At 33.5% G+C, this 60,948-nt stretch overlaps 2 protein-coding genes and 2 pseudogenes across 3 annotated transcripts; 1 reads left to right on the forward strand and 3 right to left on the reverse strand.

Annotated features, from left to right (window-relative positions):
- The first annotated feature begins 27,075 nt into the window (after positions 1-27,075).
- LOC120144471 (probable LRR receptor-like serine/threonine-protein kinase At5g63710) lies at positions 27,076-33,709 on the forward strand. Of its 2 annotated transcripts, XM_039158508.1 has the most exons (11): positions 27,076-27,282; positions 30,131-30,220; positions 30,648-30,780; positions 30,942-31,013; positions 31,336-31,479; positions 31,863-31,928; positions 32,004-32,074; positions 32,147-32,290; positions 32,419-32,760; positions 32,856-33,250; positions 33,327-33,709. In XM_039158508.1, the coding sequence occupies exons 1-11, from the start codon at positions 27,267-27,269 to the stop codon at positions 33,636-33,638; spliced, it is 1,785 nt and encodes a 594-aa protein (XP_039014439.1). In that variant the 5' UTR covers positions 27,076-27,266; the 3' UTR covers positions 33,639-33,709. The 2 variants fall into 2 exon arrangements, with proteins under 2 accessions (XP_039014439.1, XP_039014440.1); XM_039158509.1 differs by lacking the exon at positions 30,131-30,220 and having other exon boundaries at positions 27,078-27,282.
- Positions 33,710-39,158: 5,449 nt separating this feature from the next.
- Positions 39,159-41,273, reverse strand: LOC120144903 (annotated as a pseudogene).
- LOC120144600 lies at positions 41,128-43,720 on the reverse strand (annotated as a pseudogene).
- Positions 43,721-59,873: 16,153 nt separating this feature from the next.
- On the reverse strand, positions 59,874-60,511 carry LOC120144666 (zinc finger protein 6-like). The gene has a single exon (XM_039158691.1). The coding sequence runs from the start codon at positions 60,428-60,430 to the stop codon at positions 59,939-59,941; it is 492 nt and encodes a 163-aa protein (XP_039014622.1). The 5' UTR covers positions 60,431-60,511; the 3' UTR covers positions 59,874-59,938.
- Positions 60,512-60,948: the final 437 nt, after the last annotated feature.

Below are 60,948 nucleotides of genomic sequence, written 5' to 3' on the forward strand. Positions count from 1 at the left end.
ATTAGTCTCTAAATTATGTTTTTTTTCATGAGTCTAATATGTTTTTTAAGTAATTAATGTCATGGACTATAACTTGTACTTGTATAATATTTAATATTTTCGGTTGTCAACCGAAAATATTACGAAAGTGCGTAACCGAAAAATGTTAAGAAAAAATTAATATTTTATGTTGAGTCCAACAAAAAATATTACTATATTTTTTATAAAATTTTCAATTGTACCCTTTATCTTTCGTATCTTAGCTTTAAATTAATGTCTCTTCCCTTATATATTCTCATGTCCCACTGCTTTTCGTTTTCTTTCTTAATGGAAGGCTCCAACTTGCTTGGAACTTGTCCAAGGCTGGGTTATTCGCTCAAACCAGTTTCATTCGAATTAAATTATATTGAATCTAAGTTGTTCTATATTAAATAAAATATTAAAAAAATATTTTAAATGTTTTATATTAATAAAAAATCAAATTTGCTAACTAATACCCAAAAAAACTATAATTCGACTCGTAACAAATCCAAACACCAAGTAGACCTGACGATGTTATTTTACATTTGGTTGATTTTATATATTATGTATTATAAATAAACTTAAAATAATTAAAATTGATATGTGTAATGTTTATTTGGTTGATTGTATTTTTAACTTGGATAATTGAAAAATAGACCGATTAGGACATCGTTTGGTGTGACTTTCTAAAAGTATTTTTAGGTAAAAAAAACTCGCGTCGACCACAAAATCAATGATAAACAAATAAAAAATGAAAAAAAAATCACAGTGAAAATTGTGGTTTCAAACCAACTACAAAACTACGATTTCTAGTTTTTTCAGTTTTAACTTTACGTTTGAAAGTAAATTATAATTTTATCCTTATAAATGTATGAGCTTCACTCAATAATGTATGTATACTTTATTTTAATAATTTAATACTAATATTCTTAAAAATGATTTATTATTTAATAATTTATTTTAATTGCTATTTTTTTGTAATATTCTTTTTGTCAAAACAATTATTTAAATTATTAATTCATAATAATTTTATATCTACATGTTAAAAAGTATTGATAATATATTTTTTCTTAATAAAAAATTTCATATATAAAAATATTATTAATGAGTCATCTTAAAATATTTTTTTTATAATTTTATTATAGTTTAAATTGATATATTTTATATATCATATTATTAAAAGTGTAAATATAATTTAAATGTTATATTTTATAATTTACAATATAATATTTATAATGGACTTTTTACATTCTCAAATTTACTTTTTAACAACAATCTCAAACAGTTAAATTTTACACTGTACTTTTGTACAGCACTTTTAAAAATTCATTTCTACAACACCTTTAAAAATCATTTTTCAAAAGTTGCACCAAACTCGCCCTAGAAAGAAGTAGTCGAGAGCAGGGATGGAGCTAAAATCAAATATTGGCAAAGCCGAAATATTAGACTATTTAAGAAAAATATAAAGACTTATTAGGTATTTAAACTCGAAATCCAACATGAATCAAGCAACATTAGTGATTAAGAGATTGGTGTTATCCTTGAGGTCTCGAGTTCAAGCACGTATGTAAGGGTATGAGAGTTTAGGCACGTATGTAAGGGTATGAGCGTTCATTATCAAATAGTTGAAAGTTTTTGTACAGATATTACCTTGTATTAACCCTAAATTAAAAACAAAAAAAACTCAAAACTCAAAAGACAACTTCTAATTTGTCTAATATTTAAACTTACAATGACTTAAATTGTAATTAGACCAAAAATTTGAGAACACAAACGTATCATTCTTTAGTTCGACCCCTACTTGATTAAATATTTAATAAATTTTTATATTTTAAATTTAAATATTTATTTTTACATTAACCAAAATAATATTAAACTAAAATTATATCGAATATATAAATTTTAACAGGGGTCGGATGAATTTCTGAAATAATGTCGTGGAAAAAATTATTTGTTCGAATAATGCAGTCGACAGATTATTTCGTGAAATATGGTGAATGCTACAGTAAACACCGAAGACGCATTGGAGTCCAAGCGATTTACCAAAACCCCTTGAAGACGCAATGGAGTCCCCACGTCTCCTCAAAGACGCATGGAAATCCATGCGCCTTCCCCCTCCCTGACCCATACCATCCTTGTGGCCCCTGTATAGCAATAATGGAAGAATTTTTTATTGACCCATGCAAAACGAATAGAAGAGGATGTATTTCCCATTAATTTGCATGAATTGAACCTAATGTTTTACAAATGGTTATCCTTAGGTTTTACAACGCATTGTGCTCCAATAGTCAAAAATAAATCCAAATATTAAACCCTAAAGTCTAAACCATAACTCCTAACCTCTAAATCTTAAACCTTGAATCTTAAAATTTAAAGAACGAATGTGAACTAAATTTGAAGAAATTTTATTTAAGGTATTTTATAATTATTTTAAAAAGGTATAATAATGCTCAGCAATAATAGAGTCAATAAAAAATTCCAACACATTATCTAAAAGTTTACCCCTATGTTTTACCACGTGAATATGTAAGACCAATAATACTCATCAATAATGGAACAATAATGGTGGGAGTAGGGACCGATGGTTGGGGACTGTGGTTGGAGGATTGGGATTGGTTTTTAAATATAAATATGAGGTGTAGGGAGAGGATTACACCGGGAATGAAAAAAAAGAGGCAGAAAGAAGAGAAAAGAGGAAGAAATAAGAGAAAAGCGAAAGAAATGAGAAGAAGAGAATATCGGTTCGTGCTACAATATTCGATAAATTTATATGAAATTAGTCTAATAGTTTGTTAATTTTTTTTGGAAGAACGAATGTGAACTAAATTTGAAGAAATTTTATTTAAGGTATTTTATAATTATTTTTATAAATATTTGTTAATGTTACGATTGTTGTTATGTTTATTTTTATATTGTTGTTATATATTATATCTTATCTATTATAAATACAAATTTTGATGTTGTAGAGAAAATGAGCAACAACTTTTTCACGATTGTCCACTATAATGGACATATTATGGAAAATGAGGTCGGAGTTGTTTTCCAGTTTGAAAGACCTATAAATATGATGTTAAAAAGGGACATCACATTTGTAGAAATGAAGTAGAGGATATAAAGAAAAATCTGAGTTGCAATTGATGGTTTGAAGTACAGGTCCATGGTATGTCCTAATCCATTTAGATATGTTGCAGTACCAGTTGAAGAAGATGATGATATTGGAACCATGATTGGATTACATGAGTCAACAAATATTTCAGTTATTGAGTTATTTGTTGATGTGCGTAACATATCTGATGTTCCTGGGTCATCAAGAAATGTGGCTGGAAATTCATCTGAAATGACTTTCGAAAGTGAGTTTGAGGACCCGACATACAGATTGATAAACAATTTTATGACGCTATTGGAAAGTGAAAATGAAGTCGGTGGAACATCCGCACTAGCAGAGTACAAGGAGAGAAACATATATAACTCAGAATTGACTGTTGATGTTGATGTTGAAAATCGATGGGGATAAATCCATGATGATTCCAATGAAGATGAAGAAACTCAGGAACTCGTTTTACCCAATGATGATAATTTTGGCTGTGGTGGTCCACCTAACCCGGGACCAACTGATGAAGTTCTGACACTGTATCAACTAACTCCTCACATGTACGAGATCGATTATGATGCGAATAGGGTACGATAATTCCCAGACATACCATATATACCTCCATACCATATGGTAGAATCATTCGAAATTTCTGGTGAATTTTCAGTTGGGATGCAATTTAGAGGAAAATATGAAGTTATGTTCTCGATTAAAGAGTATTACATCAAAGGCCATGTTGATATCCATATTGCAGAGTCCAACCAAAAAACCATATATGCGAAGTGTGTTAAATATGGCCCAGAGTGCAATTGGAAGATCAGAGTGCCCAAAAATCAAAGGCACAATGCTTGGGTCATCACAAGGTACAATGGTCCTCACACATGTTTGCGGAACTCAATCGAGCAAGACCACCGACTATTGGGCTCTGATGTAATTTGTGATTTCGTGAAGGTATTAGCTAAGAATGATCCAAGAATCCCTTATTCAGTGTTAGTTGTATCTATTCGAAGCCAATTTGGATACAAAGTAAAATATGGCAAGGTTTGGAATGTGAAAATGAAGACAATGAAGTTGACATATGGAGATTGGGATACATCGTACAATGAGCTACCACATTTGTTATAAGCAATGAAGCGATTCATCTCGGGAACCATAGTGAAGTCTCAAACCATGTCTGCGTATGACGAAGAAGGTCAACTTGTTCCAGGGAAGAAGTATTTCATAGACTCTTTTGGGCATTCAAGTCATGCATAGAAGGATTTCCATTTTGCAAATGTATGGTCCAAGTAGACGGTACGTGGTTGTATGGTCAATATAAACATGTATTGTTGATGGTAGTTGCACAAGATGGTGAACAAAATATCTTCCCAATTGCATTTGCCATTGTTGAAGGAGAGATAACAAAAGTATATGATTTTTTTGACCAATCTACGTAAATATGTCGTTCGAGAAGATGGAGTTTGCTTGATATCTAATCGAGGAACATGTATTTTAGCGACAATTGAACGACCAGGAAGTCATCGGATACCTCCACATGCATATCCCACATTTTGTATCCGCCATATTAGTAAGAATAGTATCAATCAGTTTCATAACGCCCACATTCGTAGGGAGATAGTAAGCATGGGTAAGTTTTATTTTCAACATTTATGTATTAATTTATGTGGTTTTTAAAATTGAGCTTTAACACAATATATATATTATTAAACAGGATATGAACTACGACAACCAAATTTTGACAAGAGATTGGACAATTTGAAGGTATTTTATGATGATAAACGTGTATGGAAGTGGGCTTCGAAAATACCGCGAGAAAAATGGTCACAAGCATACGACGAGGGTCGGTGATACAGACACATGACCATAAACCTTGCTGAGGCAATTAATTTAGTACTAAAAGGTACACGTCATCTCTCAATAGCGAGTTTAGTGAAGAATACATACTTTAGGTTGGCTAAGGTTTGGTCCGATAAAGGCAAGGATATTGAGTGTCTCATAAATAAAGGTCAAACTTGGGCTCCTACAGTTGTGGAAGCAATAGAAGAAAACGAGAGATTGGCAACGTCAATGCTTGTTCATAATTTTGACCGAGTTGGTCATACTTTTGTTGTGTCATGCATACGTCGCTACGAAAGAGAAGAAGGCCAAACATTTAGAGTTGATTTATGACTCAAATTGTGTGATTGTGGTCGTTTTCAGGCATGGAGATATCCATGTTCTCATGCATTCACTGCATGTATGTATGATGGTGTAGGCGCATACAGTTATGTTGATGAGTGTTTTCACCTACATAGGATATTAAATGTTTACAGCTATACGTTCAGACAGATCCCAAATGAATCATATTAGTCAAAAAAGGATCATGACGAATCTAATGCTTCGTAAAAGTCCAAAGGGTTGACCTGAGTCCAATCGTATTCATACCAGTATGGATTTTCATGCTAGAGAGACGTCAACCAAAGAGATGCGGATTATGTAGGGGTAAAGGTCATTCAAAAAAGAAATGTCCTAATCTACCAAAATATAGACCTCATTAGTAGTATTTGACATCATAGATGTCATTTGGTCAAAGCCATACATCGATTCAAACATGGGAGTGTAGTTAGGTGCATGAGGAGGCATCAACTCCGGTATGTATGCCAGAACTGAAGAATCATAAAACGGTTCTGTTGTTTTTGCTTCATGTTGTTGAGATGAGCTCCCACTTTCACTCCGTATAAATTTCTTAGCTCTACCAAATTTTCTCTTATATTTTTTAAACTCTTTCCTTTCTCCCAACGTCGTCAGGTACGACTTTCCATGCTCGAAATAATACTGAAGGTAAGCCGAAGTTTCAAAATTAAACTCAGCATCTTTCATTGGACCAATTGGTGGCACAGATGAAGCTCTGTTGTTCCAATCAGGAATGTAGTTTGCGTGCTTCACAACCCAATTCACGTTGTGCTTACCTCGTCCATCTAATCTGTGCAAGGGGTAATGATCCCATGGAATGGACGAAATAGGTTGGTGGCACTTGAACTGCCTCAACACTCGATTCGCAAATAATATCTCAACAAATGCAAAATGAATCATGGTGTAACAACCCACGTTTCATAACCCAACAAAATGTGGGCACACACCTAAACTTCTTGCTTTAGGTACGACATCCAAACAAACTGTAAATTCACATTTATGAAAATTAATTCATTACACAAAATTATAAAATTATAAATAAAGAATAATATAATAAATAAATGAAGTTAAATAAATTAAATTAAATTAAATTAAATAGTATAATTATATTACATATTCTAAAATTTACATTCTTTTTGCTATAAATGTCGATCTTTAACCGAAACTCTTTGATATTATTGTGAAATAGTCATATCTTTTCTATTTTATGCCTCAATATGTAAATCAAAAAAATATTTGTTACTTATTTTTAATCAAAATAAATAAATTCTAATTAAGAATTTAAATTAAAATACAGAAAAGAAATATTACCTCCCCGCAAGAGGAAAGTCAATCGATGTTCAACTAATCGGTGTTAAAAATGGAAGTTTGTGCCAAGCCCAAGATTGTAGCAACATCAGACATTCACCGATTTCCACGGTATTAGTATCATTGACGATTACTGATGCTTTGCATATCTCACGGTACAAGAACGCCAATATCGCAGATCCCCAACTGTACTAACGTGTATTCTCAAAATTTCTCAGAAACGGGAGATACTGCATGTGAACCAGACCATCGGATTTATCCGGCATAAAAACTCCCCCGATCAACTATAAGATATATGCTCGAGTTGAATATATAATTTCTTCTTCGGTATTATTTTTTTCGAGTTGAAATTGATCCTCCAACCACGACAGCCTCAAACGTCGCCCTTTTACATTTGGGCTTACTCCCGTCTTCCCAAGAAACTCATTACAATTTTTTTCCACATTATAATCATTTTTCATCACCACCGATATACCATTTGTTGGAACCCCGAGTTGTAAGGCCGCATCTTCTAGGGTTATCGTGCATTCTCCGCACATCAAATGAAATTTATGTGTTTCTGGCCTCCAACGTTCAATCAATGCACTTATCAAACCCGGGGTCAACTTATACTCCCGTACAAATGTAACATTATAAAATCTAGCCTCTTCCAGGTTATCTTCAATCAAATAGTGTGGCTTAGCGGGAATACTAATCCGATGACGGAGGACTCGCTGCTCGTCTTCCTACAATTATAATATTCATGAAATTTATATCAATTAATTATAAAATAAACATTTATAATATTTAATAAACAATTATAATATTTTATTAAATAATAACACCATCGCTCCCAAATAGCTAGAATGTGAGCGTCAAGATGAAGTATGATTTTGTTCTGCCATTTCAACGAGACGAATCAATTAACAAACATAACAAATTTAAATTTATCATCTATATTATTCATATTATTTTATAAATAATATAGATTTTATAAACAAAATTAACTAACTAATCGGGTTAAATTTGTCGAATAATGTAGCACGAACCGATATTCTCTTCTTCTCATTTCTTTCTATTTTCTCTTATTTCTTCCTATTTTCTACTATTTCTTCTCCTCTTTTTTTCTATTCCCGATGTAATCCTCTCTCCCTCCCTACACCTCATATTTATATTTAAAAACCAACCCCAATCCTCCAACCCCAACCCCCAACCATCCGTCCCTATTCCCACTATTGCTCCATTATTGCAATAGTTGCAGCATTATTTCTACACATATATATTCACGTGGTACACTCCATTATTGCTATGCATGCGGGACACAAGGAAGATTTTATTTATACACCTACATATTCACGTAGTACACTCTTATGCATACGGACCACAAAGATTTAATGATTATTAATTATAAATTGTTAAAAAAAGTAATAGTGGTCACAAAGTTAAAAAAAAGGATGTATGAGTGTTGTGAGGGTGAAGACGCATGGATTTCCATGCGTCTTTGAGGAGACGTTTGGACTCTAATGTGTCTTTAAGGGGTTTTGATAAATTGCTTGGACTCCAATGCGTCTTCGGTGTTTACTATAGCATTCACTCTATTTCACGAAATAATCTGTCCACTGCATTATTCGAGCAAATATTTTTTTCCACGACATTATTTCAGAAATTCAGCTGGGGTCAAGGTCGCTTTAGGCTCTAAGGGAGCTCCTTCCCTAGTCGAGAGATAGAAAGTCTCATGGATAGACTAATATGGTTTTATTATTCAAATATATTGATTTTTAATTATTTATTAATATAATATTCATAAAAAATTATTTAAAAATAATATTTATTTTTATAAATGAAATTTTATTTATATATATATATATTTTTAAAAAATACTATCAAATACCTCATTAAAAATCTCATAATTGTTTTATATATTTTTTAAATTAAAATAATCATAAAATAATATTTATTCTAAATATTCTTTAACAATGAAAACTTAATAATCATATTGAAATTATTGATGATTATAAAAAATTAATATATTTTTTAATTTATTTATGCGGGTTAGCCACGTGGGCTTTTTGGAATTATTTTTATAGATGAAACTGGCGAAATGGATGGGTCCAGGGCGGGTCAAAGTTGGCGTGTGGAGCTGTTCCTATTGGACTGTAAATGTAAAGAAATACTGGTCAATGTTGTTGTCAAGGAGTACTCAGCACCCCAACATTAATGATATATACTTGTCAATGGGAACTTTCTTTTAGAAAATTAAGACATTAAAATAATAGAAGGAAAAAAACGCTATATACATTAAAATAATTTAATATAAATTTATTTGATATATTAATAATTATTTTTTTTACTTTACAAGTGAGATTAAAAGAACACTTTATATGTTTAGTTAATATTTAAAAAATAAACAAAACACATAATGACTTCTTAATATATTTTTAGAAATTACATATTATATATATATATATATAACAAAAATATAAACGTCCTAAAAGTACACAAATTATTGTATCAGATACGATTTGTCGATTTCTAACAAATGCGTATACCTTTCTCCTTTATTTTATAATCATCTTTTCATAAAATAAAGAACACAGAAAGGGACAATACTCTCTGTCCCAAGTTTTGTATTTCTAATTTCTGGCAAGTGAAATTGTTTTATTAATTTTTTTACAAAATAATAAAATAAGAATATAATAAAATGAACAGAAAAAGGATCTCTAAAATATGTTAAAAATATTAAAAAATAAGCGTATAATAAAAGAAAATTTTACAAAGTCTACTTTTTTTTACGGTAACTAAAATGTTGAGTTTCAATTTTTTTTGAAATATAGTAATTGTTATAATGTTTAGAAAAGACGCACGGATAATTTGTCATCTTTAGAAAGACGTCTAAAAGATATGATGTATTTTATTTTATTATTCTATTAGATTTAATGTTTAAACTACATATAATTTAGGGAAGATATATTTGACCGTTGCGTCTTTTTAAAGACACAATATGATTTTATTTCTTCCGTATGATATTGTAACAACCGTCCTACTTCAACAAATAAATTTACCAAAAATTATAAGAAAAAACTTTTTTCCCAAATCATTATCTCAACATTCAAATCAATGAGACCATCAATTTTTTACTTTACTAACAAAACATTTAATTCAATAATTAGTTAAAAATAATAAATATTTAAATTTATTGAGTTATTAATGATAGAATGAAATATTATTTTTAAATAAATTATTTTAATTTTTTTGAATATTTAAATATATTTCATATCCCACGCTCTTATATGTTGTACCGATATAACATCGATTAAATTAAATTCAATCGATTTTTAAGGTGATTTTCCTGAAAAATCACCCTAGGGAACTTTAATTCCATGCGGTGCGCTTTACGCTGATCTGTCACCACGTAGGGTAAGGCGTGCCCCCTGAAGCGCGCCTTATGCTGAGTTGGATACACGTGGCTAAAGCGCGGCCCCTAGGGCGCGCCTTATGCAACGTAAGGCTATAGCGTCGGTCAGGGGCCGCACCTTTCAATTATCACACATGCATAATGCAAGGCGCGGTGCAGGGACCGCGCCTTGCTTAATTTACCCGAACTTCCCGGCTTTTAAGCATCGTCTCTCGGCTATAAATAGCCCCCTCCCCGTGAACTCTCTCACAACTCCCTCTCAACCGAGAAATTAATACAACAATCCTTTCAACCAGTAAATAACACCCGACAATCCTCTTATATTTGATTCAGAAGTTCGTTCGATCTTTCATTATAAGGTAATTTTGTTATAATATTTTTTTAATTATATATTATTATTTGAAAAAAATATTATACTAATTGTTTTCAATTAATTTATGCGTTTGTAAAATTGGAAAGCGGGAGCATACGTCGAAATATTTTTGCGGTGCAGGTAATAATATAAAATTATATTATTTAAATTATTTACGTTTATGTGTAAAAATTTTATTATGTTATATTTTCGTTCATATATTATTTATTAATTAGGTTTGTTTCAGTTGTTTTTTGCAGATATAATATTGTCGCACTTTAACTCTAAGAATGACGCGACTTTCAGCTATTGTTTATTATGATGGAGAAATTCGAGAAGATGAAATCGGCGTTGTTTTCGTATCAAATGAGCGTGTAAAAATATCATTCAAGAGAAACATAACTCTTGAGGAGCTGATGACGAAGATTTCGAGGAAGGTTCATGTAAGAAGTATTAGAAGAATGTCATCGTTGCAGTACATATTTCAAACATCATTATTGCCATTAACTTATACAACGTTCGAACTATCGAACAATGATGATGTTGAAATGATGGTTGATTCTCAAAGTAATTATTCAGATGGCGATATTCATATGTATGCAAAGTTTGTTTAAGTGCATGCTAGTCGGGGTCAATCATTAAGCTCCCACTATGGGCTGACTGAACAAGTTGATCATGTTGACAACCCGATTACAGTAATGTGTAATGATTTTAATATCATAATGGGAAATCCACATCATGGTGTCATCACATCAACTACAATGGGGAGACATTCATCAGCAACTCCTTACGATATGTACCGAGGTGGGTCCACGAACAATCCATATGGCAACATCGCGTCCAGTTCAAGGGGAAGACATTCATCTGCAAATTTCTTTGACCTTAATATGAAGATACCATCGATGCAACAATCTGTGTAGTTTCCATTTGACACGATGACTTCAAGCTCTAGGGGGGTTTCCATTTGACACGATGACTTCAAGCTCTAGGGGGAGGCATTCGACTGCGAGCTTTTTCGATCTCAATGTCGATATGCAGTCTAGTTCAAGGGGAAGGCGTGCAAGAAGTAGGTTCTTCGACCTAAATATGGAGAGCATGGAGGAATCATCATCTCCACCAGAAGAATCGCTTCGTGAGTCGGGTGTTGATGGTGCTGAGATTGGACTATTCATTCACCCAGAATCACCGCAATTCAACTCCGATGATGATGATGATGTAGATGAAGTTCCCTCAAATGTGGCACAAACTGACCCTCCAGCACACATGTATGAAGCTGATTATGGTGCAATGTATGGGCCAGAATTTACGGATATGCCTCATCTCGGTGACTATGAATATTATTCATCAATAAATAATGGTGAGTTATCTTTAGGCATGGAGTTTTCAAGAAAATAATAAGTGATGATGGCTGTTGAAAACATTTTGATATTTCGATATAACAAATTAAGTTAAATGAATTTTAAGATTTTCCAAATGATTTTCTAAGTATATTCGATATAACTATTCAAATATCAAAACATTACTCCAAATCTTTCAAAAATCATTTTTAATCCTTACTCAAGTGTAAAATTATTCCCCCCACGCTCCAAGCTGCTTTATTAATTATTTTCACACTAAACGGCATATGACTTCACTAATCATCCCCAACATTCATAAGTGATTCAAGGTGTATTTAAACAAGTTCTGAAGCCTTTGATCAATAAGAAAATCATAGAGAACAAGAGAAAGCATCAAACACCAAGTTTGTGCAAATCAAGCCAAGTTTTCCTTTCAATATCATTTTGCTTTCAAAGAACACCATTTGTGCTCATTTGTAATTATTTGTGAGTGTTCTTTTCTTGTTCTAGAATTGTGCAACATCTTACCTTGTGAGGTTTTCCTTGTAAGTTGCAAATTTGTGTATTTCTCTTTGAAAAAAAGTGTGCTCAAGAATTTGGGATATAATTCTTGAGGGAGCTGTAAGGTTACTCTTTGTCCTCAAAAGAAAGAACAAATTATTGAATTTGTTGGAAAATCCTTAGTGTGGATAGCTAAGGTAGTGGACGTAGACTTTGGTTGATAAAGTCGAACCACTCTAAATCGCTGTGCAGTTACTTTTAATTTTCTGCAAAAACTTCTACCAAAATTTTAATTGCCAATTCACCCCCTCTTGGCCGATTCCGTCAATCGATTAACTTAACAATTGGTATCAGAGACTAACTCATTTGAAGGTTTAATCGCCTCTTGAGTCGATTCGGGAAGAGTTATATCGATAATCAAAGTCATCAATGGCCTCTGCTTCAAACTTCGACTCCAGTCTCGATTCGATGCCCGTCAACAAGCCTCCTTTCTTCAATGGGGCTAACTATGCCTATTGGAAGAATAGAATGATGTACTCATTCAAGCAAGTGACATGGGCATGGAATGTCGTAGAAGAATGATACTTCAAGCCTCTCACTCATCCAAGATATGGAGTGAAGGAAAGACAAAATGTTCCAGCTCAACTCCAAAGCCATCCATATCATTTTGTGCTCTTGGACCAGATGAATACGGAAGAGTTTCATCTTGTACAACCGCCAAAGAAATATGGGACAAACTTCAAGTCACTCATGAAGGTACCGACGAGGTAAAGAAATCTAAAATTAGTATTCTAACGCATAGCTATGAAAATTTCAGGATTAAACCAAATGAAGATATCAAAGCTATGACGGATAGATTTTCAACAATTGTCAATGGTCTCAAATCATATGGAGAGATCATTTCAAATGAAAAGCTTGTGAGGAAGTTAGTCTACTCCCTCCCAAAATCGTGGCAATCAAAGAAAACGACAATCATCGAGTCTAAGGATCTAACATCTTTAACTCTTGAAGAGCTAATCGGCTCACTCCTCACTCATGAAATGATGCTTGAAGATGAGGTGGACCTTGATAAGATTGAAGAGACACCAAAGGAGAAGGAGAAGAAGAAAAACATTGGAGTTGCTCTCAAATCCACAAAAAATGAGTTATTCAGATGAAGATGATGAGGAAATGGCATTGTTTGCCAAACGGTTCATAAAAATGATGAGACCTTACCGAGGAAGAAAATTCAAACGAAATGAAGGCCTAAAAAATGAACCAAAAGAAAAAGACCCGATTATTTGCTATGAATGCAAAAAGCCAGGGCATGTCAAATATGACTGCCCACAATTAAAGAGGAAGGGTCAATCAAAGAATAAACACAAGCTCATGTGGCTACATGGAGCAATGAAGAGGTTCCGATGAAGAGGAACAAGAAGTAGCAACTTGTGCTTGATGGCATTCGGGGAACATTCTAAGGTAACCTCTAACTCATCTGATTTTGATGATTTATCCTATGATGAGCTATTAGAATATATGGGTTGGCTTCGGATTATGAGAAATTGTTTTTAAAATAAAAATGATGTTTCAAAATTGAAAAATGAAAACAAACTCATATCCAAAACCAACAACGATCTTGAAAGTAAAATCAAAGATTTGCAAATCAAACTGAAAGAGTTTGAAAAGAAAAATTTAGATTTGCAAAATTTACTTTCAAAGGTCAATGATGATCATCAAAAGAAAATGATGATCTTAAAGCTTCTTTGATAAAGTTTGAACAAAACGTTTTGAAAGTGGAGAAAATTCAAAAATCCAACTTGTTAGAAAAGTTTTAAAAACTACAATCATAGAGGTCCCCCAAGAACCTCTAATGAAAAAATCGTTAGAAGTATATGGGTTCCTAAGGAGCTCATTACTACTAAAGATAAGGATATCCTACACAAATGGATACCTAAGGGGACTAGGATTTTGGAAACTAATGAATGGACCCAAAAGAATTTGGGTACCAAAATTAGAAATTAATCTATGTTTGTAGGAAAAGGAGCATTGCTACAAGGCCGGGAAACAATTCAAACTCATGGTACCTTGATAGTGGATGCTCGAGACACATGACCGTCCCCAAAGAACCTCTAATGAAAAAATCGTTAGAAGTATATGGGTTCCTAAGGAGCTCATTACTACTAAAGATAAGGATATCCTACACAAATGGATACCTAAGGGGACTAGGATTTTGGAAACTAATGAATATGGACCCAAAAGAATTTGGGTACCAAAATTAGAAATTAATCTATGTTTGTAGGAAAAGGAGCATTGCTACAAGGCACGGGAAACAATTCAAACTCATGGTACCTTGATAGTGGATGCTCGAGACACATGACCGGAGACAAAAGCCGGTTCATTAAGCTTAACGCCAAAAATGGAGGAGAAGTGACTTTTGGTGATGATTCAAAAGGTCACATTGAAGGTATTGGTACTATCGGTAATACCTCTTCCATACAAATTAAGAATGTTTTATATGTGAATGGATTAAAGCATAATCTATTGAGTATTAGTCAATTTTGTGATAAAGGATTCAATGTCATGTTTGATATTAATGGTTGTAAAGTTATTGACATTGCATCTAATCAGATTATGCTTGTTGGTCATAGCATAGGAAACATATACATGGTGCATTTAGATTCTATTGATATGACTAATTTGTGCCTAGTGGCTAAGGATGAACATGATAGTTGGTTATGGCATAGGAGACTAGGACATGCTAGTATGAGTGTTTTGCAACGGCTAATTCAAGGTGATTTAGTTCAAGGGTTGCCTAAGCTTAAATTTGATAATGATAAAATCTGTGATGTTTGTGCTAAAGGAAAACAAAAGCGAATTTCTTTTAAATCTATTAATGACGTATCAACTAGTAGAGTATTACAATTGATCCATATAGATCTTTTTGGGCCAACTAGGACTACTAGATTGGGTAGAAAACCATATGTATTTGTCTTGGTAGATGACTATTCTAGATATACTTGGGTTCTATTTTTAAGTACTAAAGATGAAGCATTAGAACAATTCATCACGTTTTTAAAAGTAATCCAAAATGAAAAAGGTTACTCTATAACTAGTGTTAGGAATGATCATGGAACTGAATTTGAAAATCTTGGATTTATTGAATTTTGTAACTCTAACGGTATTAGTCATAATTTTTCAGCACCTAGAACCCCTCAACAAAATGGAGTTGTTGAGAGGAAAAATCAAACTTTAGAAGAAATGGCTAGAACCATGCTTTGTGAAAATAATTTACCAAAAATATTTTTGGGCGGAAGCCACAAATACCGCTTGTTATGTTATAAATCGAGTAATGATTAGGCCAATTTTAAAGAAAACTCCATATGAAATTTTCAAAAATAAAAAGCGTAACATTAGCTATTTTCATCCTTTTGGATGTAAATGTTTTGTTTTAAACAACGGTAAAGAGAACCTTGGCAAATTTGATGCTAAAAGTGATGAAGGAATTTTTCTGGGTTATTCCTTAAATTCTAAAGCTTATCGAGTATTTAATAAAAGAGCTTTAGTTGTAGAAGAGTCTATACATGTTGTTTTCGATGATAATCCCCTTCCAAGGAAGGACTCTTGTATGAATGATGATGTAAGTGTTATAAATACAAATGACGTTAGACATGACGTTGGAGAACCATCATCAAAGGAAGAAACAAAAAATGAGGAAACTCATGATCCTTTTGAGAATCCAACCATTGAAGAAAGGGAAGTATCTTATCCAAGAGAGTACAACTATGTCAAGGATGGTGAAATTATAGGTGATCCATCCAAAGGGGTAACAACTCGATCTTCTCTTAGAAATATTTGTAATTATGTTGCATTTATCTCATGCATAGAGCCTAAGAATATTAAAGAAGCATTAAATGATGAACATTGAATTATGGCTATGCAAGAAGAGTTAAATCAATTTGAGAGAAGTAAAGTATGGACATTAGTTGAAAGGCCTAGTAATAAATCTACTGTAGGTACTAGATGGGTATTTAGGAATAAGCTTGATGAGAGTGGTAATATAGTGAGAAACAAGGCTAGACTTGTTGCTCAAGGGTATACTCAAGAAGAAGAGGGTATAGACTATGATGAAACATACGCTCCCGTAGCTAGGATGGAAGTAATTAGAATGTTATTAGCATTTGCATGTTTTCATTAATTTAAATTATATCAAATGGATGTTAAAAGTGCATTTTTAAATGGTTTTATAAAGGAAGAAGTGTACGTGGAACAACCTCCAGGTTTTGAAGATTCAAAATTTCTGGACCATGTTCTTAAATTGACAAAAGCTCTTTATGGTTTAAAACAAGCTCCTAAAGCTTGGTATGAAAGATTGTCAAATTTTTTAATTGAAAAAGGTTTTTCAAAAGGGAAGGTTGACACTACATTGTTTTTAAAGCATAAAGGTAAAGATTTATTAGTAGTTCAAATTTATGTTGATGATATAATATTTGGTTCTACTAATAATGTTCTTTGCCAAGAATTTTCTAAGCTAATGCAAAGTGAGTTTGAGATGAGCATGATAGGGGAGCTCTAATTTTTCTTGGGACTCCAAATCAAGCAAAGAAAAGATGGCATCTTCATCAATCAAGCTAAGTACGTCAAAGATATACTCAAGAAGTTTGGACTGGAAAATGGCAAACCTCATGACACTCCAATGAGCTCTTCAACAAAGATTGACTTAGATGAAGGAGGTAAATGTGTAGATGTTAAATTATATAAGTCAATGATTGGATCTCTACTTTATCTAACTGCAAGTAGATCAGACATTATGTTTAGTGTTTGCTTATGTGCTAGATTTCAATCATGCCCTAAGGAATCACATTTACTAGCTGTTAAGAGAATCTTTAGATACCTAAAAGACACTCCTAGTTTAGGACTTTGGTATCTTAGAGACTCTAGCTTTAGCTTGTATGCTTTTTCTGATGCGGATTATGGAGGATGCAAATTAGATAGGAAAAGCACCTCCAGTACTTGCCAATTCCTTGGAAATATGTTGATTTCTTGGTTTTCAAAGAAACAAAATTGTGTTGCATTATCTACTACTGAAGCCGAATACATTTCAGCTGGTAGTTGTTGTGCACAAGTTTTATGGATGAAACAAAAAATTTTTGATTATGGAATTGAAGTTGGTACCATTCCTATCAAGTGTGACAATACTAGTGCTATTTGTCTCACTAAAAATCCCATCCAACACTCTAGAACTAAGCACATTGAAATAAGACATCACTTCATTAGAGACTATGTCACTAAGGAAGATGTAGTTCTAGAATTTGTTGATACTTTGCACCAATTAGTGGATATCTTCACAAAACCTTTAGACAAGGAAAGATTTTGGACACTTAGGAGAGAATTAGGTTTGACCAACCTATCTTCACTTAGTGTTTAGAATAATTTTAGCACTTTTAAGAATAAATGAAAAATGCTTATAATAGTAATTTTTGATTGCATTCATTGCTATTAGTTAGGGGGAGTTTATAATTCTTGATGAAAAATTAATTTTATGTTCAAATATCGTTTAAAGATTAATTTAATTATTTGAACATGATAAATTTTCAATATATGAGTTGCCAATACCACTAGAGGAAATTAATTTAGCATTTTGGGTGTTTAAAATCGGATTTTAGCATTTTGGTGCTGAGGGAATCGATCCCCCCATGAGGGAACCGATTCCCCCTTTGAAGGGGAACCGATTCCCCCCACAGGGGAATCGATACCCCCTGGGGTTCTGGATAAACACGGGCAGAACCCTTCAAAACTTCAAACCCTCTTCTCTTCTCTTCCTTGTCGCCTATCACTCCTCTACTCTCTCAAATCTCCATTTTTGCCTCAAATCAACGTTCTTAATCGAAATTCACTTCAAATATCATCTTCTAAACCTGTTGGAATTATCAAAAACGTGCAAACTTCATCTAATCTCACTCAAATCTGAAATCCTTCAAGGTATTTTTCCAAAACTTCTATTTCATCAATTTATGAACATAGAACTAGTTTTAATTAGTTCTAGGATGAACTTTAGATCAGACATTAAGTGTTTAGTGATTAGAAACTAGATATCACAATTAATTTCATCAAAAACACAAGAATTTTCCAAAAAAAATTTAAATTTTTGAAAAAAAAAATTATTGTGTTTTGATTGAATTATGTCGTTGTTATGAAAACTATACATATATTGTTTCTCAAAACCGTATTTTTCAAAAGTTTTCAAAAACTTTGCCCATTAGGATTGATTTAGAGAACCTTGAAATATTGAGGACTCAATTGAGTTTTGGGATTGATTGAATTGCATACATGTGTTTTCTAAATTGCAGGTTATACATTCTATTCCGATTTTCTAAACCATGTCTAATCCTAAACGTGCTAGGTCATCATCTAGTCGCTCACACCGTCAACCAAATCCACCTCCAAATCCTCAAAATCCAATTCCTAATCCCATTGATCCTAATTTGACTATCCAAAATTCGTGCTTCAATCATCATGGTCCTAGAAATCATCGTTTTTGGTATTATCAATATTTCGACTCTTACACAATTAGAGAAGAACGTATTCCTTCTCGTCACGCTTTGTTAGATATTAATTTTAAATATCTTCCTCTTTTACAAGAGTGGAAATTTGACAAACTTTTTGATCTTGAACCCATTGTCTACCATCAACTTGTTCGTATTTTCTATTCTAATGCCGTTTGTGTTAAAAACCAAACTGAAACCGAAACCATAGGAATTCGTTCCTACCTCCTAGAACAATTCTTATATATTGACTCGGCTTACATATCCAATACATTCGGATTAGATAATGATGGTATTTCAAATGAAAAACAAATCTTAGGATCTCGTTATAAAAGAAGGGATAGTGCAAGTTCCTTAGACCTTCATGAACATTTTCTTCATCTAATGATTTCTTGGTGGTTTCGACCATCCGGAGGTCATTATTCTACTCTTAGAGCCTTAGATCTTTGGTGGTTACATTGTTTCGAAAACAATATTAAAATAAACCTACCTCAGATTATTTTTTGCTGAAATTGTTGAAACCATAAATCTTGTTCCTAACAAGAAACTATGTTCATCTCTAGTTTACGGTTGCATTTTGAGTAATCTGTTTTCCAAAGCTGGGCTTAGAGTCGGTCTAGATGCTATTTTTCCCCTTAAGAAACAAATTAATATTCTTTCCTTAACAAGAGCGGGATGGATTAAGGATAAGGAAACCGGTGAATAGATTCGATCCTCTGCAAATACTTCGGGAGCTAGTTCTTCACGAGCTCCACCAGAAGCTGATGACGATCTCGAGCTTGAGCAATTAATGCGAGACATCGATGAAGCCGAAGATGAGCCTGAGCAGCCCGAGGAGAAGCCCGAGGAGCAAGCACAACAAACGCATCAAATGCCTCCATATTTTCAATCCTTTATGGAGACTTTCGATTTCCGATATGCTACCATGGATTCACGCTTTACTTCTATAGAGTCTCATTTATTAACAATGGGAGCTCAACAATTAGAAATTCTTCGGGAGATGCGTGCAAACAACGAAGCAACCAACGGGCGTATTAATGAACTCACTCACGAAATGGCCGCTATGCCTCGTTTTCCTCCTCCTGATCCTGATATGTGATTCTATGTTTTGCTTTGAACTCCAAATTTATTGTTTTAACATTTTGAATATTTTGGAATGTTTGAATTTGTGGATTGATTGATTTTGAATTTGTTTGGATTTATGAATGGTGAGAACTTATCTATTTGGTGTGATTAAATTTATTCATTATTGCATCATTTACTTCATGTTAGATATATGACCAATTTTGCCATGTCACATTAATTATGAATATTGATTATGAAACTAATGGCTAACGTTTCTCTTGCTTGTGATCTTAGCAGCTTATATTATATATAATCAATTGGCTAAATGATTTCAAAACCTTGTTTAAATTCTTTAAATGTATTTTTGATTTAACAAAAAAGGGGAGAAGTGTTAAATTTGTTTTAAATTTAAATGTGTTTTAAATTTAAATGATAAATGGGAGAAGTGTTAAAGTAAGGGGGAGTAATTTCAAAACTTGATTTCAAAATCTTAAAATTACTACAATGTTTTGTTATATCAAAAAGGGGGAGATTGTTGAAAACATTTTGATATTTCGATATGACAAATTAAGTTAAATGAATTTTAAGATTTTCCAAATGATTTTCTAAGTATATTCGATATAACTATTCGAATATCAAAACATTACTCCAAATCTTTCAAAAATCATTTTCAATCCTTACTCAAGTGTAAAATTAAGTTTTAATCTTAAAAGAATCTCAAAATAATTTTACAAAGTATTTCGAACCATTTCAAAGCCAAAAATTCCATATTGCTCAAAGGGAACCGATTCCCCCCAAGGGCGTACCGATTCCCCCCTGAATGGTTTGGCTCCGAGAATTCCAGTATGCTCGGAGGAAACCGATTCCCCCCCAGGGGGTACCGATTCCCCCCTTGTATAACGGTCGAAATATTTGAATTTTACACTTAGGGAATCGATTCCCCATAGGGGGTATCGATTCCCCCCATGCTCCAAGCTGTTTTAATAATTGTTTTCATACTAAAACGGATATATGATCTTCACTAATCATCCCCAACATTCAAAAGTGATTCAAGGTGTATTTAAACAAGTTCTGAAGCCTTTGATCAATAAGAAATCATAGAGAAACAAGAGAGAAAGCATCAAACACCAAGTTTGTGCAAATCAAGCCAATTTTCCTTTCAATATTCATTTTGCTTTCAAAGAACACCATTTATGCTCATTTGTAATTATTTGTGAGTTTTCTTTTCTTGTTCTAGAATTGTACAAACATCTTACCTTGTGAGGTTTTCCTTGTAAGTTTGCAAATTTGTGTATTTCTCTTTGAAAAAGAGTGTGCTCAAGAATTTGGGGTATAATTCTTGAGGGAGCTGTAAGGTTATTCTTTGTCCTCAAAAGAAAGAACAAATTAGTGAATTTGTTGGAAAATCCTTAGTGTGGATAGCTAAGGTAGTGGACGTAGACTTTGGTTGATAAAGTCGAACCACTCTAAATCGCTGTGCAATTACTTTCAATTTTCTGCAAAAGCTTCCACCAAAATTTTAATTGCCAATTCACCACCTCTTGGTCGATTCTGTCAATCGATTAACTCAACAATGGCTATAAAAAATTAAAATATGTATGTCACTGTGCCCGACGCGAAAACAAATGTAATTGGATGGTTCGAGTATCGAAGAGGAAGAGGAAAAATAATATATGGGAACTAACAGTATACAACGGTCCCCACACATGTTGTGCTGGAGGGATCAACCAAGATCATTTCAACTTGGACTCTGAAGAGATCTGCCAAACCATCATGCCCATGGTAAAAGCAAGCTCTCATATAGCTATTGTTGTATTGATTTCAGCTATACAATCGCATTATGGGTATACTGTCTTTTACAAAAAAACTTGGTTAGCAAAACAAAATGTCATTGTCAAACTTCATGGCGAATGGTATACATCTTACAACGAACTTCCAAGTTGGTTTAGGCTGGTGCGGAGGTTGAATCCTGGGACAATTGTGGACTTCAAAAACTCTTATGCATACCATAATGATCGAGTTCTTCGCGATCGATGCCAATTCTACCGGGTTTTTTGGACTTACCCACAGTACGTTAATGTTGTCAAATACTGCAAGCATGTGGTCCAGATCGACATGACTTTCTTGTATGGTAAATACAAGCAAGTTTTTATTATTGGCAGTTGTCCAAGATGGTAATCGCAACATTCTTCCATTTGCTTTTGCTCTTGTTAAAGGAGAAGATACAAATTCTTGGGTTTTTTTCCTCCGAAACTTACGTGCACATATTATCACGAGGGAAAAAATCTGTCATTTCAGATCGCGGAGCTGGGATCAAAGCAGTAATGGAGTCTTTGGGTCCAATGTGGCAACCACCCTTTGTCCAACATAGGTATTATATCTGACACATTGTTGCGAACTACCATGGAATGTACAAGAAGAATGATGAGAGTCAACTACTTATGCGCATGGGTAAGTGAAACATCCTCAAGTTGTTTTCTTTCGATCATTTTAATTTTGCAAAGAAACAAAGTTAGTAAGTTTTACATTTTTTATCAGGTTACGAACTAATTCCTCGAACATTTGAATCCATGCTTCAAGAATTACAGGCGAAGAACGAGGAAGGAAACAATTACATCAGCCTTATCGATAAAGAAATATGGACAAACGTATATGATGATGGATATCCATATAAACACATGACAACCAACTTGGCTAAGGTAATCAATTCGATCTTAAAGGGTGCACGTCACTTACCTGTAGCGGCTTTGGTAAAAACTATATATTTTCGTTTGGGGGCGCTTTTTGCGATGCTCGAGAGACAAGCTCAAACCTGGATGCAAGGTGGTCATGTCTATCACCCTAGATTAGTTGCAGATCTACAAAAAAATTGTTGTATCAAATGGAATGTTTGTAACAAGCTTCTCTAGAACACATGCATTGTTTCGTGTCACAGAGTTGCTGCGACCTCTTCAAGGGATTGACGGTGTATCATTAAGAGTAAAATCTACAGGACAGAACGTGTGACTGCGGGTTTTTTCAAGCTCTGAAGTATCCATACTCTCATGTGATAGTAGCTTGCTTGCATACCCGTCAAGACTATAGCCGTTTTGTGAATCCTGTATACCTACTATCAGAAGTTTGTAAGGTATACAAATTTGAGTTCCCCCATAAGTAATGACAAAGACCCTGATGAGGTTCAGAATTGGCTTCCGATTGTACCAAATCCGAGTTTATTGAGGGAGCGTGGTCGTCCAAAATCCACTCGAATTCATTGTGATATGGATATTCGAGAAACAAGTAGACACAACAAAAAATGTGGGCATTGTAGAAACTCAGGACACATTAGGAGAACATGTACACTTCTGTTGTCATCAAGTAACAATTGATGAGAAACTGATGTACTTGTTTATCAAATAATAGTTCTTGTACTTTAATTATTAATTGGTATTGAACACAATTATTAATTTTATCAAACTAATAATTATTAATTGGTATCGAACACAATTATTAATTTTATCAAACTAATAATTATTAATTGTTATCGAACACAATTATTAATTTTATCAAACTAATAATAATTTGGTATTTGAATATAATTCTAAATACAACAAACTTAAAATAAGTATTAATTGGTAAATAATAATCAAATTATAATATCTGATATTAAATGGTAATAAACAAAATTATCAAAATAAATTAAGAAAAAGTCCAACAAAATAAACAAAAAAAAATTAAAAAAAATTTAACCAAATTAACAAAATAAAATAAGTATTTAATGATAAATAATAAGAAAATTACACTAAAAAAAGTCCAATAAACAACTAAATACAAATATAATAAAAAACAAAATCTATCGATGTCTGCGGTGCGAATGTGTTCCGCAGGGCGGTGGCTGTCGGTCTCGAGGAGGATTTCTTCGTATAACTGGTTCTGAGTCTTCGCTCTCATCATCATCACCATCGTCGTCGTCGTCGTCGTCGTCATGAGCAGATACATTTTGTTGATGATGAGCTGATGACGATATAGCACCTCCATAGAATAAGGACCCTGGAGGTGTATGACTGACTATCCCACCGGCCTACGAAAACTGGGAAAACTCATAAAACCAGACATCGCTGAGTGTGAAAACTGTACATGAGGTGTATGTGTTGCGACCATGGGTGATGAGGCTGCACCCGTCAAATAACCAACATATGAACCCCAAGTCAGATCTACAAATATAGACCTATATTATCCTCCAGGAGGGTCATATAACTCTGTGACGGCGGCGGCGGCGGGGTCATAAAACCAGGTGAAGATGACGACAATGACATATGGTAAGGCAACGGTGGTGGCATTCTGGTAAGGGAAAGGCGGTGGCGACATCATATATGGTTGCGGTATGTAAGTCGTTGGAGACGATGGCTGCTGTAAAGGTCCTACTGGTACAGCTAAGGACCAACCAGAAGTACCTGCTCTCCGTCCACGAGTCGGGGGATGATGGTTCTATGATGGTGAACGTCTCTGTCGACGTCGCTGAAAGGTCTGCCTTCGTGCATCCTCGGAAACCAAAAACGGTTTCCCGTTACTGTTGAACCACTCATAATAATCATCACCAACCGTCGAGTGGTCAACATAAATGGGCTTTCTACGGGGAAGGCACCGATGTCGATCCTCCCACAGCACAACCCACTCATGATGCTTCACCAGCCAATATGTATCCGACTTGCCGCATCGATCTGTGCTATGCAACTAGTCTATATTGCGAAGTGCTTCCGGAATTGGTTGAAAACAATCAAATTGCCGGAGCATGTGATCAGTGGAGTGCCACTCGACGATCGCATAACATATCAAAGGGACTATTGCCATCCAAACATCTAATGGGCCCTTAAACTCAGGTGAGATCGCCATCCTTACATCATCATTAGAATATGGCACCCATTCAAACTAAAACAAATATATATAATTTTTATCAAAATAATAATCTAATTATATAACTATAATCTAAAATCGATTTATAAAAATTAAAATGCATACCTTTGTGCCAGCCTTTTGATCGATTAACACCCTAATTTGTTTCTAAATCATCAGGTATCTCCTAATGATTTTTCCTGTCAGTAGACCACTTATTCAAGGAAAAAAAATTGTTATACATTGTATAAAATGATTAATATACGAAATCAGTTTTATAATTACCTCAATAGTAACGGAAATACGAATGAGTTCTTCACAACGGGACATAAAAAGGGCAATCGATACCATGCCCAAGACTGCAGCAGAAGGAGACATTCGTCGATAGCATTTTTCCTGTAGTCAGTCGCTCGACACATCTCCCTATACAGGAAAGCCAAAACTACCGAGCCCCAACTGAGCGATTTGGCCAGATAAAAGTCGCCAAGATGTTGTAACCACATACAGTCAACTTGGATGTGTGATTTGTCTTGCATCAGTAACCCTCCTATCAGCTGCAGTATGCATGCTCGTGCATACATTTTAACTTCATCTTCAGAGGCGTCTGCGCTCAACTCCCGAAAATTGGCATCTAACCAATTTAACGGTATCCGACCACCGTTAAAATTTTTCGGGACATTTCCTAGATTTTCCCTGCATAAAGTAGTCCAGGAACCGTGCACAATCCCTAATATCACACCTCCATCCACCGAAAGCCACAGGTGCATAGAAACATCCTCAAGTGTAATCGTGCACTCTCCGCACGGAAGATGGAATGTGTGAGTCTCCGGCCTCCACCGCTCCACTAAGGCAGAAATAAGGTATGGTTCTAACTTACAGTGACCTTCATATCTACCTATGTGACCGAATCCAGCATCTGCTAAATATGGCCAGACACGGGTAGGTAGCGCTAACTTAAGGTTCATAATAAAATGATATAATATACAGTCCCTCTCCTAAAATATAAATAATTACAAAAATTAATTCTTAAACTAATAACCATTCATTAAATATATAAATAAATTATTATTATTATTAATTTAAATTATATTAAAATGTTACCGTATCAGCAAAATGTTGATATATATGATTTATATTCAAGCGAAGTAGACCGCCTTCCATTTTATATTTGTAAAAAAATTAATTAAATCAAATATCAAAAAATTTAAATTTAAATAAATTACTAACAAAATACTAAATATAATAAAATATACCTTAAACAATTATAAGAGAATATAAGAGTATTTGAGAGAAGTTGAGAGGATTTGGTGTGATGAAAGTGATTGAGGATAGGGGTATTTATAGGAAGAGATGGGTTGTGAACGACCGGGTAGTTGGGTCATTAAAGCTAAGGCGCACTACATGGGACGCGCATTTCTGACGCGTGTCAGAATTAAAGGTAAGACGCGCCCCAGGGGCTGCGCTTTAGTCACGTGTATCTAACTCAGCATAAGACGCGTTTCAGGGGCACGCTTTACCCCACGTGGCGTCAGATCAACGTAAAACGTGCCACAGGGGGCGTCTTTCTGCAAATGGTGTTAGATCGGGAAATATAATCTAACCGATGCCTGACATGGAAAGTTTCCTAGGGAAAATCACCCTTTTTTTTAAAGGAATTAAATTAGAAAATTGAATAAAAGAAATAATAATTATATTAGTATTCTAATCGAAGAAAGATAAAAGGCAGAGAAGAGGCATTAATTAGTGGGATTCTCATTCTCATTCTCATTCTCAACCCACCTTCCGAGTTGAAATCTAATACCCAACCAAAACATGAAATGATATCAATTATCATAATATTCTATTCCGCGACTCTGTATTTCACTCAACAAATATATTCTATTCCACCTTAATATATATTCACTTACCTAGGGTATTCATTATTCGGTTTTAATAGAATTAATCTATCAAACTAAATTAATTCGATTAATTCTCGGTCATCAAATTAGTTCGGTCAGAAACAATTAATATTTTTTTTTAATATTCGATTAACGATTAAATCGATCCGAAATCAGTCAATTAACTGGAATTATTAAATATATTATATATATTAAATACATATTTTAAGTTAAAACTCATTAAAAATTAAGATCTAATTATTTTTTAATCATACTATGCTCATTAAATTATTAATACATAATTAAATTTTAACCCAAATAAAAAATATTTCTATTATATTCAAATTAATCTAATTAAAAATTATAAAAAAATTGGTTAATTCGATTAAAATAACCAAATTTTATTCGATTCAATTAACCATTAAAAAAATTAATTAATTCGATTGATGAAAATTTAGTTCGATCGATGATGACTGTATTAAATATTTGAGCAGCCGTGCACTCAACCCTTGTCACTTGTCAGAATTTCTTTTGCTTTTGCTTTGTTTTTTTAATCGTTTTATCGAATTAGTGCTGCTTTTATGGGAACCGACCCTGCACTAAAACCATTACTTCCCATTTTCACATAATCTTCATTCATCATCGTTAAACCCATCATTATCATCATCAGCAGCAGCAGCGTGTCTTGAGTTATCTGCTCGGCTTCTTCTTCTTGTCATCTTCTGCACTTTGCTTGTTTTATTTTCCCATGGTTTCCTGGTTTTGCTGCAACATCCATGGCTGCCAAATCAGGTATTTTCTTTCTTAAAGATGCTGACATGATTCTTGTTGAAGTATATCTGGCTTAGATAATTTCTGAAAACTGATTATCTCTGTCTATTTTGCTCCTACTGTTTTATTGGACGTATTTTGGCATTTAAACAAACAGTTGGTGTATTGTTTTAGCTCAAATACGTGGTTCTAATCGTGATTAGTAATTTACTCTGAGTCCCACGGGGGGTCGATGTGATCTCGAGGTCACGGATTATTCGATTAAAATAAGATTAACAAATAAATTAAAATTTTGATATTAAATATATTAGTTTTTCTATCAAAAAAAATATATTTGTTAGTTTCCACCGAAAGAGCTAAACATAATAATTTGTTAATAAAATCACTTGTTTATCATAATATAAATTAATTTCAATGATATTTTGATTTTGTTAAATGGGTTGAGTAAAAAGTTAAATGATTAGAAAAATTTTATATAATCATTATAACAATTAATCGATCGTTTAGCCTAAACGATACGGTTAACCGTCGATGAACAGATTTAGTGAGTATGTAAAGTTGTTTTTGGTAAAGATTCATATATAATAAAGTTATCAATTTGTTAATTTTTTTTTTTGTAATTATTGATTTTGATTTTGATTGCAGTTATATAAAGGATAAATTGCAAGTGTCACTATTCAACTTTCTTCTTACTCCTATTTTTATCATTAAAATTTAAAATATTTTAATTTTATTACTTAATTTTGACATTGCTCATGTTTTAGTCACACTATCATTAAACAATTAACGACAATACAGGGAAACACTCTAGATTTCAAATCACCTCGTCGTGGTTCACCATCATCGGATGATACTTGTTTTGTCATCTTAAATCAAATTTAGTGTCCATAAAAACATCCCAAACCCGTCCCCCTTGGCTGGATGCTTGTAACCACCATCCATCGCCGATCACATTCCACATCCCACTTCAAACTTTCGATTCCTCGGGTAGCGCAGCCTCCCCTATAAAAGGCATTCCAGCTTCAGAGGTAGGTGAGCCGGGTCAGGAAGGGAATAAAATACGTTGCCTTAAGAGGGTTCTTTCTATTGTTGGAATCTTTAAATGAAGACTGATAGTCAAAGACACCCTAAAATATAAGGTGAAGGAAAAGATTTGTGATAACTTTATAGCATCTGAGGTTGTGGGTGTAGTTTTTAGTGTTTGGATTTCTGGGGTTTACCCATTTGGAAACTAGAGCGATGCACTCTTTTTCTGGAAAACATGAAGCTTGTTTTTTAAGCAGTGTAGGGCCAGGGTGTTGTTAATTTTTAAGGGGGTGTTTGGTTCAAGGCCAACCAAACATGGCCGGGAATTTCATTCTCGGTAATATTTTAATACTAATAGTAGATTTTTTAGGTATATTACCAGAAATGTTATTAGCTCTCTTCCCTTAGGTATTGTAACATTATCGGCGTTTTGGACTAAAATACCCTTAAATTATTATTTTTTTTCAAAAATATCATTATTCTGTCATTGAATAATAAAAATTATACGAAGTTTAAATTATAAATTTATCCTTAAATTATTTTAGATTTACAAAAAAAAGTCTAATTAAAATTTTATATGAAGTTCAGAGGTTAAAAAAAATTTACCCTTTCATTAAACTTTTTTTATATTTTTAATTTTGTAAAAAAATATATAAATATTATGAATTTAATTTTTTTAAAAATATATATAAATATTTTACAATTTGTAATATTATACAAATATATAATAATGATAATTTAGTCAAATATATATTTTAATAATCTTTTATTCTTTTAACTAAACACAGTAATCTTACATTTCTGTTAAACAAACCAAACATAAAATATAACATTCCCCGTAATCATATTTCTTGGTAATCTTTTATTTCTATCGGTAATCTTATATTCTGTGAACCAAAGTAAAAGTGAAGTAGTGTAAAGAAAGGATGTAGGCCATGCCACCACATTACTGACTGCCTTGAATTCTCGTTTGCTGCTGCACTGCAGCTACAGACCTACTCAACCAACTCAAACTCGTATATTCACCTAAAAACAACATTCTGCAAAATTGTACACGCTTTGTCTTTCCTGCTTCATTATGACTCACTGTAGACCTTGAAAACTCAACACTGCAAACCATTAGCCACTTAGCCATTGACGACCCAAAGTTGCAACCATGTCACCCTGCTCATTGCTCTTATTTTTGCTTTTCTTTTCTGCACATATATTTTCACCGTTCCTTTTTTGTTTTTGTAATCTTTATAATCTTTAACTGAATGTATGATTTTATATTAGAAGAATGGAGTTATAATATTTTAAAAGAGACTAACTTATAAAATTCAAAAAATAAAAATAAATTATTAATAAAAAATATAAAAAATATTTAAAATATTTAGGAATTTAAAGTTTTGGACCATTTCCCCTGATGTAGGCTCTGGGTGCATTTAAAAATATAGGGATAATTACCTATTTAGGTCTTTAAATTTTGATTTATTTTGATTTTGCTATCCCATTTTCTGTTATTAATTATACTTTTCCCTTTAACTAAAATCCTGGGTTCGTCCCTACCCCTCGGTCCATCACTGTGTACAATACAAGTTGATTATTAGACAAATGTCGCCATAAAACACCTTTCAAAAGAACCTGAAGCCCTTAATGGCACCAAAAGAATGGGAGAGATGAGCTTAGATGAATTGCTAACTTGCAAAAGAGATGTTGGGCTCCACCCTTTTTTTCTGTTTTTAGTTTTTGACACTAGTTTGTGTGCCCTATTGTGTAACGAAAAATAGCCTACTTTCTTAGTAACATGATGTAAAGTAAATAATTTCCCCTTTTTTTCCTGCATTTTCAAAGGTGTTGACAGGTTTTTGGGTCCATTTTCCTGGGAGAATACAGGAAAAGGTTGTAGTTTTGAAGCTTTTCCCAGATGCCGCCCAACAACCTGATGTTGAGGGTATGGTAACCATAACTTAAAAGCCCAACTGTTGCTGGTTTCAATTTATTTTTCTGATCTTATTTATGAAGATTCATGTGGGGGAAAAAGAATATGTGAACAGGTTTCCCTTAATATTGAATTATGTCAAAAGCAGCATACCATATTTTGTTTATTCAGTTGCCAGTAATTGTAGGAAGAAGAAGACGATTCAAGTTCTTCTTGAACACACATGAACAACGAACCAAAATAGAGTGAAACAAGAGAAAATTCATGAAGAGAAATGCATGCGAAAAATTTCAGAGTTAATTGTGTGAAATGAATGTTAAAGGAAGTATTTATAGGCGTCAACAGGTGTTGGATATACCATTTATAGTCGAATCGTTTCTGAATTCTCTTACGAGGGATTCAAATTGGATTCATGTTTAATGATTCTCCAAATGTTCAGGTAATGCTTTGCTTGAGTTTCTCAAGGCTCTCAATGATTCCAGTGGTCGAATAACTGATTGGAACAATAATCTTGTCAGTCCCTGCTTTAGCTGGTCTCATGTCAACTGTAGGAATGGGAATGTCATATCCTTGTAAGTTCACCATTTTGAATGGAAATTGAATTGTGGTTGATTTGTAATGAAAGGCTTTGCTTATTTGGCAATAATTTTATTACTCATCTTTTTAGAAAAATCCACATCTTCGTTTCCTAAGGTAACAACTAAAAATAACATTGGAAAGTATGAATTGGCAGGAATCTTGCATCAAATGGATTTTCAGGAACTCTTTCGCCTTCGATTAAGAAACTGAAGTTTCTGGTTAACTTGTAAGTCATAATGATGCTGTATGATGGTGCTGAATTTCATCATCATTCATTGAATTGTCTTTATCTGTGATTTGGTATCCCGTAGAGTAAAAGGAACAACCAAAACTTTGATCATATAAGCACTTCAGTTTGCATATGAAAGATGCTTCTGTTGAGAACTGGGTTTCACTAGATGTGCCTTAAATTTGGGCCGACTTCTGTTATGATATGCTTGTTTATCATGCCATACTAAAATGTTAAACGTTTAATAGTTTAGCAGTATTGTCTTTATCTTTCCATGATGGTGTGTTAGAGTCTTACTAGCTTTTGTCTACTTTTGCAGGGATTTACAAGACAATAATCTAAATGGTTTGTTGCCTGATTTCCTTGGTGATATGGTGCACCTAGAAGTTCTGAATCTTGCAAATAATAAATTCAGTGGTTCTATTCCAGAAAATTGGGGTCAATTATCCAATTTAAAGAATCTGTAAGACTGTTCTTTCCCTTTCTCATAAGCAAATGGATAACACTAGCTGTATTTTCCCACTTTTACTAATGCTTTTTCCTCGAGCTCTTCATTTTCCTTGAAATACTTGCACCTGACACTTGTGTCCTACACATATTCGAACATGAGTACAGGGTATAATCTTCCTCATTCATTGAATTGGATGCATATCGATATTGGACAGTCACCACTAAATCCGATTAAGATATAAGTTTTGGTAGTTAATGGGAACCAGTCATATATGTGCTTCTATTCCATAATAAAATTCTTGTTTGATAAATTGTATCAAACTTGTATACAAGTCTTGTGGTGTTCATTTCTCTACTTCACCCTCTTTCATATTCACAAATCTATTTTCTTGGCAGGGATCTTTCATCCAACAATTTAACTGGAAGAATTCCAAGGAATTTATTCTTGGTTCCAAGAATCAAGTAAGCTTCATCAGAAATTCTATCTCCTTTAACTCTTCTACTTGCAGCACCCTATTGACAATGTTATTTTGTCAGCTTCAATGGAACACATCTTGCTTGTGGCTCTAGCTTGGAACAACCTTGTGTTTCACCTACTACACTTCCTGGTTTGTCCTCTGTACCAGCTTTTTTACTACATCAATTTCGCATGTGGGCTTAAATATGGTATGTTTGGGCAGTTTCAACCAATAGGTCCGAAATTAGGATTGTTGTAACCTCTGCAAGTTGTGCTGCTATCATAATTCTATCACTTGGAGCTCTAATCGTGTCCCGGTATTATCAAGTACGAAAGCTTAATCGTGATGTTTTCGTCGATGTCACCGGTGATTTTCTTTTCTTTATTTGTGTTTTCCACATAACATTTCCTTGATTTATGAGTTAAAAGTAGTGCTAAAGTCTACTTGTTTTCTTTAGTTCGTAGAAGTTAACGCTTGCAGTTTCTGAACTTTAGGTGAAGATGACCTCAAAATTTCCTTTGGCCAGCTACGGCGATTCTCATGGCGTGAAATCCAACTCGCCACGGACGATTTCAACGAGGGCAACATCATTGGACAAGGAGGGTTCGGAAGAGTTTATAAAGGTGTCCTCTCCGACAACACCAAGGTCGCCGTGAAGCGCCTCGCAGATTATTATAGTCCCGGCGGTGAAGCTGCGTTCCATAGGGAAGTCCAGCTGATAAGCGTTGCTGTTCACAAGAATCTTCTACGGCTGATCGGGTTCTGCACAACGGCGTCCGAAAGAATTCTTGTTTATCCTTTCATGCAAAATTTAAGTGTAGCATATCAACTCAGAGGTACTTGTCCTTTTTGAGTCACATCAACCATTAACTTAACTTGTGACATTCATATGCCATTTTTACCATAATTTACACCTGAAATATTTCTATAGATCGAAAACCTGGAGACAAGGGCTTGGACTGGCCAATGAGGAAACGCATAGCTTTCGGAGCAGCACATGGATTGGAGTATCTACACGAGCATTGCAATCCGAAGATAATACACCGTGATTTAAAAGCTGCAAACATCCTTTTAGACGACGATTTCGAAGCTGTTCTCGGCGATTTCGGGCTAGCAAAGCTTGTCGACACGAAGTTGACTCATGTCACTACTCAAGTACGAGGCACCATGGGTCACATTGCTCCAGAATATTTGACCACGGGGAAATCTTCTGAAAAAACGGACGTCTTTGGATACGGTATAATGCTTCTGGAACTTGTAACCGGTCAGCGTGCAATAGATTTCGCTCGGTTAGAAGAGGAAGAGGATGTCCTTCTACTCGATCATGTAAGACTTTTATACATGATTGAACTTGTAGCTTTGTTGAAGATTTCTTAGGCTGATGGAAATTTGATGTTACCAGATAAAAAAGCTGCTGAGAGAAAACAGGGTTGATGACATTGTTGATGGGAACTTGAAGGTTTATGATCCGAAAGAAGTCGAAACGATTGTTCGAGTTGCATTGCTGTGCACCCAGAGCTCGCCCGAAGACCGGCCGACGATGGCGGAAGTGGTGAAAATGTTGGATGGAGTGGGGCTGGCCGTGAGATGGGCGGAATGGGAGGAGCTCGAAGAAGTAAGGAATCGAGAGTTCATGCTTTTCTCTCATCAGTTCACTTGGGGTGAAGATTCAACTGTAGACCAAGAGGCCATACAATTGTCCAGAGCCAGGTAATCCCACAAATATAATCGGTTTTCTCCTAAACTTTGGAGGGCAATCAGATTTTGTACATTTAACGTTGAAAACCTTAGAAATTATCTGAACTTTATGCTTATTATCTGATTACAATGATGCATGTACTGCTTGTAATGTGGCATGGTAACTCATATATTTAACTGTGAATTTGTTGATAAATTAAAGTTTAAATATATATTTGGCACCCGAAGAAGTATATTCTCAAGTTATTACAATTTTTTTTTATTTCAAGCTACTTAAATTACATATATTCTTTCAAGTTGACACTTAAGAATTTTTGTTTCAAAGTTGACACATAATTTTTTTTCAAAGTTGGTATTTTTTTTTATAGAGTACTAATTTTATTCAAAATAGAAAATATCTCAAATTACAATAAAGATTTACAATCACTATCGTAAATTAAACACATAATTAGGAAAAAATTATAATCATTGAAACAAAACTAGTAACTTATGATCACATAAGGACCATATAAAAAAAGTATAAATCTAACTAAGAAACTCGAACAAAGATACAAATAGACATGATCGCATCTGCAAACAAATCACAAAAAGAGATTAATCTATTAAAAGATCACTGACAAACCGCAAATCAGACTCGAGTGACGTGAAAAGCTATCCACAAACGCAAATCGGATATCCAAATCTAATACAAGGGTCTAAAGCATAGAAGATCAACAATGTATTAAATAAACGTCATCTTGATCAGTAGTGATAATATCAAATCAACCCTTAAAGAAAGATAAATTAAAAAATAATCAAAGAATCAAAAAATGTGCCAAAAACATAAGAAAACTTGTCATAAAATCAGATGAAAACATACAACACATACATACTTATTGAAAATAAAAAAAATAATAATAAAAATATGATATAGAGAAAAATAAGACGATAAAAAATATCGACAGTTAACAATTAACATTAAAGTTAATGCCATCATCGATCAATAGAGACTAAAAAGAAAAAGATAATTGTACTGTGATTTCATTCATTGTTTCATACTTTTTATTAATTGTGTTCACTTTTAATGACGTAATAATATAAGGTTATATCACATGTTAGCCAATAATAATGTAATTGTCAGTTTTTTTTAAAGAAAGATTTTTAAAAATAAAATATTTAAAATAAAAAATATATTAAAAAATTAATCAAACAGTTTTACCGATTTCTCTGCCTTTTTTATGTAAATAGTAGTAGCTAGTGTTATTAAAATAGATAATATCTAAAATTACAATTAAAGGTTTACAATTATAAGCGTAAACTAAACACATAATTATGATATTTTTCTATAATTATATAAAAAAAAACTAGTCACTTGAGATTATATAAGAATAATATAAGTATAAAACCCATCCAAAAAACTCGAATAGAAAATTGATAAAAATAGATTTGACTATCGACAAACGAACTACAACAAGGAATGAAACTATTGAAAGACCATCGACAATAACAAATCAGAGTTGAGCGTCGTAAGAAACTATCTCTGAATGCAAACTGCGTATCTAAATTCAATTCGAGTGTCCAAAGCTGGAAAGAACAACAAGATAAAAAATAAATGTCTTATTGATCAGTCGAGACAGTGTCAATTCCAACCTAAGAAAATTAAACGAAAAGAATGATTGAACAGTCGATAGAAAAGATTTATAAAATGTCAAAAGATAGAGAAGAAAAGTGCTATAAAAGCAAAAAAAAAGTATTTTATGTCAAATACCACTCATCTTTATGCTTGAGATCGAAAATGATACTAACGTTTTAATTTTACCAATTTTAGCACGAACGTTTATGTTTTACTCCAATTAAGTCACTTCACCGTTAATCCATTAACGACATGATGACATGGCGTGTCAATGTCGTGACGGCGATGACATGGACGGGTTTTTTAAAGTTATTTAGTCCACGTAACATCTGTATTACTTGAGAAAAGTTGGAGATTCGCCACCACAAAACTCACATTTCTTCACCACCACAAAACTCTCCCTCACTCTGCCGTCCACCGTGCACGGTATCATCCGTTGCAAGAAGCTCAACAACCTCACTGGCGATTCGCTCTCCGATGACGAAAATCTTATAGCGTACCTTCTTGTCTTCTTAATTTTCTTTGGTTTCTTCTTGCTTTGCCTCGTAGGCTTTGTTTCCAGTATAATTTTTAAGTTGGTGTTGAACATCTCTGAGGGAGAATCAGTGGAAGAGCTCCTCGAAGATGAAACAACGGTTTCTGTTTTTCTGTCGTTAATACTAGGGATGAAAAAAACATTCGAACCCGATAGGGAAAACCGAATTAAATGGGGACGGGAAAAAATCGTTTATGCTAAACGGGGACAGGGACGGGGAAAAATAATTTATGCTAAACGGGGACGGAGATAGGGACGGGTTTGGTAATCCTCGGCCCGATTACCCGGCTCGATACTCGATCCGATAAATATTAAAAATAATTATATATATATATATATATACATAATATTAATAAATTTAATTTAAATTAATATATATATATATATATATATATATATATATAATATTTATATATTTAATTTAAATATATATATACCCGACCCGATACCCGTTTAAATAACCGTTTATGCTAAACGGGTATACACGTTTCTCCGCGGTTTTTTAAGCGGGGACGGATATGGGTTTTTTAAACGGGGATGGGGGGACCAATACCCGGCCCGAACCCGACCCGTTGCCATCCCTAGTTAATACCATAGTCTTCAAAGCTTCCGCTGGTAAAGAATCCGCTCTCGGTCGATGAGGTGCTCATCCGATTTTTCGGCGTCGTTTTCCTTTTTCTGCATCGTCGTTTTTTCTTTACCGTGTTGGGAGGCACTGGAGGTGGAGTTAAATCGTCATCGTTTTCAAAGGTATTATAGAATTTGCGACGGGGGCATTTGTTATTGTCGTAAACTTTCACTATAACGTGAAATATGTCTTCTTTTTCCCAATGGAACTCTAATGTCGACGGCGGTGATGATTTAATACGGGTACCTAAGTAGCAACGGAGACCATCGAATCTGCCATGACCGAAGAGATCGGCGGCGAGAACAGCGTAAGACCAAGTGCCCCCGAGCTAATGAATAACTCGGTCCCTAAAACCGAGTATGGATTATAAGAAAGAAATTGAAGGTGTTATTCAGAATTCTATTCGATGTATTTCTTTAGCGAAAGGTCGGGAATCAAGCTCTAATTATCGGAGGAGGCCGACGGAGGGGTGGATTAAAATGAATACCGATGCTGCGGTGGATATAGTTGATGACCAAGCTGTCGTAGGTTGTGTATTTCATTCGGATCAAGGTGACTAGCTCTTTGGCTCCTATCGAAGTACAGGTAATTGTTCAGTGTTGAATGCAAGGTTGTGGGCGATATGTGATGCGCTTCGACATGCATAGAGACTTGGATATAGACGAATAGAATTGGAATATGATAATCTTGAGGCTATTGGTGGGCTTCTGAATTCTACCTCGAGTTATCAAGGTAATGCTCTTTTCGTTGTGATCAAAGAATTGCTACAACGCAATGGGGAAGTTAGTCTTGGTCATGTTCAATAATTTGAACAAATCAAATTCTAATATTCTAATGCTTAACTTGAGTAACTCTTGCTTGAATAGAAACAAAGATTTTGAAACCTAGCAATGAAATAGAATTGTGTTTCCCTCGTCAACAACCCTAGCACAAATAAGCATTTCAGTTAAGGCATACACAATGCATCAAATAGAAAAACATTTGTTCTGGAGAGTCTATGCTGGAAGTTCATAATTATTCTAAAAGTTATAACATCTCGAATGCATTTGTATACCTCGGAGTTCATGTCGGCATACACGCATTCAACAGTTTGACAGAAAAAAAAAATCATAGACAACAGACCAAAAACATCCATGACTCATACCCTTCGATGATATCAACCGCAAATGAACTTTCAATCACCAGGTTCGATTGAGTATTCACATCAAACAAATCATGAAATGAATGAAACAAACAAAAAAAGCTTCACGGAAGTTTATACAATTGTTGTAGAAGATATCAAGGGAGTTCAGACATTTAACAGACCCATGCACAAGCATCTAGACCCATGCATCATTTGAAAGGGTATGGCTACCTGGGAATAAACCAAATGACTGTTGTTGCGGGATTTGGTTCAATTGGAAAAGGCAGCCCAAAGGATTCAACAGCCTTATCAGATATATCATCTTGAAACTGCATAAACAAAGGGCATTCATTTTTAACAGCACCGGTATAACCAGGGAAAAAGGTTGGTGATTCTCGAAGGCGCTTCTGGCGATGGATTGTTGATGGCATGAAATCACAATATTGAGAATAACATAGACCTTTCATCAGCATACTGCTAGCAGATATAAGGAAGCTCAGGAACATAAGGCAACACATTTTGATTGGCCTTTAAACTGTCAATTATGACATCAGGTATGTCATAGTTATTATTCTGCATGATATCATGAGGTCCTTTATCCAATCTATTAGCTTCACTGGTACTGTGGCTCTCCTGCAGTGCTTGCAAGCACACTTCAGGAGGATACAGAGGTAACCCAGCACGTTGGCATCTCTTAATACAAGTATTCCAGTAATTTTTTATCTCATTATCTGTGCGACCGCGTAACAATTTTATTTGGGGTTCAAACATTGTTAATTGGAGTTTTAAAATTTTAAAACTTTTATAGAAAAGATAACAGAAAAATATAATGCAGTTCAATGGTTAAGCATTTAGTTTAATTTTAAGGGGTTTAGGGTTTAAATCCCTCTAGTAATATAATATTTCAATAATTTTTTCAAGCAAAACGACGTCGTTTTGTCTTTATTGAGCATCAAAATAGTTGTGTTGAAACGACGTCGTTTTGGTAAGGCATCCACATCATCACCGTCATGGCTCGTCCATGTCATGTCATCGTGCCGTTAACGGATTAACGGCGGGGTGACTTAATTGGAGTAAGGTCGTCCATGCCATGTCATCGTGCCGTTAACGGATTAACGGCAGGGTGACTTAATTGGAGTAAAACATAAACGTCCGTGCTAAAATTGACAAAATTGAAACGCCAGTGGAATTTTCGATCACGAGCATAAAGATGAGTGGTATTTGACATAAATTACCCAAAAATACATGTAAAAAAAAGATAGACTTAATAAAAACTAGGGTTAACTATATGATTGATCACTTATGATTATGTTTTGTTCACTTTTCCTCACTGATTTCAAAAACATAATATATGATCACTTTCGTTTTTTATTTGATTAAGAAGTGGTCGCTACCAATTAACTACAGTTAACATTTAACAGATTATGTGTCGTGACAGTTAAATATTTTGGTGTAATTACATATTTGGTCTATGTTACTTACATAATATATTAACTTTAAGAAATATTTTTTATATTAATTTATTAAATATATTTGATTATTAATTTAATTTAAAAATAATTTATATTTGTTGGCATAGATTAATAGATCAATTTGTGATACAAAATTTTATTAAAAGTAAGAATAAATATTTTACTTTTAATCAAATCGATAACCAAACGAAAGAGATATAAAAAAAAATTCCTTATCATGCTGCTTGCCATAGATTAATGGATAAAAACCTCTCTCTCCTGGTTTTCCATCTTCATGCGCATCACCCAATAGATTAAATCCCAGGTATCCTTTTGGCTTGCACATATACATTCGGGAGGAACGTAGCCTGATGTCCCTACCAGCTCAGTGCTTACGTGGGTATCATAGGGAAGTATGGGCCTTGCAAGGCCGTAGTCGGCTAAGTGAGCTTTAAAGTTGCCATCTGAAAGGATGTAACTCGACTTTATGTCTCGGTGAAGAATACGAGGCTCACACGACTGTTGCAAACAAGCTAGACCCCTAGCTGCCCCTTCTGCGATTTGCAGCCTTGTTTCCCAATCAAGCATGGAAGTTCCGTCGACTTTCTCGTGCAACCAACAGTCCAAACTACCATTTTCCATGTAAGAGTAAATCAAGAGCCTGTCATTTTTATGCATGCAGTATCCTTGTAGACGGACTAGATTTGGGTGCTGAGCTCTTGATTGGAAGTGCTTCCACTTCAGCGCGGAATTCTCTATCCATCTGACCACAATCATCGGAAAGCCGTTTAATGGCAACCTTACAACAATCAGGGAGAGTGCCTCTATAAACCAGACCGGATCCCCCGCAACCGATGATATTTGCTTGGTCGAAATTGTTGGTTGATTCCAGGTGGTCATCTAAATCTTTACCATTGGTGTCAGGCTCCTCTTTCTCTAGATCAACCTCGTTGCGTTTATGTGTACGCAAAACAAGCACATAAAGAAGGCCAATTAGAAAAGCTGTCCCGAGTATGACTCCGACAACCATGCCAATGATGATATCTTTGCTCCTTGATCTTTTTTGGGGTCTCATGACGACCTTCACTTGCATTATCTTGACAACTGAACCGATGATCACCACAGAGATTGTTTCCTTCAAAGCTTGAATTTGGAAATGTCTGAAATTGACCCCAGAGGGGATCTTCCCACGAAGCCGATTGTGGGCAACATTAAAAACAGACAAAAAACTGAGACGTTCCAGTGAAAGTGGTATGGTCCCTGATAAGTCATTATGTGATAGATCCACAATCTCAAGTTGATCATCTCGGATAAGTTTCCTCGCATCGGTCCAGAGAACACGTTGGACTAAGTTGAAAGAATATATTAGTAGTTAACCCGTAATGATCTCAATTTAATTAAATAAAAAAGAAAGTGACAATATCTTAATAAAATAAAATAAAAAATATCATATATTATGTTTTTAATCAGTGAAAAATAGATAAAACATAAAAATAAAAGAAGACGGGCGGCTGGCTACCACCCTAAGCCTGGTGCCGCCGCCTATTACTGTTAACGAAAGTAAGAAAAGGAAGCAAGCGAGGCGCTGAAAAGGTTACCATTAATCTCTCTGCTTGACTAGTCTAATTTTACCTTTTTATTCGAACCTTCAATGTATTCTTTATTTTTTTAGATTTTAGTATAACCATCGGTATTTAATTTTGATCGGATACTGTAGAGGTAATAGATATCATCCTAAGTCAGTTTACTCCATTTTCAATCGTCATGATTCAAACTCCTGACTTTACTTAGGAGATCTAGTATCTCATCCCACTAGACCAGCTGGTTATTAGTTCAATGTATTCTTTATTTTACAATGTGACAAAATTTCGTTCGTTTTTTCACTAGAATAAAACCATGGTGGTTCACTCTTTCATTCACCGTTTTTTATTTTCTCTGTATATTTTCACTTAATTTGAGTGAAAATTTTATTAAAATTACTCGAATAAACATGCATATTTGTCACTGAAACAAACTTTTCAATCGATACAACATTCGCGATGATTATATTTCAATATAACAATTTTCTTTTATAAAATCTTAATCTGAAACCCAAACTCATAGGACAAAAAATTAAAGACAATACATAGTTTAGGCAGGGTTTAATAACACGTAGAAAGGGAAAAAGAGAAGGGAAATCAAAATATAAAATCTTATGTCCAAGGAAAGAATACCAGCTAGGAACCTCACTTTCTCACGACAAACCTTTGGCAGAGTTAATAGGGTGATATAAACCTGTATTCCTACTAATAGGTGACAGCATGATTTCACCGATTCGCTAGCCTAAACTTCAGACAAGAAAGGCCATGCACTTGGCTTCAAGGGCACTTTGGGCTTCGACCCGGACCACCGTAGTAAAAGTAGTTGCCCCAGTTACCGCCTTTTCCGGTTTGTACATCGTAGCAGTTAGATTGCTCGGTGAAAGTGGCAAGGCCTTTAGGCTCCCTGAGATTGTTGGACCCATCAACAATTTTAATGTTCTTGAAGTAACTGGCTTTGCCGAAACCTTCGTTCGAGAAATGGCCACTCCCATTTGTGTGGATGTATGCTTTCCATCTGACTCCGAGTTCACCACCTCTCCTCCCCACTCAATCATGGATGCACTGTCTGATAGGTAGGAAAATAGGAAGGCTGGCCAGTAACCGAGCACGTACTTCTTACCGAATTGCAGCCACCAGTTCCCCTCCGTCGGATCCTGCCACATACCGTTTGTGCACTGGTTTAAAATTATTTGTAGGTAAAAACGCACATGCATACAACATCATTCACTCATGGATATATGAGTAGCTTCTTTATTCTTACCTTCCAAACAAGTAAGCTTATATCATATTGGTGACTATGATAACCAGAAAGAGGGTAGATGCTTGCACCCATTGCGATTTCATTGTTGATCTGAATGAAGCCTGAGCACAGCAGATTATAGCAACCCGTGGCTTGATATGCATCACTCTGTGTTAAATAGAAAGACAGAGGCCAATGAGTTGACGCACTAAGTCAAAGGACTAGAGGACAGTAAGATGGAGTTTAGTCTTACAGTCCAGTAAGTGAAGAGTCTTGTGTGGTTATCTCCATACAGATCCGGGCTAACCTACAGAAAGACAGAGGCCAATGAGTTGACACACTGAGTCAAAGAAAATAATGTGAAGTTGTTGCCAAGCAAGAAGGTAGTACCTGCCAGCCTGCTTCAATGCTATTAAGATCTTCACCAAATGCACCTCCCAATATCCAGATTTGGGACAAGCTGAATTCATTAGGCTGCTGAATTTTGGGTTCCCAAACGTTAATGGTTGCCTGAGCTCCATAGTACTTGTCTCCATCGACGTACGCTATTGCATGCTACATCATCCAACCACCCATGAAAAAGGAACATGTGCACCAACATACATTAATTTCATGTTCACGAGGATTATAATCATATGCAATGATCAATTAGTGTAAGGTCTGTCCGGGGAACTAGATTGTTTTGTTAGACACTTATCACGATCGCAGGCAAATGTATATCGGCGTACATCATTTTACTACCGTTGTTTAAATCCGGAATCTTTCAGGAGAAAGTATACTACCTGATGACCACTCTGACTGAGAAGGTCAGGATCTGCAGACCTTGGTTGAGGAACACTTTTGTTCCTCTTTTTACCAAAGGCTTTGATAGAGCTTGCTCTTAACAAGTCATCTTCTTTAGTCCTTCTCATGGGGATAGTCCCTTCTGGACACCTTCCATTCAAGTGCCACATCTGGGTAGTTTCCCTCGAAGATCCCGGTTTCCTCTTAGACGTGATCTTGCTATCGGCAAAAGCACGGTCCGGGTGAAAGTTTGGGGTCATCTGGAGTGTCAGATATAACATTTAGAAGACTGACCATAGATGAAATTAAACTCATCAAACAATGGTGGTTAGATAAGAGCAATCAATCAACCTGGATTTTATGGTCTTTGAATAATGGATGATCAAAAGCCGGCTGGTGAGCAAGATTGATGCAGTCAATTATATCCCCATCTGGACTCTGTTCAATGCATACACACATGCAGAGGATTAACAAAGGAGAGTCATATTACATAACAAAATTTGTCTAAATTGACAATCTATTAGCAGTTAAACTACTTTTAAGTAACTAATACAAGAAACCGAGCCCAATTATATTGAAAGGGAGCTTAGAATTGTTCATGAAATTAGAATTCTAACCTCGATAGATTTAACAGCAGGCTTATGCAAAAGCTTCAACTGAGCTTGAACCTCAAGATTTTGAACAGATAAGCTGCTTCTGCTGGCAGTAGAGGGTGCTGCCATCTCTGTGAAGAAGAAAACCAACAATACGACCAAGAACCTCATCGTCTTCCTTTTTCTATGCATCTCCATAGCAAAAAACACCCAATGATGAAAGAAAACAAAAAGGAGAAAAAACAGTTGCCCCAAAGGTTAGGGCAAGAAGAAGAAGACGAAATAGAGGAGTTGAGAAGAGATTGACACTGATATCCTGCAAAACGCTCCACCAACTTTCACTATTATTATAACGCACAAGAATCTTGAAAAGACAAAAACAAAAAGGTCCCTTTGCTATTCATTTCACGGAAGAAGAAGAAGAAGCCAAGCCAGTTGCGGACTACTCTCTTAACTTTTCCATCAAGCACTAGTCTTTACTAAAACCAAGTGTGGTGAAACGGAGAAGAAGATGAAGATGAACAGGAAGGTTCTACTATTATATAATTTAAAAAGATTTTGATTGTTAAAAAGGAAGGAGGAGATGCACAAGATCCATTTAAATTTTATCTTTTTTGTTGGTCTCCACTACTTCCACTACCACTAGTAATAGTTTAGAAGTGAAGTGAGGTTGGTTTGATTTGTACTGATTCGAAAAACCAGACACTTTTTGCAGCAAAGGGGACACCATTTTTTGTCCGCTAATTCACGTGAATTCTACATATTCCCCCAGTCCATCTTTTTGAATTCGACAACCTACTAATTCCTCAAATAACCATGGTAATAATGACAAAAGATATCAAACTTTCACACCCCTTTATGACTCTGATTATTATTATTATAAAAATAGAATACACTTTTACGGAGAATAACCATTGAAGCATGCTCACATATCTCATCTTTATAAGGCTTTTATGGAGAATATGTTATGCAATCATGCGAGGATTCTAGTTGATGTTATTAGGGGTGAGTACCTTTTTGGTCAATCAAATGGAGTTGAAGGAAAACTATATGAGTTAATTGAATATATGATGAGTTAATTGATTATATGATGAGTTAATCGAGTTTATGATTTTTTTAAATTAATTATTGATATTCGATATATTGATTGATTAATCTAGATCGGGTATTGTAGAGTCGAGGGCGAGACCCTCCGAACCCAGTTTGCTCCGTTCGTAAATACAGAGTTCGAATCATTGATCTTGCTTAAAGGATCTAATGTCTCATTATATTATACCAATTAGTTGTTGGTATGACCAAAGATGAGCAGTCAAATGTGATTACTCATAATTCAAATATATTTATAATTTATTTTTAAAGAAATAATTTTTAGAATAAAATATTACAGAGTACAAAGGAGCCGAGCAATGAAAGGGAAGAAAAAAGTCACAGTTGCAGTCAGACGATAAATAATGTAACACCGTCTATTTAAATGTATGCCTAACTTTTTGAATAATTCATCATGATTATAAGTTAATATATATTTTAAAAAATTTATCATTAATAATACGTACATATCTTATAATCTATAAATATAATTACTGGAATCTATATTTTTTAAAAATAATATTTTTTACAGATTATTTAATAAATTCAGATCCACGTGTGTCTAAAATTATTGGGCTTAAGTTTTAACGTAACTCGTTTTGAAATAATAAGATATTAAAAGTATCTTTGGATTAATATTTTATAATAAATTTAAATAAAAATATTAATTTTATTATTAAAGAAAAGAACCACCTTATCCGAAGCCAGACTGGCCATTAGGTTAGGTCTACTGTAACATTGGCGTAACCCAATTAGAAAATTATAGTTAGCAGTTAAGCCAATAGGGTTGTAGGAATTACATACACAAAGACAAGGGACTGACAATAACAAGTACAGCCACAGCCCACTTCCATTATATGTCACAAAGTGGAGCCCTTGTGCCAGTGCAACCCAACCGGCACTAACTTCGTAGTGCACCAACCACCACTTTCCTTGATCATCATTTCATTATCTTTAACTTACTATATTTTATTTAACGTTATTTCCTAATATTAAACATAAAAAACTTCTCTTCCGCATAAACCAAGTTACCTAAGTTATTAAAAGAATATTTGTTAATTTTAAAGATCACGAGTTCGAACATCAGCGGTTACAATAGAGTGATTGAACGTTCATTATCAAATAGTTGAGAGTATTTAAAACATATATTACTTTGTAATCATCTTAGCTTAATAATAAAAAAAATTCTCATCCCATTTAACAACTTTAGTGATAAAATAGAGCTTTTTATTCTTAAAAGTCTTCAATTTAAACGATAACGTCCATAAAATATGTGTGCATCTTTAAAATAAATAATTTTAAAAGATTTTGAATTTTTTTATATTATAGTTAGTTGTTTAATTAAAAAACATACAACAAATATATCGAAAACTCATTATTTCAATAATAATAATATTCAATTTGGTCGAAATTGGCAAATACTTAGAAAAATAGTTAGAATAAAATTATATGATAATAATTTTTTGTAAATCAATTTTTTTGAATTAATCACTGGTATTTGGTCTATTAATTGACTAATTTAAATCGAGTATTGCAGAGGTGAAGGCGATCTTTTCAACCTAATTTGCTCCATTCGCAAACACCAAAATTCAAACCGCTGAAAATCTTTAAATATACTAAAGACTGAACAAGTACATTTGACCTGTAGACCAAGTTGTTCATCTTCTTTTTTTCATACTCATTTAGATCATGAGGTCTAGACTTACTAGGAATACCCTATACTCTCTTTCTTTTCTTTATAGTTTTAGTTCAACTTATTCTAAGTAGGATTAAGATTAGATTTGAATTTTATATATATATAAAATACTAAAAACTCAAGCTACAAGTTGAAGAGATAAAAGCAGAAGAAATGGGACAAAGACATTAATTGCGAATTGTCATTATTCTAACAATTTCAAATACATACACAAGAAAAGGGACCTTTTCCTCCCGCCTTGTGTGGTTCTTCTTCATATCCTCTTCCTATTCAAAGCTAAAAGCCACATTATACATTTAGGATTACATTTATTTATCTTTTGGGAGGCATTATACGTTTAGGATATTAGACGCACAAAAACAAAGGACAACTCTCGTTTTTCTTGTCTTGATTTAACCTTTCCGTCCTTACGTATTAGACTCACAATCAGTCTTCCCTATGGCATAAGTCGTTGATATAATATACATATTATATAGTTTTTGAAAATACATATATGTTTTTTAGAAAATATATAATATAATTTTTGAATATATATATATATATATATAGTTTTTAAATAAAAATATTATATATAGTATGATTTTAAAAACATATTATATATAGTTTTTGAAAACATATATAACATAGTTTTTGAAAATATGTATATAGTTTTTGAAAATATTTTTGAAAACATGTTACATAAGTTTTAAAAATATATTACATTATAGTTTTTAAAAATATATATAATATAATTTCAAAAATATAAGTACTGCTATTATTATTTAATATTATTATATTATTATTTATTTCTATTAATTCATTTCACTTTTTTTGGGTTCATAATTCAGTCAATCCAATCCGGTAAGGGTCAAGTTCCAATAATCCAGGAAGCAGACCCAAATCCGATGAGCCTGAACCAATAAACCAAGTTTTACAAAACAGGCCTGCCAAGCCCAGACCCGAGAACCTAGGGTGTTTAACCCAACACCCTAGGGTTTCATCATTAAGTTGGGCGCAACATAGATGAGGACCACACGATCAGGAGGCAATCAATAGCTGAGATGAAAGTAAATTAGGGTTATAAAACCCTAAACATTAGGAAGCCAGTGCCACGACGATCGAGGCCATTAGATATGACTCAATCCAACAACCAGAAATTGATCCCATGAATGTTCCAGAAGCACCATTGTAACATCCCAAAATCTGGGTCGGTAGTTTCAGGTCAGCTATCAGGTCGATTTACAGATTTTTGATAAAAATATTAACATCGATGTTTTTAATTGATAAATATTTTCTAAAATGAGTTGAAGGGGTTGAATTATTGATTTTTATTTTTGGAAATTTATAATTTGGTTTTACAAGGTGACTAAATTGAATTAATTGGAAATTGTGTTTTTAGTGACTAAATTGTAGAAGATCAAAAATAAAAAATCTATGAAGCTTATTTTACCAGGCTTGTGTGGATGGTTTTTCCCTCCTTCTTAACCATATCATTCTTCTTTTTGCCAATTTTCCATATGGATTCATTCTATTAATTTTTGCTTATTTTCATTTCTATTTTTCATTAACCGTTCCTTTCATTTTCTCTTATTCAAACACTTTTGTATTTTCTCCCAAACTCTCTCAGGTTCTCTCTAATGGATGAAACTTTTCTTCTTCATTTTCTATTCCTTTTTTATTATTGATTTTTACTCATTTCTTCATGATTTTCTCTCTTCAATCAAGATTGTTTCTTCTCATTTTCTTCTTTGTTGATTTTCCTTGATCTCTTTGGTGTTGCCATTGCTGATCTTCTTCTTTCATTCATTTTCCAGCAAGGTGATGCTCCTTCCTTGGTTCTTTTTGTGCTTCAACGATTAATGATTAAAGATGATTGATGATTTAAATTGAACAATTATTTTAAAGAGAAGTTGTGAATTAAAAGTGATTTTCGGAGGTATTTAATGTGCTATTTTTATTGATCACTTTTAAGGTTTTATTGGGTTGAATAAGGTGTTTTTGATGATATTATTATCATACTAAATCAGTTTTTCAATCTCATTTGATTTCGATGTAGAATTCTTCAAAACAAGCTTGATTTCGACGTTTTTTGAAAATTCGGGATTTTGAGTTAATCGATGTCAATTGAGAGGGTTCTATATGAGTTTAGATGATGATATTAAATTTTCTTGATTAGTTATTTTTGGGGAAAAGTAATGTCGATTGGATCGGAGGCTTGGAGAGTTGTTTCGATAAGATTTGTCGATCTTTCGGTTGATTTTCGTTCTATTTTAGAAGCATAATTTTTTGCTCTATTTTAGATGTTTTTGTGACATGTTGAATTGATTTATAAGGTGCCTAAGGTGTGTATGATAGGGTAAAATTGGTTCATCAATTGTTGGTGGTCATTTGGTTAGCGTTTAGGGTTGAATCGTATGGTTGTGACATCGAGGTGAGTTTTTGTCCATTCACTTATGATGAACTTGTTCAATGTTGAATGAAGGTTTAGTGAGGTGTGAACTCTGAATTTTAGGTTCTAAGTTGGTATACTTGCTGTTGATAATTGATTGTGAATTCATGATGTGTAGATTAAAGTATGTGATCAATGTGAACATTGTATCTTGAGACATGACTTATGGAACATTGAAAGCGAATTATCATTATAAGCATGTGTATAAAAGCATGTCGAATATGAGTTAAGAATGTGATTGAAATAATCATATGAGTTATGATGCATTAATTATGAATCAAGATGAATTGGGAACAAGTTTTTGCAACCATGAGTATTAAAGCATGTCGAGCATAAGCTATAGTTTAATGGAAGCATGTGATCATTATTAGTGTATATATGTTATGACATTGTGACTATGAATTATGGTACATTGAAAGATTGTGATTCATGGGATGTGAATTGGAAATGTACAATTGATATGAAATGTGAATGTGATGCGTTGCAAATGATGCATAAAATTTTGAAAATGTTTTCCAAAAATCTATATAAAATGTGAATGTGTGTAACACCCCCAACCCGTATCCGACCCGGATACGAGTATGAGGTGTCACATTGACTTTTCAAACTTTGACTCTTGACAAAATTCAAAGAATTTTTAAACATTTCATTAAAGTAAAAGCGGTTTAGTTACATAAACTGACCACAATAACCAAAATCAATCAGAGCATATTTAATTCAACCAATTAGTACATGCCAACTATACTCAAAATAACCAAAAACATTTAAATCCTCTATTTTCTGATCTGAAATTTTGTAAGGGAGGTGCTGACATGTCTTACTCTTCTTCTCTTATCTTCTTGCTTCTGTAACCTACGTGTGAAACAATCACACGCTAAGTCGAAGACTTAGTGAGGCAATAAACATATAAGGTAAACGGTAACTAATAATCATGCATAAACAATTACTACTATCATTTCATACAACTCATACTTTTACATGTAACAAATATATATACATACATATATGTCATTATCATTCATATCTCTTATCTCATGTTCCTATGATCTCTTATGTTCATATCATATATCTTATAAACTTATTATTATATCATCATTTCAATTAATTATACTTATTCACATATACCTTAACATGTACTCATGTATATCATATAACATATACCATATATACTATCATAAAACACGTACACCCAGGCAACTATAATATCATATTCATTTTTATTAATATTATCTATTTAATAGCCCATGATACACATGTGAGAACTAAAGATATACGAGTACATAGAGGTTGTGCACTAATGCTGTCACCACAGCTCATATAATTGCACCGAAGTGCCACATATAATTGCACCGGAGTGCCGCATAGAATTGCACCGTAGTGCCATATAATAATGTCCATAAGGATCACATATCATTCCTTAAGAATCATATACATATACTAGGGATCAAGTATATGTCTCACCAGACTTCACACATGTTCCAAAGAATACATATATGTCCCGAAGGACCACATATCATTCCTTAAGAATCATATACATATGCCAATGATCAAGTATGTGTCTCACCAGACTTCACTCATGTTCCAAAGAATACATATATGTCCCGAAGGACCACATAGACCCTCGACTCTTGGCATGCCAACTATACCCCTAGCTCTCATGACACATAATATGGGCATTAATATTTATGTTAACATACATTCACATATACACATAGTCATGTAATCCTTTCACATAGCTCATTGTCATATAAATCACATATCCATATACATATAAACACATGGTTTACCTACGCGTAGAACATTTTCATATAATCACGTAGTCATATAATATTTCATATAACATATATTTTCTCTTTCATATATCTCATATCATGTATCATATCTTGTGATCATATAATCATGTTACTTATAATCACATAACTTCTACTCATAGGGTTCAACATCATTAAACTTAGTTCCCTTTTTCATATCATCATACATTTATATATTCTTATATATTCACATAGGTAATATCATAGGAATTATATCTTTTCATATGATTTATGCTCTATTCTCTTATATTCACATACATGTAATACATATCAAACATGTTTACATAAATCATTTCTAATTTACATAATTTATGGTCATATAGTTCCTATTACAAGTTACTTATCTTATCTCGTCTTCTCATATGTTCATATTTATCATACACCACATAAGTTTTATTACATACTTATATCACATTCCTATATCACTAATTCATAATATAATTTACATCGCATCATCTATCTTATTCTTTATTCCTTGGTATGCACTTATATTACATAACCTATTTTATACTGATAAACATATATATATTACTTCTATTATTTCTTTTATATACAAATTAATCAATTTACTTAATTCAATTTCATATAACTCCTATAAAATTCTCATATCACTCCATATTCAAGTTTCCTAATTGATACAGCATTCTCATTTCATTCTATAATTCAATCTTATTTAGTTTCTTTCAATTCACATTAAATCATATAACGTTATTATATTAAATTCTCATAATTAATTATATCACTATGTACAACTCATAATCCTATTATTCATATAACCTTTCCACATAATTACCTAGTTTCTATCATTTTTCGTGGATTCACTTTCATCATATTCTTTTATTTTTACATATTTTATTTCATAATCCTATACTCCCTTTATCATATGAATTATGTAGATTCTCTTATAACTCTTCATAGACATATATTTTCAATTCTATATATCATGTAGATCTTATCATATGACATATTCTTTATACTTACATAAATTATATAACACATACAAACATATCAGCTCATATAATCAATCATACATACATTTCATGTCATTCATCTACTTATAATCAACACTTCATGCATAATAAAATAACTATCGGAAATAGACTTATCACAAGTCCAATTTCCTTATAATCCTATAAAATAAGATGCACTCACCTGGCCTCACTAAGTTAATACCGATCTCTCATATTTCCTCTTGATCGATCTTATTTGCCAAATATTCCGGAACTGATTTAGGCTCGGTACCTACACAAATATACAATTTAAGGTAATCTATCAAAATCTAACCTTATAACTTGATATTAATAGCTTAAACAACTTTAAGAAATCAACATTTTCATTTTCCTTTAGGGGGGTATCGATTCCCTACTGTGGGGGTATCGGTTCCCCTCTGGCATTCTGGAATTCCATGTTCGTTTGAGGGGGTATCGATTCCCCTTGAATGGGTATCGATTCCCCTAGCCCAGAAATCCCATTTTGAGCTCGAAATTCCCTTCATTTCTGCTTAAACCTTCATATTTTACTTGCTTTAATATTCCTAACTTCCATACACATATTTAAACTCATTTCTATTCCATAATCACTTCTTTAAATCCAAAATTCCATTATTTACATGGCATTCAAGAATCACACTAAATTTTCAATGTGTTCTAATTCCAATTCTAACACTTCATACTTCTTAATTAGATTGGTGACAAGTCAAATTCATCCATAAAACTTCAACAACCATACCATATCAAAATTTCATCTTAAAACTCATATTACAAATTCATTCTTAATTCCTTTATCTTATTGTTTAAATCCCATATAAGCTTTCCTTAAGCTTATTTAATACCCAAAGAATCAAAATCCACTTAATATTTAAAGTAAATAACTATAAAAACTCAACTTACCTATTGTAGCTAAGCCTCACGTGAAGAAGAGAAAGCAAGAAGAAGAAAGCTTCCAGATAGCTCTCTTCCCACGTTTTCACTTTTATAAAAGGGGAGAAAATATCTTTTAAAGGAAAAAGACCATAATACCCTTCCACTCTTTTCATATTTACCAGATAATCCTCTTAAATAACATTCTCAATTAAGTCCTTGAACTTTTAACTTGTTTCAAAATCGAGCACATAATTTTTAAAATTTGCAATTTAGTCACTGACCCTGATTTGGGATGTTACAATGTGTGATTGGACGAGTCAAACATTCTCGTTGTCCATAAGTATGAGGTTAATCATGACAACTATCTCTAAGTGTGAATGTGTGCTTGGACAATTCGATCATCTTGATGTCCATAATGTGGGTTGATCATGACAACCAATTATGATTGTGTTTCAAAATGAGTTTGAATTAATATATGTTAAAAACTATGCATCATTGACAACCGTCTTGGTAACTCGGATTAATTGGCTATTTATTCTTAATGAGACCTTTAGATATGAAAGACATGCCTAGGAAAGAGTACTCTATGTGTTTTATATGTGTGTGTGATCGAGTTATACTGGGTTCGGTTGATGCGTTGAGATATGATCCGAAAAGACACGGGGTAAGGTTGGGTGTTAAGCTTTGCTCTGCAATTTCGTGGTTTTGAACCTATGTGAGTCCACAAATAAAATGAGAGTTGTATAGAGTCCGTTTATCCAATGAATGAGTTGTACTTTTAACAAAGGCCAATGATATTTAATTGAAACAATGTATGTGGAATATGTGACTTTGCTGAAAAGGTAATTGTGCATGAGTGCGTGTCATTTGATGCAATGTATGTGATGATGTAAAGCATGATTATAATATGGATTTTTGTATGCATTTATGATGCCTTAAGTGAACATTGAAGCATGACATTAAGATATGATCATTAAGATAAAAACAAGTAAGGTTTCATGTAATTTAGGTATGCTTTCCTTTAGCCTTGGCACGTGCATCATATTTGAATGTTTAATATTTTTCATATTTTTACTTTTCGACTCAATAGCTTGAGGGGTAAGGCACTTGGTGGTGATCAAAGAAAGGGAACTTTTGTAAAGTTATTTTGAATCTTGGTTTTATTTTGAGGAAATATGGGATCCTTAATTGAGCTTTAAGTTGATTTGTTCTTGTGACCCTTTCTAGTGCATAAGTGACATATAATGAATTATATTATCCTTTGACTCTTGAATGAAAAATGAAATGATGAGTTTCATGTTGGATTACATGTTGTGCCCTATTACCAAGTATGACTAAGTTTGTCAAAGTATGATTTATCCCTTAACTACATGTTTTGATCACCTAGACAAGTTATAATAGGATGACATAATATGCTAGACTCTTAGGAAGCATGAAACGATTAATAATACACAAAATGGTTAATTAACTTTCATTTAAGTTAAATTTCCATGCAATATTTGACTTTGGATACTAAATACTTGTATGTTATGTTAAATGATGTTAAAAACATGTTACATATATAATTACGACATATTCTAAGTGATTTAAGGGTTCCAAGCATGTTTGTAGACCCTAGGATCGATTCCATGACCTATTAGATGCATGTTCATATACATTAGTATGCATTTTCATAAAAAGATCGATCACTTCCCCAAATGATCGATCCCAAACTCACTGTTTTACAAAGGATAAATCCCTTCATTATTTGCTCGATTAAAATTGGTAAAATTACATTAATTAAATACCTAAAGAGTGCCCTAAGTCATTGGATGATCCAGAAACTTGATTTTGCAATTAAAGCTTTGTTTTAAGTCTGATTTGATTGAATTTTTTTATATATCTCTAAAATAACAATAATTCCATGGTGGAACCTTCAATTTCATATTTTTGGTTTATTTTTATATTTTGAAAAGTTTACATTTTAGTCCCTAAATTGAGCATGTCCAATTAGGTCCCTATTTGACATCCGATTAATTTAAAAATTTGCATGCTACTAGTTAATGATTAATAATGAGTATTGGTAAATTTAAAATGAGAATTTAACTTGAACAAGCATGTGATGTGAAATGTTTGAATTATCCCTACATTGTAAATGACGATTATCTCGAGATATCAAATCGTGTAAATATTGTGTGATATTCTTTTTGGTTGCTGCCATGTGTTAAGTGATGTATGTTTTAAATTTAAATTACTTTCACTTATCACACATGTTTAGGGTTTTTGTTATATCCAAAATGATTAGAATCTAATGTAAGCTCAGGTATTCGGGTTAATCTTCGAAACCAGGTATGGGGTGTTACAACCATCGAGCACCAAATAGTGCGTGAAGACCACACGTCGCACAAAAATGGAAGGAATTAATCACACAAAAACCCTGAGGTTGGATATCGAAACAAATACCAAATCAAATCAGTCAGCTTACAACATATAAGACAATATTGACCAACGACCAAAGCATAAAACGACAACAAAACCAAAACAATGAAACAAGTCGATAAAAAAAAAGAACCCCTCCATGTTTCAACAAAAATCGAAACAAAAGAGGAAGTAATCCTCTATCAACAAATCAAACTCGTGGATTCAAGATAGTGACACCACCGGAGTAAGGGGATTTTGTCTCCCCCAAGTTGGCTATAAAAGCCCCTGCCTAAAACGAATAGGGGAATCAACATTCGAAGGTACAAAAACCCACAAAAAAGTGAGAAGGATACTTAGTTTTGCTCACGGAGAGAGGAGACACCGTCGAAAGCTGAGAGACATCATCTGAAAGCCCATTCGCCGTCGAAACTTGAACGGCTACCATCAAGTTGGGTAAGGGTCGAAGGTTTTCTTCGTAGATTTACACGATTGGGTTCATTTTTTGGAGGTTTGGAGGTTGGATTTGGTGTCATGGAGAAAAGAGCTTTCAAAAGAGGTGGTGGCCAGAGTAGTGGTCGAACGAACGACGAGTGGTGACTTAATGAGATTTCGACATGAGAGATGGGAAAGTGAATTAGAGAGGATTTGGGATGGGGAGTTTGAGAAAAAATGTTGAAATGAGGAAAAATGGGAGTTTTGAGCATATTTATAAGAGGGTTTAGATGTAATTAGCTAATAGTTAAATTATTTTTGCAGTCCTCCAAGCTTCGAAGTGTAATTCAATTCGGTCACCTACTGTAAATCGATCACTGAACTTTGTTTTAATTCAATTTAGTCATTTTTACTATTTTCTATTTTATTTAAATTGGTACCCTAATTTGTTTTTTTATTTTGCAATGTTTAAATATCTTTTTATTATTTTATTTTATTTACTCTATTTCTTTTTTTCCTCTTAACGTGAATTTTATTTTTAGGAACCCTTTAAATTTCCATAAAATCGTCAAAGGTAAATAAATTTAGATCGATCTTAAATTTTATTTAAAATTACTAATTTTTATAATTAAGACGACCGAGTAATCATGTGGTACCGAAAGGATGACTCGGGGGTGCTCATCCTTCCCCGATTGTAATCGACTCCCAAATCCGATAATTTTTCTGGGTGGTGACTCTATCATGATTCCAAGTCGAAGCACGAACTTGGGACCACTTGAGTGGCCTTTGTGATAATTTTAAAGTAATATATATTCAAAGTTGAATTTAATTCAAATTGATATTGAGTACACATATTGAAAAAAACCTAGTTTTCTCTCATTGGTGTGCCACTCATCTATTTTCTTTTTCGTTTTTGTTGATCTGTGGCGGTATCAACTTTAGTGTTGGTTGCCGACCGCCGATAATCTTTATTGTTCTTTTCTTTTTTATATCATATCATATATTCTTTTCTTTTCTTTTTTTATTTTCAATAAGTATGCTTGTATGACACGATTTCATATGCCTTTATGGCATGTTTTCTTATGCTTTTTGGCATGTTTTTTTATTGTTTGGACGCTTTTTTCATTTATCTTTTTTCTAAGGGTTGATTTGATATCGCCACGACTGATCAAGATGGCGTTATCTGATATTTTGTTGATCTTCCCTACTTTGGACCCTTGGATTGGATTTGGATACCCGATTTGCGTTTGTGGATAGCTTTTTACGTCGCTCAAGTTTGATTTGTGGTTTATATATGGGTTTCAATAGTTTGATCCCCTTTTTGTGGTTTGTTTACCGATAAGATCAGATCTGTTTGTATTTATGTTTTGTTCGAGTTTATTGGTTAGATTTTTAATCTTTCCTTGTATGGTCCTTATGTAATTTTAAGTTGTTAGTTTATTTTCAATAATTATAAAAACTTTTCCTAATTATGTGCTTAATTTACGATTGTGATTGTAAATCTTTATTGTAATTTGAGATATTTCCTCTTTTGAATAAAATTAGTTGCTTCTTTCAAAAAAAATATATTCATAATTTTCTTAATCTATTAACAATACGTACACACGTTGCAGATGTCGCTGCTCAAACTTAAGACGTCTAAAGAGATTAACATTTACGGTGGTTTGGGCATGTCCTTAGGCGACAACCGTCGGATGCGGTCAGGAGGGTAGAGTCGATTACAGTCGACGGTGTCAGAAGGAGAGAACGACCAAGACGGAAGTGGGAAGACTGCTTGAGATCCGATTTGAAGGAATTAGCCCTTACTGAGGACATGACCTCTGATAGGAAAGTATGGAGACTTAAGACCAGGGTAGTTGAGTAGTGCGGTTCACAGCCATAGGGTGTAACATCTTTGTCTTCTTTTTAATGTCTTTGTAGTACTTTCCATGACTTCTACTTTATACATGTTTCTGTCATTGAAATGTATGAAGGCTTAGAACTAGGGTATCGGAGTAGTGTTGCCTTAGTTTAAGAATTAACTCATTTGAAGTTATTCCTTCTCGTAGCTTGCTATTATTGACTATTGTGTATCATTTCTATTCATGTTTCCTCTTTTTAAATTTAGCTGGGTCTTACATTTTCAGTCTATATGCAGAGATTTCTATGTAGGGAATTATTTGCAGGGAATTATTTACAGGGATTACTCCCAATTACAGACGCACATAGCAAGATTGCATATGAAAACTGTTTATCTATGTATTTATTTATTTATACACGCATTTGTATCTTATCTTTATTTTTAATTTTCTGACTGCCGGAGGTCTTCCACGGAAGCTGCTCTCAACCTGGCGTTGGGATCAGCCTACTACCCTACCTCCCCCTTACCCCATTGCATATGGGAATCAGAGTTTTGTTGTTGTTGTTGTTGTTAAGTGTCACAAATCTTCTCGATGCATATATCAAAGTATAATATATTTTAAAATAGATTTAAATTCATAGTTCTAAAGATGTTATAACAAATTATTATGTTAATCAAATTAAAATTTAACGATTTATTTTATATTTACATCTTATAACCATGTATATAGTAACTCACGGAGACCATTCATGTATTTGACTTGAGAAGAGACTTGATAAAATTAAGAAATTTTGGAGAAAAAAAACTTATGGTGAAAAGGATTAAATTCAATTATTAATTACCCTGAGAGATTAAAAAGTACTTAACATTTACTCGAGAGTTGATTGCATTAAATGTGCTCAAACTATGGTTCTTATTATAAATTAATCCTCAAGCTTTTAAACATTATAATTTCATCCCTAAATTATACTTCATATTCTGAATTAGTCCATAGAATTCTGAACATTCCAATTCCATCCCCAAACCATAACTAATTCTATATTGGTCCCCAAACTTTTGAATATTTTAATTTCAACCCCAAAATTTTAAGTGATTTAAGGGATGTTATTGGGATGTCCAAAAGTTTGAGGACTAATTTAAAATGAGGATCAAAGTTTGGGGATGAGTTTAGAATGTTCAAAATTTTAGGGACCAATGTAAATCAAGAGTCATGGTTTAGGGATGAAATCAGAGTATTGAAAAGTTTAAGGACCAATTTAAAAGAGGATTATAGTTTGAGGACGTATAATGCAATTAACCCTTTAATCAAAGGACTAAGAGGCTTCAAATAGAATTACTAAATTTTGGAAGAGGTTTAGTCGAAAAATAAAAGGAAAAATGTCGCATCGATTAAAATGTAATTTAATTTGAAACAAAACTACATTGGATTAACAACAGAACTGTATTGGACTAACAGATATTCATCTAATTAAAATCCAAACATACATTTAAAAGAACGAAAACTAGAGAGTTGATAATGGATCATTATGGGAAGGAGACAACGTGGGTACGTAAAACTGTTGATTGGGGGGTGTGAATTGTCACCCACCCCATGCATTATCATTATACATGGTTCGATTTCTTTGACAAACTAGCGCCGCTGATTATGACGTTTATGGTCATATTGATCAACATTTTTTATTTATTTATTTTTAGAATCAAGTATATGTCACATGATCAACTATTTATTTATTAGTAGGGGTATACTATGCGACGATATAGAAGAGCTAGTTATTACTTTCAATTGAATTAATGTCTAGAAACCTAAATTATTACGAGGGGTGTTTAGTACGATTGATGGAGTAAAGAAAATTTATGTATTTTGAAACGATATTACTATTACTAGAAGACAATATTTTGAGTTACAACTAGGAGGATATCCATAAAGTTTTTAACATTTTCTTTGATATGTCCAATCATACTGCGGTAAAAAAAATTATAGTTTGCTTTAATAGTAAAAGTAGCTTCAGTAATAAGATTGCTAAACTTCATAGTTCTTTGACTTTCTTCTTATATAACTAAATTGTGAAAGGAGGTAAAAGGATCCATTAGTAATTTGACTCCGTGGCAAGTGGCTGAATGACTATTGTATTTATCAGTGGCAAGTGGCTGAATGACTAGAAGCATATCGGGATTATCGAACTGATGAAGATAAGATGGCCTTCTCCCATGATCAAACTGATCATTTAAATGAGAATCCTTGTTGAGAAAGTTTTTCGACAAAAGAAATTTGTACTTCTAATACCATAATAAGGTTGATAGAGTAAAGAAAACTTATGTATTCAAAGGTCATTAGGGGTGTACTATTTTTTATAGGGCCCTAATTTGTCTATTATATTTTTTTTATTTTCTTTAATTTTATTTTTTTATCTTTATAATCGATCCTTACTTTGTATATTTATGATTGAGGCCTCTTATATTTTCAATATGTCTTTTTTACATTTACAATTGTTGATTCTGATTTTTTTAAATCTCACTTTTTACATTTATAATATAAACCCCTAATTTTTAATCTCGTCTTACCTTTATAATTGAGGCACCTAATCTTTTCAATCCCATTTTTTACTTATATAATTTATGGCCCTAATTTTTTTTAATTTCACTTTTTGCCTTTAAATTTTTTACTAGATAAATAGGGTTTTCGGTGGGGAATGGTCCTTTTCAAGATTTTATGGATTAAGTTTGGGCAAAAATAAGGCCCGGCAAAAGAACATGACATATGGCAAATAGCCATTGGCTGGAAATATTGTAATACAAAGAAAATTACAATTGCATAATCGAATAAATTCGTAGGATATTTTAGCCTGAGATATTCGAATTCGAATATATTCTATACTTTCAGATGGAAAATATTTCATTTTCGGTATTGCGCCCATTTTTATTAACTTGATCGAACTAGTTCCTTAATATGTTCATCTTTGTTTGTACAATTAAAAAAAAATCCATGTACATAATTGCGTCACTCAAGAAATTAAAAAGTTCATAGAGATCGATAAAAATTAGATGATAACAAAACAATTTACACTTAACAACTTCAATTCTATAAAATTTAAACTTGTTGTAAGTAAGTCAATATAATTGTTTTTTATTATTATATTTATGGCACGGACTATCCGAGACTAAGATGTAAATCAAGACCTAACCCATTATCAATCTTAGCCCCACCATCATCTTCTCTTAATCGCCTTCTCGGAAAACTCCGGTACGATGGACATCACCGGACAACGCAGCTGCCATGGTCTCCCTTCCTTCTCCTGTATATAAACGCGCTCCACTAAGGTACGTGCCACCATGCAACATATGCAACGGGGCACGTCCTCCTCCAGTTGGCATGTAAAAAGAAGAACGATACTTCGGCGGTGCCGGTAGCATCGCCGTGGGAAAGAGGTGCGGCGGACGCATAAAAGCCGATATCATGGAATTCCGCGTAGCATCTAGCATTTGAGCTTGCTTCAGTAACCGTCTTTCCTTCTTGTGAGCATTTTGGTGACCTCCTAGGGCTTGAGAGTTAGCAAACTCCCTGCAACAGTATTGACACTCGTATTTACGGGCATCCGGTTCGAGTTCTGGAAATCCGGGTGGAGGTTTGGTCGAATCGTCGGCGGTGCTTTCGACGATGTTGAAGCCAAAGAGCTTTAAGGGTTTTGGGTGGAAATCAATATCAGCCATAACCAAAAGTATAAGGCAATTTGTGGGGTAAAGCCGGTTTCATGAGCTAAAATTATATAAGAGAAGTTTACTTGAGAGGAACAGAAGACGGGCAAGAAATGGGGGGGAGTTGGTTGTGAAAATTATCCTCAAGAAATGGCAAAACCAAAGCAAGATCTTCCCATGAAAATTGCCCCCACAGCAAGAAAGCTAAGCTACTAAGGAATTATAATTGGAGCATGTTTGCTCATGAAAAATCATTTTCTTTTATTTTTTTAATTAAAATATTTTAGCTTTCTTTAAAAAAAACTAATTTTTTTAAACATTTTCTTTAATTATAGCTGAAACAATCATAACCTTAGCTAGTTATCGAATATTCTAACAAATAGAATATTCATAAAACACACACTCCAACGTTTTGACTTAATAATATTTCATACTTAATAATATTTCATACGTTGTACTCCTACCTAAACACAAAATAATATAATTTTTTAATCATATACTCTATTGAAAATTAAATAATATAAAAATTAATC

Source organism: Hibiscus syriacus, unplaced genomic scaffold, assembly GCF_006381635.1.
Source record: "Hibiscus syriacus cultivar Baekdansim isolate YM2019G1 unplaced genomic scaffold, ASM638163v2 tig00110890_pilon, whole genome shotgun sequence".
Lineage (NCBI taxonomy): Eukaryota > Viridiplantae > Streptophyta > Magnoliopsida > Malvales > Malvaceae > Hibiscus > Hibiscus syriacus.

Bases quoted from the DNA above. Each gene is read 5' to 3' on its own strand.
- LOC120144471 (XM_039158508.1), top strand. The intron at 30,221-30,647 runs GTATGGTAACCA...CCAAATGTTCAG, and splicing joins CCAACAACCTGATGTTGAGG to GTAATGCTTTGCTTGAGTTT. The intron at 32,761-32,855 runs GTACTTGTCCTT...ATATTTCTATAG, and splicing joins TGTAGCATATCAACTCAGAG to ATCGAAAACCTGGAGACAAG.
- LOC120144666 (XM_039158691.1), bottom strand. From the start codon at position 60,430: ATGGCTGATATTGATTTCCACCCAAAACCCTTAAAGCTCTTTGGCTTC.